Genomic DNA, 72,089 nt, shown 5'->3' with positions numbered 1-72,089 from the left:
AATCAAGTCTGCAAACCTGAAAACGATAGGGCAATATGAGTACTATCAAGATTCAGTGACAATCATGAGTAAAGGAAATGAGATGGTGCTTGTGCGGATACTGACCATTTTCATATCTCTTGATTTGTCCAACAACAGGTTCCATGGCAAGATCCCCGGTGAGATTGGGAACCTGAAATCACTGGTTGTCCTCAACTTGTCAAGAAATGGTTTTGATGGAAGAATCCCTTCATCGCTTGGGGACTTGGTCCAGCTTGAATCCTTAGACCTCTCAACCAATAAACTCTCCGGAATAATTCCTCAGCAGCTTACCAGCCTAACTTTCCTTTCCTTTCTTAATGTATCGAACAACAATTTGACAGGGCTTATACCAAAAGGATACCAGTTCAATACCTACACAAATGACTCCTATCTTGGGAACCCTGGATTGTGTGGAGAGCCACTGTCAAGAAGTTGCTCGGGGCCTACTGGGTCTACACTGCAACCTCCATCACAGGGTGACTACTCAAGCAAAGAGAGCTTATTCGATTGGAGATTTGCCGGATCAGGTTATGCAAGTGGAATAGTTGCTGGACTTGCACTGGGTTATGCATTTTTACCAGATTTCCAATATCATGAAGGCCGTCTGCAACTAAAAAAGAAGATCAGAAGACAAGGCAACTAAAAAAGAAGATCAGAAGACAAGGAAGATCATCAACTTAAGATGAACCTTGTCTTGATCCAAAGGCAAGCAAGAAAAGTATCACCCTGGTGGCTGCATATTTAGGAATATACCTTTATATAGAATTGATCTTTAAAGATGCATAATAATTTTATCGGTTACTAGTACCAGTTGATGCATCAAGCATCCATTAAAAATATAGTTCTCTTTCTTTTACAACGATTACAAGCAATAGATATTATGCAGTGATCTACTTAATGCCATGATTTTAGCAGAAATATTTAAGTCCAAAAACCTCATTACAATGGTCTTTTCAGTACTGCACTTAATCATTTCCTCAGCTTCTACTTGGGGCTTAATCACCTTATAACATTATATATAAATACTCAATGCAAATTAATTATTATTATTATTATAACATGAATACACAAGAATTATATGCCATTTTCCCCATTTTCCAGAAACATAATTCTCAAGTTAATCGAATAAAACAAGACTACAGTTCCAAAAACAAATGCCCAAATTCTATCTCTACAGAAATTGTCACTGGATTGCGATTGCAACGTAAATTCGTATTTGAATCATGTCAAATCAAATCAAATCAAACTTTAATTCAAGTAATTAAACCAAGGTCTCAACCTGTAGCTTTCACATTCTCAAGCAACTAAACAAATCAAACAAAACGATTCGATTTAAGCAATTAGCGTTGAAATTTATTCAATCCAATCTCTAAATTCCAGCCTAAGAAGTGTAACAATCGAAGATGTAATCGAATTCATACCTTCATTTCGAACAGATTCGAATTTATTAGGCTTACAAGCTTAAAATTTCCACTCCCAAAGTGAACCGAACGAGGGAGGATAAATATAAGGGACGTGTGAATGACAACAAAGTAGACGTTCGCGTCGCCGGAAGCTTGGACGACAGCGTCGGCGAGCTTCTCATCGGACAGAGGTTTTTCCGGCACGACTCGATTTTGCGCGCGAGATTTGAGACAGAATAAATCAATGTATTTCAGAGAAATAATTGTGGATGTATATACCAAGCTTTTAATTATAAAACATAAATTTATAAAATCAAACAAATAAAAAATAATTTCAAAATAAAATATATTTGCAAGGTAAGTTTTAATTTAAACAAATTAAATAATTTTAATTAAAGTAAATAACTTTACCAAGCACAACGAGCTACTCCCTTCATCGCCAATTAAAAGTCACACTTTTCCATTTCGGTTCGTCCCCAATTAAGAGTCACACTTCATTTTTACCATAAATGGTAAGTAGGTCTCACATTTCACTAACTCATTTCACTCACATTTTATTATAAAATCAATATAAAAAAGTGGGTCCCACATTCCACTAACTTTTTCGACCAACTTTTCTTTATATTTCTTAAAACTCGTGCCCGGTCAAAGTGTGACTCTTAATCGGGGACGGAGTGGGGTATTATTTCAATTAATGTTAACAATTTTACAGAGCACAAATTAGAGTGCTTAACACCATCTCCAACCATACATAAAAAATGAGTTTGGTGTAGAAATCTTCTCCAACCATACACCAAACTCAAACTCATTTTTGGTATTTTTTGTGAAACAACGCCATATTTGGTGTTACTGCAAAAGTTTTGTGAGACAAAATCCCAAAAATGGTGTAAATTAAATCTTAAATTTGGTGTAAATGGTTGGAGTAAAACTATTTTTTTGTGTGACATATACCCAAAATATAGGAGATGGCCTAATAACTACTCCCTCCGTCCGCGAATAGGAGTCCCATTCCATTCCGGCACGGGTTTTAATAAATGTTAAGAAAAGTGGGTGGAAGAAAGTTAGTGGAATAGGGGCCCCACTTATATATATTAGTTTTAAATGATATGTGAGTAGAATGAGTTGGTGGGATGTGGGGCCTTTTTACCATTTATGGCATATATGAACCGGGACTCCTATTCGCGGACGGACCAAAATGGAAAAACGGGACTCCTATTCGCGGACGGAGGGAGTAATTATTTTTGAAAAATATTAAATTTCCCCAGAACTGTTAGAGTTTGTATATTAGAAATCACGTTTCGAGTGATTGAATACTATAAAACTCTTATTTTATTTTCCAAGGAATAAAACAGATTATTTTTGTCATAATGTTGTTATGTTTACATTTAATGGATGTTAACTGCATGTTTAAATGTATAGGTTAACTTAACAAGGTCTAAGTCTTTGTTTTAGTAAACCGGTTGTGGGCGGCGTCCACTTTTAGGTAACACGGTCAGTCCTAAACAAAGAAAAAGAAGAATTTCACAACCTAGATGGAATTAGACTATCTATCGAGAAAGGTTGCAATGTCAGTCCGCATATTTCTAAGTCTTACTGAAATAAGATGACATTGGTGTGGTATAGCACTGAACGGATCTATCAGCAAGACTTGTCCTTAGGCTATCTACTGAAAGGCGATGTTTTGATAAATATTTGTTTCTTAATCAATGTAGGTTAGCATTGAGCATACGGTATTGATTATGCATTACTTTGACTTATCAAATGGTGCGAGTTTTTCGTAACCCAATAAACCTGATATATTGGGTAGTGGTGATTAATATCTAGCAGTGCCTAGGATTGCTATTATATTGAATCATGCGTGAGGAGAGTCTCATTTGATAATGTCCTCAAGAGGAGCGCGAAACAAGATTTTATTATTCGGAACCTAGCTAGTTGGAGTTTGATTACTCTATGAATAATAAATAAGCATTTGATGCTAAGTCCATTCTTTGAATTACTAAGAAGTTAATTAATTAAGTCCATAGCAGACATTAATTAATTAATTGACATTTTTATCTTAAGCGCGGGAAATGAAAGTTAAAACGGAAACCCGGATTACTTATAATTTCGGATTTGGATGGGGAGAGTTCAATATTACTTCTGTAGTGACTGCTCGTAATATTCCAATTAAGCTTATATTAAATTGTGGGTTTAATTTAATTAGTAAAAAGTAAATTGGATGAGCCCATATCCAAAACCTTCCATAGATCTCTGTCTGGGCCCAAAAGGAACTTAATATAAATAGGAGAAAGACAGAAAATATAGTTTATAATACTCAAAATTTTCGTCCCCCTCCCCCAAGATAGAGAAGGGTTCGAATTTTTCCTCCTATTTCAAAAGGGATTTCTTCTGTCTACTTTATTTAAGTCCTAGTGTTCTGGTGAGATCAGCCCACACTGATATCGGAGTACAGTTCGGGAACTAGAGAGAAGATTTGTGGTCTAGAATTCAAAGCGTCACGTGGAGAAGTTGCTAGCCATCTTCAATTCGTTGGAGAATTAATTAGATATTATTTCTGCTCCGTAGAAAAACATGTTTTAGGTTTCAATATTCTTAAAGCATGATTAGTTCAAGTTATGAGCATGATACATGTGAGAATTACGCGAATAGATTTTGTCTAAATAATCTGCTAAATAGATCTGATTATTATGTTATTTATTTGTGCGATTAATAATTTTTAAATTATGTTATTCCTTCGCACCGTTTCCGCTGCGAGCTCTTACAAGAACCACGTTGCTAAGTTTCCATTTATCTTTTGAGCAAAGAATTTATTGAGCTCGGTCGTTCGTTAAAAGTGTTTACTATGAAATAATGTTCATTAGGGTATGTTTGATAGTACATTAGGGTATGTTTGATAGTACTGAATGGAAAATGGGTGTCAAGAAAATGAGACCGACTTTGACCAAGAAATTTATCGTAATTGTACAGTTTTAAGTGTGTTTGATACATGTGAAATACTGAAGCATATTATTTATTTGTTATTCAATATTTTAGCAATCGAGAGAGATTTAATAGCTTTGTGACATTTTTACCCCTGCATCACATAACTTTGGTCCCGGTTTTTCCGATCAAGTTTTGTTGCAAGTGAGACAGATTTAATAGCTTTGTACAGTCTGAAATTACCATAGTCGTTTTCTCCAAACGGATCGAAACTTCTCAGAAATGTTATAGATTTTCTGCACTACTCCAAGAAATTTATAAGAAATTCCAATTCTTTCTAAAACTCTTGGGACTTAACAATCAAAACAAAAATCATTCCAAGAAATTTTGTGAGAGATGAAATGTCCACATATTTAAAATTCGTGGGATTGAACAATGAAATCACAAATTCTTTGCTAAAACAATCAAAATGGCCAACGCATGACTATAATTTTAATGAATGAGCTCAACCATTGTCACTTAGGAACAAGTTAAATCAAACAAAATCAACCAATTAGAGCTTGAAGCAAAAAAAAAAAAAAAAAAAAATTGTTCACACCTTCAGGTGCACATACATCAAAGAGTAAATTTTTGGGAAAAAGGGGTAGCTGGTGAAATCAACCAGATACGAGAGGATGAAATTGGTGGCATAACTCGTCACCTAGCTTTCAGATCCAATAACTTTTTACAGTTTTCGGCTGCAACGCCGACGACTCAGATTCGGCAATCCCAAGGTCGGCAAGAATATTTCTCCACCACCAGCAGTATATTTCGCAAGCATATTCATCTCTGAAATACCAATTAAATCACCATATACAAATTAAATTGCTGAAAGAAGTGTGAGAGAAAGTCATCGCTGTGGAAATTGAAATGCAGGTGAGATTGATGGAGTGGAGGGTAATGATGGAAACAAAATCATTTTCTTGACATAAAGAGCGAGGCAGATTATATTCGAAGGGTGAGTGCCCGAAAAGTGGCTATATCATGGGTATCAAACGAACCCTTAAAGTATAACGAGCGTGTAGGTACTCGATAATTTAAACATTAAAACTTAATTATACCAGATTATTACCTAGCACTGCACTAGTAAAGTGTCTTCAAAATCACAAGTCGACGGTAAGTGGAACTCTACTAGCACTAGCAAATTAACGACGAGACTAATCACTACTAGAAAAAAAAGCCTAATACTACATCTTACTAATGGCACTTTGTAATCATTGTCATAACAGATGGCTTATCAATACACCAATGTTTCACTGCGTTTATTTCAATTAGTATTACTGCATTTTAAGTGAATGCCATATTGAGACCCTTATAGCCATACTTTTAACTTAAAATTTTATAATAAAAATAATCATAACAAAAAATAAAATAAATTAAAATTAGAAGCGCTAAACTAATTCAGTTTTCCTCTCTCACCAATTCACCTTCTGCCGCCCTTGATTTCAAATAATCTCCGAATATAATTTTTCGTTCCATTGATCCCTAATTTCATCAGGATATTGATTTCAAATAATCCTCGAATCCTAATTTTCATTCCATTGATCCTCAATTTCATCAGGATATTGATTTACATGACCGGTTGTAGATACTTGCGAATCATATGATTTTGAGTGTTCGCAGTGTTGCATCCTATTTTCGGTATCAGAGTAATAACCACACGACGAACTCCAATCGATCACCACCTCCATGATTTGATGCAACTTAACCCAAAAATCAAATGTGCAACTCAAATAGGAAAGGAACAGATACGAATTGTATTGGTAATTGTGGAACAAAATGTTTGCACACAACTACAAGAGGAATTGTGATACTAGAACGAAAGATACAATGATAGAAGAACTGATAGAATGCTTTGGATCCACGATCCTCAGCCCCAGCTCAACGGAGAACCACGGATCACCGGATCCTCACGATGACCATAACTCGCAAGCTCACACAATTCTCATGATGTTGTTGAAGAAGAGAGTCTTTGCATTTATACCTCATTTGTTTTCCTTCTCTCCCCTTTGCATTTAGACCCCTCAACTTTCCTTCTCTCTCATTTCTGTTTAGGCTGATGTGGCCCTCCAGCTGGCCACATCAATTAAGTCAATTGAGCTGAGCATCTTTTCCACTCTTTAATTTGTGACCGTAACAATCCATCCCCCTTAAGATTCCTTGTCCGCAAGGAATCACGGAGACAAGCCTCTTGACCTTCTTTACCATTGCCCTGGGGAACCAAGGAACAACCACTCCCATGAAAGGTAATGACCTTGCACAACCGTCAACCTCTTCAAGCACAAGACTCGTTCCCTCTCACTAGCTGCCTCGCTCGCTGATCTGATCCGTCCATTGCACCTAGCCGAAACCTCCAGCAAACCAGCCATTGATCTCTCTTGTATCCACCTTAACACCCCTATCAATATATCAATGCTATAATTAGCAAGCATTTGTGTGTCAGCCTCAATAAGTCTCAGTGCAGATTCACCCATCTCCAGCTTGTTAGCCAAGCACTGCCAACATACTTCGTAAGCTTCATCTCCCTCATAAACCATGCAATTGTGATCGTATCCTTTGACACGCAAAGAGAACCCCTTCCCCGAGAGCATTTCAGAGACCTCCTTATTAGCAATGAGAATGAGAGACTTTTGTTGGCTGATGAACATAGCTGAGAGACTTCATAAGCTTCTGTTGGGGTTTGTATACTAAAAGATGCTTCGAGCGTACATGCCCTTGTACAGTCAGCTTGTGCATGTATACGAGAAACGCCACATCCACTTGTTTACCTATTTATGAGAATAAATAATATAATATAAATGGTTTATTATTAAAATATGATAAACAAGTCTAAGGCTTTTTATTAAGAAGGTCAAGTAGGGAAATTCGATGAATCTCCCCATGAGTTTTCCAGTAGGGGACTTGGCCAGATCTAGTAAGAAGAAAAACGTATTCATAACCTAGATAGGCTTTGGCTACCTATTGGTACAGTTACGGTGTTTGTGACAATTCTCTCTTACCTAAGATGAGATTAGTAACACCGGTGTGGTAAAGCACTGAAAGGATCTAATCCGAAATGTATTATTTATTGCTATCTACTGAAAGAATATATTTCAAGAAAGTTTAGTATTTTCTAGTCTATGATATTAATATCAATATTGTTTATTCAATCAAACGCCACTTTGACTTATCAATATGTGAGAGTTTGTACGTAACTCAAGTTCATGATATCTTGGGTGGTAGTAATTGAATAACATGAAGGTATTGGAATATTATTTCATAGAATTCGCGTACCCAGTGTGGTATGATTAAATCCCTAAAAGGGTGATCTCCAATGAGGTGTTTGAAAGTGGAATTTATTATTCAGAAATCTGCGCAGTTGGAATTTATTCCATGAATAATAAATAAAGTTTCAAACTAGAAAAACTCTTTGGAGAATTAATTTAATTCTAGTCACATAGCAGACAAAAGAATTAAATTGATGGATCAAGATAATCTTAAACGCGGAAAATATTATAAAATAAAATGGACCCAAGTTATTTGTAATTTGGTGATTTAAGTGGGAGTGCAATATTATTCTTTAGTGGAATAAAATAATATTCCATTGATAATATATTAAATCATGGGCCATTTGATTTAATTAGTAATTTATCTAATGGGTGAGCCCAACACTTAAGTCATTCCATGGATCCCCAACCTAGCCCAACAAGTCCATTATAAATAGTGATGAGATGTGGAAACCCTAGCACACCATTCATTCACAACACTCCTCCCTAAACCCTAGAAGCCGTCGCCGGCTCTCTCTCTCTCTCCTTGCCTCGGTTTTTGTGCCTTGGCACGTGGGAGAATTAGGGTTTTGTTTTGTTCTTGTTCTATCCTAATTCATAGGATTAGATCATGACAATATTGAGTTTGTGATTGGGTATTCCTAGATCTCTTCAAGACTATTATTGATTATCTAAGATCCGCCCACACGGATGGAGAATCAAGGACTAGGGAATAGGTTGGAAGATTCACGATCGATAAACCAAGGATCTCCGGGTGGTGCAGCTAGCAACTTCGATCCTATGATGGATCAAAATGAGGTAACAATCGAATCTACATCGAATATGCATGTTTATGTGTTTATTTGATGTTATATCTATAGATCTATGTTTATTGCATGAAATTGGAGTTGAATGCATAATCACCTAAATAGATCCGTTAAGGACCTGTTTGTTTTCCGTGTCTTCCGCTGCGGTAGTCCCAACAGCTTCATCTTCACCTTCGGTTTAGTATCCCAATCCAATAGCCGCTTCAATGAAATATAATAACTCCTATGCACCATCAAACTTGTAGCAAATTGTGCACAGTAAGTAGAGTTGTCCTTCCCCTTTCCAAAATTTGCTAGGTTGTCTACTACATGCTCCATTTCTTTCCCAAACTCATGTGTTTCCATCAACGCAGAAGCAACTGTCAAAACGCCTAATCCTACCTCATCCGTTTTCATCTTCACCTTGGGTGTAGTAAACCACTTAGACGTGAGCCAACCAAGTTTGCCAGCCACTATCACCAATGCAACAACCTTACCCTCCCTTTGCACACGCGTCTCATCGATCTCTTGACAAGCACAAAGAACCTCTCCCACCGAGACCTCTATGGAAACCCCATTTTCTTCACTACTCAACTTCGCAAACTCACTGGAATTATATCCCCAACCCTTCCTTATCTTCTCATTTTCAATCAAACTACCAACGTTATCCAAGTTAGCAGCTAGATCTTTCTCACATTGATCATTTTTTGAATTCTCTCTGCTACTTAATTCACTCAATTTCCTATCAAGAGTTTCAGCCGATTCAAACTCACTCACTGCCATGATCAAGTTTTCTGCAGAAATTAAACTGCTACATTTATCATCAATATCTTTCATCTCTTGAACCTCAATCACCTCTTCACCAAGAAGGTTAAATCCTTCAACATTCAGTTCCATATTCAAATTTTCATATCTCCAAGAATTGTCCTGCTGCTCTTCACGCTCATATAATGATGGTAATACGCCGGTCAACGTTAATTCTTGAAGTTTAGCAAGGGCATAAGCATCGGCTAAGGTTTTGGGTGTAAACCTTCGAACCGGTGTTTGTAATTCCTCCACTAACCCCGATTAAAACAACCTCAAGGCCTCAACTTCTTCTATATCAACCCTAGAGTATAACTCACCAAAAGCATCGATATATTTTCGAACAGAGGATACTTGCCTGAGATTCTGCAGATCAGCAATTGGATGTAGATTACTCTCCATTGGATCACGATCCGTGCTGCAACTCTGCGCACTGCTTCAGCCCTCACGTGTGATCTACGGCTGCCGTCATTCTGGTCCATTGTCGCCGTTGATCGACTTTGGCTCGAGGAGCTTAGATCTAGAATTGCTTCCTTCAATACATCCAATTTAGCATCCATGCAACGCCAATGAGCCTCTAATCGAGCCTCCAATTGTTGCCGTCGGATCTCGACTTGCAGATCCTCTTCTTCAACACATGATGATTCCTCATCCGCGGCTGCAACTTCTTCACCGGACTTCGAGGAGACGATCTTTCGAAGTAGTTGGATATTCTTCTCCCATCGGGCATCAGATCGTTGTGATTCCAGCTTCCATCGAAAATCGGAATGATGTAATTCCAACTCCCTTCGATTCTCTGTGATTTCGGCATCGGACTGCCTTGATTCAAGCCGTCTTTCCCCTCCGAGGATCGACGGCTCTGATACCAATTGTTAGATCCTATTTTCGGTATCAGAGTAATAACCACAAGACGAACTCCAATCGATCACCACCTCCATGATTTGATGCAACATAACCCAAAAATCAAATGTGCAACTCAAATAGGAAAGGAACAGATACGATTTGTATTGGTAATTGTGGAACAAAATGTTTACACACAACTACAAGAGGAATTGTGATACTAGAACGAAAGATACAATGATAGAAGAACTGATAGAATGCTTCGGATCCACGATCCTCAGCCCCAGCTCAACGGAGAATCACGGATCACCGGATCCTCACGATGACCACAGCTCGCAAGCTCACACAATTCTCATGATGCTGTTGAAGAAGAGAGTCTCTACATTTATACCTCATTTGTTTTCCTTCCCTCCCCTTTGCATTTAGACCCCTCAACTTTCCTTCTCTCTCATTTCTGTTTAGGCTGATGTGGCCCTCCAGCTAGCCACATCAATTAAGTCAATTAAGTTGATCGTAACACGCAACTTCCAGGGGATTCAAGGTTCGATTTTTGTGACACGATTTAGAAAATATCATACAATTTTATTTTATGATATTTTGATAGAGACATCAGTTGTCAGCAATAATCTACACTTTTATATGAATTGTTTTGTTATTTCAGTTTACCATTTATTGAATGTAATTTTGTATGAATGCATCCACGAGGGGAGGGCTTGTTGTATTGTCATATCATTCACTGTCTAAGTTAGGTTTTCTTGTAATTTTCTCTCATTTTTTGGATTATTTATGGTGAATTTGGTGTTCCTATGGCTAATTTCACCAATTGTATGAATTATCTATGGTGATTTCGGTTTCTGTATGTTTTGAGAGCCCAGATGTTTATTTCCATGATATCTAAATGTATTGACATATTTCATTCAATTCAATACCAGTAGGTTTCATAGACTCATCCCAAGTCAATCCAAGTTGAGGTATTCCATTATTGATAACTGACTGTTTGTCTAAATGGCTAATGTTGTTCTGGTTTTGATTTAATTATGTTGGATGCAAGTGAAACTGGTGGTGCAAGGAGGGGTTTGAGACTTGGTATGATTAAAAAAATACGTGGCGGCGCAACGAGTGCAAGGGTAGAAGGAGTTCATATGATCCAGGTAATGGCATTTTCTGTAAAATCTGCAGGTTTTCTGTCCTAATTTGTTTATGCTTTCGTATTTTGAGTTCTTGATGTGGGATTAGTTGAATCTGAAGAACTAATAAGCTATAAAACATTATATAATTCACATTTATTGTGAGGCATTGATCATAACAAATGGATTAGTCTATGCCAAAATTTTGTAAATCTTATAATGCACTTGGTACACTTCTATATTTTTTATTTTATAGATTAAACATTCAATATCTTCTCCACAGGTAGTAAGTAAGTAATAAATTAGAGCCATCTCAACTTGAATTTTGGTGCAGTGTGGTTGATGGTTTATGCTTTTCGTTATGATTCTTATTGTGTTAGGGATTGGTTCTGAGCTTTATTTTTCTTTTCATGTTCTACATGTGGCTATTTATAGTTATATATATCGTTCAGCTAATACTTATTAAATACTCCCTCCGTCCCATATAATTCGACCCAGTATTCCATTTCAGGCCATCCCACATAATTTGTCTCACTTCACTTTTACCATTTTTGGTAGTAGACCTCATATTCCACTAACTCATTCCTACTCACATTTTATTATAAAACTAATACTTTAAAAGTAGGACCCACATCCCACCAACCTTTTCAACTCACTTTTCATTAGATTTCTTAAAATCCGTGCCGGGTCAAAGTGTCCCAAATTATCTGGGACAGAGGGAGTACTAACTAGCCTTTTGTTTCTTCATAGTTTTCTCCATATGAGCTTTAGGCAAATGAATCATATTTGGGGTGCAGTGGGTTAGCTTCCATGTTAACAAGGTCTCCCCTCCTTGCGGATTTGTGTGTTTCTGCTAATGATTCTTCACTTAAGGAGTTTGGCATGGATCGTTCCACAAAGAGACTCACTGATTGATTTTGGGCTAAGCAAAGTGATAAGCAGGGATGAGGAGACAAGTTAGTGGTGGAAAATAAATTTGCAGGGCAATCCAAAACCACAACAAGTTAAGAGGCGGTGGATCAGGATGGGGGGGAGGAAGGAGGGGTGGTGGAGTAGGAGTTGGCGGCGGACATATCCACAACCATATAGTCGAATAGATCGAACTCACAAACTAGGCATCAGGCACACAATATCACAATAAAACAGACATAGGCATGACATAACAGTTAAACCACCCTTATAACACCAATCAATATTTTTGCAAGAAGTAAAAGAGTTCAAGAATAAAGCCCACCTCGACTGCTTAGGTTTCAAGTAAGTTTCTCCTTTCCTTTGCCTGTCTTTGCAACCGAGGTTTCACCTTTTTAAAGCACATAGGCACACATAACACGATTCAGATTCTTAATTCGACTCCCAATGCGTGCATGTCTCGACGCTTTCCCCTTTCCCATTAATTCATCTTATTATTACTATTCAAACTTAAGTCATGATCATCATATAGATTTCATTCACATCTCAACTCTAGATCTATCACTAACATAAGTTATACAAGGGTATTTAGCCATTAAGTACACCACACAACACACACACTCACGCCTCACACACACACACGCACACACGACGCGCACACACATGCATACATACGTTCCCTACCCTTTTATCCCACTTTCACCCATACAAGATGCATGAGGGTTCAAGAATACCGATTAATCGGTTAGAAAGAAGGGGAATGGAGTAGAATCAAGAAGATGGATGTAGAAATACCTTAAGAGAAAAACGAACGGTAGGAATTAAGTAAAGACTTGGTTTCTTCGAAAATTCTTGAATCAAACTTCAATTTCTTCTTAACGGATGAAAGATTAATGGAGTAAAGTAGAAGAAAATTTGAGAGAGTGAGGGAAGGGGAGGGGGACGGAAATAAGGGGGTGGGGCGAAAATTATGATGGCTAGGTTTAGGGGTTTGGGCTCTTATTTATAGAGTCCAATAAGATCCTTAGAATATTTGGTAAGATTCTATTCTCCACAAATAAATAAATAAATATTGTGAAGTAGGGAAGAAGAATTAACAAAAATAGATCCTTGGGCAAATCCCATAGGTTTCGAAAATTTGGCTTTCAAATATAGCCAAGACTTTGTTTTGGTATATTTTACGGAGTAGAATAAAATATCACGGAGCGAAATAAAAATAAGAATTCTCCCAACTTGGAGTAAAAAGTGGCGTCTCCTGTGCCCTTTAAATAAAGCATGTATTTTTAAATATTGACTAAAATAAGATACGGCAAGATCTCTTGAGGTATGGAAAGATTTGGTAGAATATTTAAATTCTAGGTATGGAAGGAAATCAAATAAGGGATTAACTAAAATAAAATAATTCCTTCCTTCCCACAATAGATGATTTTCGAAAATCACTAAGGCACAAGGGGGGGCTCGATTTTTCCTCTTTTAAAATAAGGAAATAATTGGGTCTTGGATTTGATTTGGATAAATATCCCAAGAATTAAATTAAATCCGGAAAAATAGAAATTCTCTTCAAAGGGGGCTTGGGTTCGAAAATCTCAAGAATTGGGTGACAAGTATTTATGGAAATTTTCTCTAATATTCTCACTCACCCATAAACAAATAATTTACCACATAAATTAATAAGTCACATGCCACATCACACAAGTCAATAAGTTTGACTTTTCAAACTTCCAACGCAAAACTCTAGACTCAACTCGGCCATAGCAATTCATACAATAAATGCATTCACGACTCCACGTCATCAATAATAAATTCTAGGGCTCTAAAATTAGGGTTCGGAAATTCGGGGTGTTACATCCTATCACACTTAAAAGAAATTTCGTCCCGAAATTTGGTACCTTTAAGGGAAAAATTCCGGGTATAGTTCCATCATCTTATCCTCAAGCTCCCACGTGGCTTCCTCGGTTCCGTGGTTTCTCCATTGAATTTTCACGAAGGCAGTAGTTTTATTTCTCAAGGTTTGGATCTTTCTATTCAAGATCATTTGGGGTTGCTCCTCGTAGCTCAGCTCAGGTCCCAAGGCTGGGCGGCAATGAACATGCTTCGGATCGAACACGTATTTTCGCAACTGCGACACATGAAAAAACGTTGTGCACATTCCCAAGGCTGGGCGGCAATGCTAATCTATAAGCTACGGGTCCTACTCCTTCGAGGATTTCGTATGGTCTGATAAAACGTGGTTTCAGTTTCCCTTTAACCCCAAAACGCGTTATCCCTTTCGACGGGGATACTTTGAGGAAAACTTTATCGCCGGTTTGGAATTGCAAGTCTGTTCATCGGACGTCGGCGTACGACTTCTGTCGGTCCTGGGCTTCCTTCATCCTTGCACGGATCTGTCGAACGATTTCGACCATTTCTTCGACTGCATCGAGTCCAAGCGCTCTTCGTTCGCCAACTTCATCCCAGTAGAGTGGAGATCTACACTTTTTCCCATAAAGTGCTTCATATGGCGCCATGCCGATCGTTGCTTGGAAGCTGTTGTTGTAAGCGAATTCGATCAAAGGGAGTGCGGTCTCCCAACTTCCGCCTCGGTCGAGCACCACGGCTCTTAGCATATCCTCGAGAGTTTGTATCGTTCTTTTAGATTGTCCGTCGAACTGTGGGTGAAAAGCAGTGCTAAAGTTCAAGCGGGTTCCAAGCTCGCGCTGTAGGCTAATCAAAAATTTTGAGGTAAACTTCGGGTCACGATCAGACGTAATCGTTACTGGGACTCCATGTAATCGTACGATCTCTCGAATGTAGATCCGAGCTAGCCTATCCGATCCATGGTTTATGGGGATTGGTATGAAGTGTGCACTCTTGGTAAGTCGATCTATGATCACCCAGATCGCGGTGTTCCCTTTGAGGGTTTTCAGCAATGCAGTCACGAAATCCATAGCAATGTGCTCCCATTTCCACTCGGGTATCTCAAGCGGTTGTAGTTTCCCGTACGGTCGTTGGTGCAAGGCCTTCACCTGTTGACAGGCTAAGCAGCGCTCCACAAACGCTGTGACGTCCATTTTCATGCCGTTCCACCAAAAGGACCTCTTAAGATCCTGGTACATCTTTGTGCTCCCGGGGTGAGCAGTGTATGGGGTTTCGTGGGCTTCGCTCATGATCTCGTTCTTGAGTCCTTCGTCGTTCGGCACGCACAATCTCCCTTCGAAGGTGAGAGCGTTGTCGGAAGCCTCACTAAAGCTTCCGGATTCATCGGTTCTTACTTCGACTCGAATCTCCTCCAAATGCACATTTAGCCGTTGAGCTGCAACGATCCTCGTCCTTAGATCAGGTTCTACTACTAACGCGACGATTCGACCTTCTACGGTTTCGGGTGTCCTAACTACTTCTATTCGCAACCTACTCAACTCTCGTACTAAGCCTTCCTCTTTGGTCAGAAAAACAGCGAGTTATGAATGGTCCCTACGGCTTAAAGCATCTGCCACTACGTTTGCCTTGTCGGGGTGGTAGTTGATGCTACAATCGTAGTCCTTCACTAGCTCGAGCCATCTCCGTTGTCGCATGTTCAGATCCTTCTGCTCGAAAAAGTACTTCAAACTCTTATGGTCCGTAAAGATTTCGCACCTAACTCCGTAGAGATGGTGCCTCCAAATCTTTAGGGCGTGTACTACTGTGGCTAACTCTAGATAGTGGGTGGGGTAGTTCAACTTGTGCGGTTTCAATTGTCACGACGCGTAGGCAATCACCTTGTTATTCTGCATCAACACGCATCCTAATCCGACCTTCGAAGCGTCGGTGTAAACTACGTAGTTCACTCCAAGCTCTGGCACAACTAACACTGGTGCGGTGGTCAATTTCTCCTTCAAAAGTTGAAAGCTCGCTTCACACTCCGGCGTCCAATTCCCCTTGATTCCTTTCTTGAGTTGCTGGGTCATTGGCATCGCTATCTTGGAGAATCCTTCTGTGAACCTTCGGTAGTATCCTGCCAAACCCAGGAAACTCCGAATCTCGTTCGGGGTCAAAGGCGACTTCCACTGTTGCACTGCCTCAACCTTAGCGGGGTCCACTCGAATTCCTTCTGCCGACATGATGTGTCCTAAGAAGTTGACTTCCCTCAGCCAGAATTCGCACTTGCTGAATTTGGCGTACAACTTCTCAGTTCTCAACGTCTCCAACGCGATTCGCAGGTGCTCCGCGTGCTCCTTCTCGTCCTTCGAATAGACTAAGATATCATCTATGAATACTAGGATGAACGTATCTAGGTATGGGGCAAACTCGATTCATCAGGTCCATAAACACGGCTGGGGCATTCGTCAAACCGAACGGCATCACAACGAACTCATAGTGACCATACCTGGTACGGAATGAGGTCTTAGGTATATACTCCTTTCGCACTTTCAGCTGGTGGTATCCGGACTTCAAATCCATCTTAGAGAACACGCCGGCTCCTCGGAGCTGGTCGAACAGGTCGTCTATCCTTGGTAATGGGTACTTGTTCTTGAGGGTCAATTTGTTCAACTCTATATAATCGATACACATTCTCATTGACCCGTCTTTCTTCTTAACGAAGAGCACCGGTGCGCCCCATGGCGAAACACTGGGCCTAACAAAACCTAAATCCATGAGCTATTGCAGTTGTATCTTTAGTTCTTCCAATTCTTTAGGAGCCATTCGGTACGGTGCCTTAGATATAGGTGCGGCTCCAGGTTCGAGGTCGATTGTGAATTCTAACTGCCTATCCGGCGGCGGTCAAGGTAACACCTCGGGAAAAACGTCTGGAAAGTCCCGTACGACGGCGACATCTTCGAGCCTCCCTTGCTCCTTCTCTCCTCCGTGGAGATAGACAAGGTAGGTCGGGCGTCCTTTCCTTAACATGGCGGTGGCTTGTAACGCGGAGATTATGGCGGTTTGCCGGTTCATCGAGATCCCGTGGTACACGATGGGTTCCGTTCCCGGAGCTTGTAGCGTTATTTGTCGTTCCTTACATCGAATCGTCGCAAAGTTTGCGGTTAACCAATCCATTCCTAAGATTAAGTTGACATCTCTCATCGCCATAACTCGCAGGTCGTGAGCAATTAACTTAAGTTCTCCTAGTACGATTTCTATGTTCAAGCAAAATCGGGAAATCTCTACCATCCCTCCTACTGGTGAGGACACCATTATCCTAAGTTTAGATTTCCTAGTAGGCAAGCTTAAGGTATGCACACACAAATCAGATATGAAAGAATGAGATGCACCTGTGTCAAACAGAACAACAATAGGGGTATCTAGGATTTCGCCTATACCTGCTAAATTTCCACTCTCGGGTTTTCCTTGCTCAATCCTGGGCTGCTTCTGATCTATAGCGTACACTCTAGCCGGGGCGAGAAGTCTTGGGCGGACGGGCTGCTGCAGCCGCGGTGGCCGGTCCCGGTTCGCTGCCGATCCCATTGGTGGCGCTCCCGGCTGCTGACGGAAACCTTGATTATTCTGCCTCGACGCGGTTCTCGCATTCCTACTCGGACATTCCCTAGAGAAATGACCGTTCCCTCCACAGTTGAAGCACCTAGTCGGGTTCGGTCCTCTACACTCCCCGAAATGGTACTGGCGCAAACGTTACACTGAGGTGGCTTAGCACGAGGGTCGCTCCTCGGATTGAACGAAGTCTGCCCTCCTCCGTACGGCGGCCTGTTCTGAGCGGGGCGGTATCGCTTGTTGTCATAGGGAATCCTACTCTCCTCCCACATCCTCTTATCATGGTTAGGGTGTGGCGGGGGTATTGTCATTGTAGTGTTCCCCTCGCTCCTCTCCTTTGGCATTGCTGCCTCTACATCCAGTGCGAGAGCTAGCGCCTCGGCGTACGTAAGGGTTCCACGGACTGCCAATGCCATCCTAATCTCGTGCCTAAGGCCTTTTCGAAACTTGTCGGCCAGCTTCTCGTCGGTATCAGTCTGTTCCGGCGCATAACGGGTCATGTCGCAAAGCGCGCGGTCGTATTCAGTCACGGATAGACGTCCTTGGGTGAGGTTGTGAAACTCGGCGGCTTTCGCCTTGCGGTAGCTCTTGGGTACGTATTTGTCGTAAACCTCGGTCTTGAATTCTTCCCAAGTCATCTCGTCTATGCGATCCTCGGGCATGGTCTTTAACTTAGTGTCCCACCAAAAATCGGCGGATCCGGTCAGTTGATGCGTAACGCAGATCATTTTCTCAACAGCGTTGCGCGGATCCAGGTTTCAGCTTTTGCAGGTTCACCCATCCCGTCGAAGGTAGGAGGCTTTTGGTCAAGGAATAGTTTCACGACTTCCCTATCTACTCGGGGAGGTGGTGGTAGTGGTGACGGAGGCCTTGGTTGCGTCACACTTTCTTTCACCAAAACCTGGGAGGTAGGTCCCTCGTTCCTCACGTTGCGTCTAGGCGGCATTCTGATTTATTTTCACTCGAGTTGTTAGCGCACTTATTCAAACTTAAAATAGCGACGTGGCACATTTGAAGGAAAAAATTTAACTCCTTTCAAGTAGGGTCCAAGGAAAGACCACACAATAACAGTTGAAAAGAAAAATAGTTGTGTAAGAGGAAGCATAATAACGTTGCACCATAAGGTGGGAAAACACTTGGAAGAAAACAAATAGTGCGAACAAGTTGATTCACGCAATAAGGATGGAAAAGAGTGAAGACGGCTCACTACAAGATGATAAAATAAAAAGTGCGAATTCCCCATTCAATCTCAAAGTGAATCTCAAAAGGTCTTGGTACAATGAATGAAAAAGGACAAAACAATTGCGAAAGAGAATGACAACGGAAATAAAGGTTCTAGGACTCAAAAACATGGGGAAAGGAAAACAAAATCGCTATTCGAGCACTAGACATCTCTGCCCTCGTCCTCTTCGGGTTCTCCCGACTCTCCGACACTCTCGACGCTCGAACTCTCTCCTCTCTCGCATGGTCTCATCTCCTCGTCTTCCTTCTCGTCGCTTAGGGGCGAAGGAATCGAGGTAAGCATCTCTTCGGTCTTTCTTATGATCCTTCGAGGGGCTGAAACGCGCATCCTAAGGGTCATTCTACGGGGATTGCGAGCAACGTGCGGCTCCTCATCATCGCGATACTTCATTCGACGCGCTGCTCCTGGTGAGTACCTTTGCGTTGGCGGGTGGAGTGGAGGTCCATCAACGGCGGCAGACATGGCCGGAAGTAAGACTCCTATAAGACCGACGAAGTCTCCTCGAGGCGTGTATTTGGGTGGGCTAAACCAGGTGTAGGATACGAAGGCTTGAGCGGTCCACTCGTGGTGGGTAGTTCCATACGCGTAAGCGTCCAGCCAGTGGTCTTAGAAATCGGTGACGAAGTTCAGGAGGAATTGCTCTCCATCCCACTCCAGTTCTCTATAGCGTTCCACTGGAAAGTTCCTATTCTTGGCGTAGCAGCGACCCATAAGGGTGTGATAGGGTTGAACCATCTATATAAAGGGAAAAAGGAACAAGTCAGCACCGTCTCAAAGGGTGAAAAGGATAACAAAAGTGTATGGTTCCAAATGGTGCTGCGAAAAAGGATAGCTATGCGCAAACGCAAAAGATGGCGGTACGAAGATAATATCGTCGGACGTTCGCGTTCCTAAGGCATCCATTCGCGCGTCTTCTCTTACGAGTCGTCGAGTTCCATGTACACTAACGGCCTTATACTAGTCACTCCATGTTTCTATTGTTGGTACAAGCGTTGTGATCGTATAGCTAAAAGCATGCTAGGTTCAAAAGGCCAAGTCTAAGCATCGCAACATTTCTACATAATCTCACGTAATCATATTCGCATTTCACAATTTCACAAGTTCTCATACAACATTCAACAAAATCACCATTCAAAAAGCATCGCTTCGCATTCATAATATTTCCAACACATAAGGCATGCTTTCACAAGTTCTCATATACATTTGACTAATCATCATTCGGGAAGCATCGCTTCTCATTCACAATATTTCCAAAAGCATCAAGTTCAAGCACAAGTCACAAAAATTATCTAGTACCTCTTTCTTCGTGGTTGAACGAGACGAGTTGCGGTGTTGAGCCTTCCACATTTAGTTCATTTACAAAAAGATCACAAGGACAACTTAAAGTTTGAAAAGACTCTTGGGTCCAGAGCGGAAAGAACTGAGGCTTTGATACCAACTGTAACAGCCCGCACTCCTAGGGTACGATAAATGCGGCAACTGCTACCAAACGGACATGAGAACTGAACAAAGGCTAGGGTTTCATTTAAAGAATTTTGACCAAAGGATTTGAAAGGACTATCAGAGTATTTAAAGCAATAACTTAACCTAGAAGCTGAATAAGGGAAAGAATAGTATCATAAATGTTGTTCAAAAATCTCAAGAGTATGACATAGTTTCCAAGATAAAATCACAAGAAAAGTCTAAGGCCTCAAAACCGAAAAGAAGGTGCAAAATATTCGAAGATGCTAAAAGAGAATTCAGCGGAAAACGACCAAGAGAAAGAGTAGCTATGTATGAAGACACAACTAGCTCGAAGTTCAAAAACATCCATCTTAATTAATTATCATGCTCAACACCCGCCGCCGCTCGTCATCATTCAACCTGCACATAAGGAAAACACATGCAGGGCTGAGTATTTTGAAATACTCAGTGAGCTCATTGCCAAAACGTTTTATAAGTTATGTCACCCTTACCAAGTGAACTCGAGTTTTAAGCAGTTATAAAAGAAGTATCATGAGTATCACAAAATATATTTTTATAGACTGGCCAGTCAAACAATCTCCCATTTTCTCATCAAATCAACAATCATAATCATTCCACGGTGCAACGAAAGTGTGGCCACACTTTTCGCCCACGAGACCGGCCGACTAGCAAGGACGGCTCCCGATCCCCTCGTGTGCACAGCCTGGTAGGGTTTGCGGCCCATACTCAGACCCGAATTCGTATAACATATCCACAACCATATAGCCCAATGGAGCGAACTCACAAACTAGGCATCAGGCACACAATATCACAATAAAACAGACATAGGCATGGCATAACAGTTAAACCACCCTTATAACACCAATCAATATCTTTGCAAGAAGTAAAAGAGTTCAAGAATAAAGCCCACCTCGACTGCTTAGGTTTCAAGTAAGTTTCTCCTTTCTTTTGCCTGTCTTTGCAACCGAGGTTTCACCTTTTTAAAGCACATAGGCACACATAACACGATTCAGATTCTTAATTCGACTCCTAATACATGCATGTCTCGACGCTTTCCCCTGTTCCATTAATTCATCTTATTATTACTATTCAAACTTAAGTCATGATCATCATATAGATTCCATTCACATCTCAACTCTAGATCTATCACTAACATAAGTTATACAAGGGTATTTAGCCATTAAGTACACCACACAAAACACACACTCACGCCACACACACACACGCACACACGACGCACAACACATGCATACATATGTTCCCTACCCTTTTATCCCACTTTCACCCATACAATATGCATGAGGATTCAAGAATACCGATTAATCGGTTAGAAAGAAGGGGAATGGAGTAGAATCAAGAAGATGGATGTAGAAATACCTTAAGAGAAAAACGAACGGTAGGAATTAAGTAAAGACTTGGTTTCTTCGAAAATTCTTGAATCAAACTTCAATTTCTTCTTAACGGATGAAAGATTAATGGAGTAAAGTAGAAGAAAATTTGAGAGAGTGAGGGAAGGGGAGGGGGACGGAAATAAGGGGGTGGGGCGAAAATTATGATGGCTAGGTTTAGGGGTTTGGGCTCTTATTTATAGAGTCCAATAAGATCCTTAGAATATTTGGTAAGATTCTATTCTCCACAAATAAATAAATAAATATTGTGAAGTAGGGAAGAAGAATTAACAAAAATAGATCCTAGGGCAAATCCCATAGGTTTTGAAAAGTTGGCTTTCAAAAATAGCCAAGACTTTGTTATGGTATATTTTACGGAGTAGAATAAAATATCACGGAGCAAAATAAAAATAAGAATTCTCCCAACTTGGAGTAAAAAGTGGCGTCTCCTATGCCCTTTAAATAAGGCATGTATTTTTAAATATTGACTAAAATAAGATAAGGCAAGATCTCTTGAGGTATGGAAAGATTTGGTAGAATATTTAAATTCTAGGTATGGAAGGAAATCAAATAAGGGATTAACTAAAATAAAATAATTCCTCCCTTCCCACAATAGGTGATTTTCGAAAATCACTAAGGCACAAGGTGGGGCTCGATTTTTCCTCTTTAAAATAAGGAAATAATTGGGTCTTGGATTTGATTTGGATAAATATCCCAAGAATTAAATTAAATCTAGAAAAGTAGAAATTCTCTTCAAAGGGGGCTAGGGTTCGAAAATCTCAAGAATTGGGTGACAAGTATTTATGGAAATTTTCTCTAATATTCTCACTCACCCATAAACAAATAATTTACCACATAAATTAATAAGTCACATGCCACATCACACAAGTCAATAAGTTTGACTTTTCAAACTTCCAACGCAAAACCCTAGACTCAACTCGGCCATAGCAATTCATGCAATAAATGCATTCACGACTCCACGCCATCAATAATAAATTCTATGGCTCTAAAATTAGGATTCGGAAATTCGGGATGTTACAGATTATGTGGGTGCGTATGGCAGGTACGCGCTAATAGGAGAATTTTTCTTGTTAATACATGGTATTTGGGTACATTTTCTAAAGTAATCATGACCCTTTTACTGCAGAGAAAGAGAAAACTAGAAAGTAAATTTATTGTTAAGATCATTTTATTCTTAGTGACTCAAAACTGTTGATAGTATTAAGTTTGTGTGTGAAATCTATTAGGTCAGAGAGCATTTATCGCTGGTGTAGCTGATGATAATGGATATGGCTAGGCTATTGCAAAATATTTAGCTGTTGTAGGAGCTGAAGTTCTCCTTGGCACATGGGTACCTGTAAGTGGAATATATGAAATTGCAGTCTCATTTCTCTTTGATATGGTGTATATGATGATATTTGAAATTGAAGTAGTATATGACTATAATTTATTTTATTAATATTGTTGCAGATTCGAGTATAAAGGATAATGAGCGATGACCCTTATGCATTAGTGTGTTGGATAGTGACGTGTACTGCAATAATCGCACCTCAGCTAAGCAAGCAGCGTGTCGCCATCTTTACCCCAAATTATTCACTCTCTTTCATATGTTCAAATCCCTTGAGATTGTTTTACAATGTTAGTCAAATGACTTCAATGAATAGATAGTTTGGATTTGTATATATTCAAATTTATCATTTTATTTGAATGAGTTATTTATAAAGTTTTGTTGGGTGATTAATTATAATTTGATATGAATATATTACAATAGAAGTAAAAATGTTATTGTATACAAAAAATATAAAATTAAATATTTTAAAGGATGAATGTGTATATTATTGAACTTTGTGGGTATAATTTTAAATTCCATACAATTGTAGGGGATAATATAATTATAAAAATTTATAGGTGGTATTTTGTAATTTATTAGTTGTAGAAGTTGGTGTAGTCTTGGACAACATTTTATGGCACTTTCTAGTGCCACTTCACGAGATTTTGCTGACATTTTTCGGCGAAGTCATATATACTCTATCCCTGCACTTGATCTATTACCACAACTTCCCATAATGCACTTGAATCAAGTGCCACGAAAGATGAAGTGCCACAACAATATTATTTTGCTGGTATTTTCAAGTGTCATGAAATACTAATTTTCTAGTAGTGAATAGCGTGCACTCCTTGTGCTCATTAATTAATCGGTAATTCGATTTTAGCAAATCAGTCATCAATGAATTAATATCGGTTACAAAATTACAAATTTATGTGTAGGAGTATACAAAATATATATGGCAAACTTAATTCGTGTGGAATGATATATGTTGAGACCTTAAAGCCAGTGTAGGCCTTGCATGAGTAGGTGAGATTATTTAGTGTATAAGTTGTTTAACCAAAATAATTTATTTAAACAGTAATTGGTGCTGCAATAATTTTATTTTATTATATTATATATGATAGAGATATTTCGTTTATCATCACACCCAAAATGACAAATGATTGAAATCGTGATGCACATTATAGTGGTTGAGATACGATTATATATGTGCAAACTTGTGGATAATGGGATGTCTGAAAGCTTAGTTTTGTTCACGGAGCATATGTTAGTGCCAATGCCATCCTCCAATATAAGTAGTACAAACAATGGCTGCATTTGATTATCATCCACCCTCTCTAATTTTCTCTTTCTAAACATATATTCTCTTTCCATGGATTCAAACATGAATTTATCATCTTTCCCAAAAGAAAATGGTTGGGAGATGATTATCTCGTCCAACTTGGAGGCTTTTGGTTATTACCTCAATTCGTTAACTCAATCAAAAGAGTGATCAACCATTACAATCCACTTCCTAGCGACGTGATCTTGGTTACTTTTCCTAAAACAGGCACCACGTGGCTCAAATCTCTCCTCTACTCCATCCTCAATCGACCAACCAAAAATAAGTTGGTTGTCGAACACCCTCACGAACTCGTTCCCTTCTTGGAGATACAAGTGTTTGCAGAGGCTGATGAGCCGCCAGTTCTAGCGGCCCCATCAGATGGGCCTCGATTATTCGCCACACACATACCTTATCAGCTCATGTCCAAAACCCTAGATTCTAGTCCATGTAAAGTTGTTTACTTGACGCGGAACCCCAAGGACACCCTCGTCTCTTTGTGGCATTTTGTGAATAAGTAGAACAAGGAGAATCCACATCAGTCATGGTCCCTCGATGAGGCAACGGACAAGTTTTGTCATGGGGTTAGTCTATATGGGCCTTACTATGACCATGTGATTGGGTATAAAGAGTTGAGTCTGAAAAAGCCAGAGAACGTGATATATGTTCGTGACATTCGAAGAGATGTTAGAAGATCCTCATAATTATGTCAAAAAATTGGGTGATTTCTTAGGATGTCCATTTGAGGAGGAAGATGAAGTGGATGAGATTGTGAAGAATTGCAGCATCGAGGTGCTAAGTAGTCATGATGTCAACAAGTCTGAAGAATCTCCAACATGGTTTTCATTACCGTATAATTCATTCTTTAGAAAAGGAAAAATTGGAGATTATAAAAATTATCTTAGTAATGAGTCTATTCAACGCATTGACACACTTACGAGAGAGAGATTTCATTCATTGGGCTTCATGTATGGGATTTAACACCCTCATGCTATTGTTATTTGCCTATGGAATACCAAACTTTCTAAATAATACTGTAATTTGTTATCACTGTAATTGGCATATTGAATTCTGTACTATACTTCTGTCTTCTAGGTTATGTAAGTCTTTAAGTTCATTTACAAATATTGAATTCTATATTATACTTCTGTCTTCTTGGTTATAAGTCTTTAAGTTCACTTGCAAATAACTTATCATTGTTATTCATTATGTGAAAAAGGTTAGCTTAATTAATTTGCAAGCCATTGACTCATAATTTATTGATCTATGTATGACTATTACTATTCCACAAGAAAATTGATCTTTCAACAACGTTTTAAAAGGTAATCCATTACCATATATTATAGGACTATAGGAGTAGTAATGTGTTTAATGTTAGTTTTGAGATTTCAATGTAATTTTGGCATAATTCATTGGATACCACTATATAATTTGGCTAGAAAACTTTTCCAATTATGCTGTAAATCTAGACTCATTTTTGTATTTATTTCATGGAACAACATCATAAATATGGGTCTACTGCAAAAATTTTGTGAGGAATATATTAAAAAATGATGTAAATTTGGTATAAATACAATTGTTGGCATAAATTTACTTTGGTGTGACATATATTCAAAGTAAATAAGTTAAAATTTGGTGTAAATTGTTAGCAACGACATAGCAAAATAAATATATTTCCAATAATTATACTGCACATTCAAACTTATTTTTGTATTTATTTTACGGAACATCACATATGGGTCTACTGCAAAAAAAATTTTGAGCCATATATTAAAAAATGGTGTAAATCTTGAATTTGATATGTTGCCTTAAATTTACTATGGTGCAACATATATTCACAATAAATTAGTTTGAATTTGGTGTAAATTGTAAGCAACAACAAAGCAAAATAAACACATTTCCATGTTTCTACAGTTAATGATAATGCCAATTGCGATAGGGCTTATAAATAATTACGGCTCCAAAACCTATTTTAGCCACCTCTCATATACTTCGAAATTATCGCATTGACTATGATAGAAATATTGCGTACAAATTACAATAATTACAAAATAAACACAATTGTTGTCTCAAAGACATCATGATCAAAATATTTGATTTCGTTGATTATAATTGCATTATCTGTATAACACTAATGCCATTGAATATAGCTAGTAGTACTATGATGGTAGTAGCTTTACTTCTAGTAATAGATAATGGTCATAAAGTGGTTGTTCATAAATTAATTTGACTTAATTTTACCAGGGAGCGTATTTGATGACACTATCTCCATGTTCATCCACCAAATATAAGTAATGCATACAATGGTTGCAAAATTACAGCATCATCAAACACCCTCTCTAATTCTCTCTTTCTAATCGCCTATTTTCCTTTCATGGATTCAAACATGGATTTATCATCTCTCCCAAGAGAAAAATGGGTGGGAGATGATTATCTCGTCCAACTAGGAGGCTTTTGGTTTTTACCTCAATTCGTGAAAAAAAACGAAAGAGTGATTAATAATTATAATCCACTTCCTAATGATGTGATTTTGGTTACTTTTCCTAAATCAGGCACCACATGGCTCAAATCTCTCCTCTACTCCATCCTAAACCGATCATCCAGACATAAGTTGGCTGTCGAACATCCCCACGACCTCGTTCCCTTCTTGGAGGCACAAGTGTTTGCAGAGTCTGATGAACCGCCAGCTCTAGCAGCCCCATCGGATGGCCCTCGATTATTTGCCACACACTTACCTTATCAACTCCTGACCAAAACCCTTGATTCTAGTCAATGTAAGGTTATTTACTTGACACGGAACCCCAAGGATCTCCTTGTCTCTTTTTGGCATTTTGTGAATAAGTGGAACATGGAGAAACCAGATCAGTCATGGTCTCTCGATGAGGCAACCAACAAGTTTTGTGATGGGGTTATCCCCGCTGGACCTTACTATGATCATGTGCTTGGTTATAGAGAGTTGAGTTTGAAAAGGCCAAAGAACGTGATGTTTGTGACTTTCGAGGGGATATTAGAAGATCCTCATGGATATGTCAAAAAAATGGGTGATTTCTTAGGATGTCCATTTGAGGAGGAGGAAGAAGTTGATGGTATTGTGAAGAATTGCAGCTTTGAGATGCTAAGTAATTATGATATCAATAAGTCTAAGGAATCTACAACATGGTTTCCAACGCCGTACAATTCATTCTTCAGAAAAGGGAAAGTTGGAGATTATAAAAACTATCTTAGTAATGAGTCTGTTCAACGTATCGACGCTCTTACAAAAGAGAGATTCCATTCATTAGGGTTCATGTATGGGATTTAGCAACCTCTTGTATTTATTGTATTCCTATGAAAGTTCATATTTCTGAATACGTAATTTGTTGTCATGGTTATTGTATTCTATATATAACACTTATCTTCTTGATTACGTAATTTGTCTATTCATTCCTTGAGATCATTTTGCAAACAACTTATCATCGTTATACATTTCGAAATAATTATTAATTAATTTGATTAAGTTGCAAGTATTTGATGTTGTATCATCTATTTAAGAATTATTTTACGCATTATTCACATAAACAAGGAAACTCATTATTAATGGGTTTAATTGATCCACACCCTTTAACTTTTGTGCGTATTCATGTAGATTTTTGTGTACTGTAAAAATTGTGTAACCCTAGATTGGGTTTAAATATTTCGGCTCAATAGCTTCTAGCTTAAATCCCTCCATAGTTGGATTTAATAAACCCTAAACCCTAAACCCTTAAATCACTCTGAGTTTGGACTTAATAGTTTATAGCTTAACTCAGTCTATAGTTGCCCAATACTATAAATAGCCCAATCAATAAATAAGCATGGATAAGCCATCACTCTCTATCTCGAATTAACATGTTCCTAATATACAATTAACATTTAACACATGATCAAAATGATAACTATTACTTTATTTATTTTTACTATTTTTCTATGCTAATTTAATCTTAATACTTTTAATTTCGGCTTGTTAGAAAGTGACTTCTTTTTATTTAGAAGTGATTATTGTAAAAGTAATTTTTGATTTTTAGTAAAGGTTAGTAGTATTACTTTAATAAATAAAAATGACTGCGTTTTTAGAAAAAAAAAATTAATAGTCGGAGTACGATCCGCCCGCACAGGACTAGATTTTGTAATGTATAAATTGATTGAATATATCTATATTCAATATTTATTTCCTCTTAATTCATAGAAATAATAATAGCAACAATAGACGTCCGTTCCACAAAAATATGTAACATTCTATTTTTGAAAATTTATACTCAATTTAATAATGGGGAAAAGATAAATTAACAATAATTGTATATAGAAAATACCCTTTAATTTAGTTTCCATTTTTAGAATATAATTTTATGACTAATTTGTCCTTAGTAGGAGTATTTAATGTAGGTCGTTTTTAATTCTATTAGTTTAGGAAAATCTTATTGATTTAGATTGTGAATTATTTATGACAGTATTAGACTATAAGTTAACACACTACATATTTAATGATAAAATCATTACGATAATATTTAATAAAGTGCAATATATTTTAAAAAGAAATTTATATTTGATCATTTTATAATTAAGTATCTAATTTTTTTTTTTTTTGTCATTTGTATTATGTTATCATAATTTGTTTGATTTTTTTGTTTTTACTCTAAATTGCCATGCCATATCATCAATGTATACGACGCAATAATTTAATATAAGAAAAAATAAATTAAAATAACAAAGTATTTTTATAATTGTAATGTAAACTACAGAAAAAGATATTATAGCCACAATGATTTAGCATTTTTTATTTATCTTTCTATTTTTATATTATTTTCCTTTATACATGTAGTGGCGTTTATATAATTTTTTAGAATTATTTAATCATAAAATAGTTGTTTTTATAACTTAAAACTTTAAATATTATTAAATAATACTTCTATAACAATTGAATGCGAATGACTATGATTATTTCCTCGGACGATTCACACTAACAAATTAAGCGTATATCCACATAGTAGTTTAGTGTGTATAACTCATAATTCTACAGAATACTTGGTAAAATAATTGAATGTGAATGACTAATATTATTTTATTTGATGATAACACTAAAAACTTAAGTATATATACATGTAATTATTTTTATAACTTCAAATTTAAGATATATTTAATTATAAAATAATTGAATGTGAATTACTAATATTATTTCGTTGGACGATAACACTAAGAAATAAGTCTTGTACACGTTTTTAGAACTTAAATTTTTAAAAATAATTTAATAATAATATAATTGGATGTAAATGACTATAATTATTACGGTGGATGATAACACTAAGAATAGTATATAGTACGTTTTTATAACTTAGAATTTTAATATTACTTAATATTAAAATAATTAAATATGGATGATTATGATTATTTCGTTGGATGATAATGCTGAGTATATATACACACAGTCATTTTATAACTTGAATTTCAAATTATTTCATTGTACAATAACGCTAGAAATGAGTATATAGATATGCAAGTCTTTTTTATAACTTAGGGTTTTAAGAATTATTTAATAATAAATTAATTGGAAGTGAATGAGTATTATTATTTCGTTGGATGATAATATTAATAAATGAAGTATATATATGTAGTCATTTTTTGTAACTCATAATTTTTTATAGATTATTTGATATTAATCTAATTAGATGTGAATGATTATGATTATTTCATTGGATGATAGCACCAAGAAATTAAGCATTATAACTTTAGAATTTTAAGGACTATTTAAATAATTGAATGGGTATGACTATAATTATCTTGTTTGATGATAATACTAAGAAATTAAGTATAGATAAGCAATCATTTTTATAACTTAGAACTTTATGAATTACGAATAATTGGATGGGAATGGATTATTTCATTAGATGATAACACTAAAAAATATAAGAAATTAAGTATATATACATGAATTTATTTTTATAACTTAGAATCTTGAAGATTATTTAATGACGAAATAATTGGATGCAAATAATTGTTATTTTATCATTGGATAATAATACTAAAAAATTAAGTATATATACCTATATTCATTTTTATAATTCAAAATTTTAAAAATTATTTCATAAAAAATAATTTGGTGTCAATGACTATCGGATGAGTGAATTTAAAAATTAGAATTTTATTAATTTTAAGGCAACTCTAAGTATTAATAAACTTTTATATTAGTGTTTTGAATATTATATAAAATTCTCTATTTTAGAAGGTAAGTCAATTCAAATTAATACTAGTACTAGTATTTTACAAATTTGAAGAAAGCCAATCAATAGTATCTTACTAAAATATTGTAATGTTATTATAAAATTTATTTTAATTTATTCCTATTCGTGATACTCATCCAAAAATTAAGAAATCATGAACCATATGAATCTAATTTGTAGGGGAAGGGGAGAGTTTAAATTTTGATAAAATGGAGAAAAAATATCCTCAATTCTTGTTAACGGAAAAATAAATTATGCAACGGCTAATCTACAAAATTAATGTAGTACATCATTCCCTAATTAAATGTATAGTTAATGTGGATTATGAAAAACTTAATCTTTCCTAAATAATGAATAAAAGGGTAAATATGTAATACATTGCATTAATTAATAATTATAAATTTATTTCAAATGTAAAATACCTAAAATGTCCAATTTTGTATGTACAATTTTTGTTAATTTATCATTACTCTTAATAATGTAGGTCCTACTATCCACTAACACTATTTTAACTACTATTCTCCTTCTCTTTCTTACTTTACCATACAATTCTTCTCCTTCTCTCAACTTTACCAATTTTATCTTAATTCACGTGTCATACCTATTACACGTATTTTTATGAGATCGAGGGATTATATAAGTATGGCTCCAAATTCTAACTTGTTAGGCCACTTTTTATATACTACTAATCTACCCACTCCAAGTTGTTTGAATAGTTTACGTGTCTAGAGGATATAGGGAAATGTTTAATAGTTAATTAAATAATAGTATAATACTATAATAGAGAATAAATAAGACAGAATTAATTAAATAATAGTATTATATAATAGTGAATAAATAAGGCAGAAGAGAGAAGAAAAAGTAAAGTATGAACGGAATAGTTTTTATTCGCGCAAGAGGCAACGTACAAGTTTTGTCGTGGGGTTAGCCCATACTGGCCTTACTATGATCATGTGCTTGGGTATAAAGAGTTGAGTCTTAAAAAGCCCGAGAACGTATTTTTGTGACTTACGAAGAGTTACTAGAATATCCACATGGCTATGTCAAAATATTTGGTGATTTCTTAGGATGTCCATTCGAAACAGAAGATGAAATGGATGAGATTGTGAAGAATTGTAGCACCGAGGTGCTAAGTAGTCACGATGTCAACAAGTCTGAGAAATCTCCAACATGGTTTCCATCATCACCGTACAATTCATTCTTTAGAAAAGGAAAAATCGGAGATTTCATTCAGTAGGGTTCATGTGTGGGATTTAGCACCATTCTGCTCTAGTTATTTTTCGATATACTATATTGGAAGTTCATATTTCTGAATAATTAATACAGTATTTTCATTGTGATTGTATTCCCTTACTTCAGTATTCATGATTTTGTAATAAAGTATACCATTTTTTGAGTTCAGTTTGCAACACGATTAACTTAATTAAGATGTCAACAGTTGAATAAGTCGATAAGTGTACGGCCCCAACTGTGTATGATCATGTGGTTCTCCCAACCTTACATTATTGATCATATATAGTCAATATATACTCCCTCCGCCCCATAATAGATGTCACACAATTGTCCAACAAAAGATATCACATTTCATTTTTTGAAAAAAGTTCTCTTTCACATTAATACAAATATATTATTTTCTCTTTCCGCTTAACACACAAAACAATACCTCTTAAAATCTCGTGTCAATCCCCAGGTGTGGCATCTACTATGGGACGGAGTGAGTACTACATTATACTCTCTCCGTCCCAAGATAAGTGACTTATATTCCTTTTTGGGACGTCCCAAGATAAGTGACTCATTTCCTTTTTTTGTACTCTCTCTCTCTTACTTTTTCTCTCTACTTTATTAACTCTCTTACTTTATTCACTTTTCACTTTACTAACAAAACCCTATTTCCTTAAATCCTGTGCCGAAAAGTTTGTGGTCACTTATCTTGGGACGGAGGGAGTATGAAAGGTGCAGGTTTCGGTCGAGTGTGTAACTGCAAGAGTGTATCCAACTGATCAGGATAAGATTCCCGACCTAGCTGAGTCGTTGGCACGACAACCGAAACCTAGTTTCAAACAAGTTTCCTCAACCCACTTCTACTGATTAGTGTAATGGAGGTAAGGGTCGAATCCCACAAGGATGGACACGTTCGGATAACTGGGTGTTTTTGGTTAGCTACCACGCTTGGGTTGAGATTTTACCTAGGCAAGAAATAAAGATGGTACTCTACTGACTAGTAGGCGTGAAAATAACAGGCATGTGGTTGTGTTCGTGAAAATAGGGGACAAAGTATCTTAGAGGTATGTGAAAAGTAAACAGTTACTAAAAGAGGAAATTTAGACAACAAGGCATATCTGGTGGCTGGTTGGCTTTCTGACAGTTCTGGAAGGTACAACAGAAAAGTAGGGGACAAAAGCAAAAGTAACTTAAAAGTAAAAGTGGTCAAAGGCTAAAGTTGATTTTGATGTTTTCTTCTTCACCAAACATTAACAGAAATCATATGAACACAAACTCCATGACTAAACTCAGATTCATAACTTCAAACTCAAGATCCATCGATTAAAATGTTTAACTTAAGATGAATAGCTGAAATCGGAAACTACCTCTACTCACTAACATGCAAGGTGGCGATCACAACGCAGAGCAGAAAATTCATGCACGAAAACTCGAACTGAAACATAACTATAAAATTCGACAAACAACCACAGATCTAACTTACTCACAAGAAAATACATGCACGCACTTAAAAATTAAAAGCGATAACTAAATCTAACTTTCCTAGGCAGAATGAAGCGAACTCAAACCAAAGAGACATTCGGAATAGAAATTTCATAACTTAAACGTTTGGATCTCACTAAGTACTTCAAAAGGCAACAAGGATAAATGTTTGCAACAGATCCAACGAAGAAAACAGGTAAAGATTAAACTAAAAAGCAAATAACAATTGTTTTGCCACTCCGGGCGGTGATACTGCTATACTACTGCGACAAACTGGTTGGAACGGTGGATCGATGATTTCTCCGGCAGACTCTTGGACGTCAAGTGACCATAGCTGTGGCGAGGAACGAGAGATTGGATAATGCTGAAGGACTGATCTGTTGGGGGACTACCGCAGCGGAAGACACGGAAAACAAACAGGTCCTTAACGGATCTATTTAGGTGATTATGCATTCGACTCCAATTTCATGCAATTTACATAGATCTATAGATATAACATCAAATAAACACATAATCATGCATTTCGATGTAGATTCGATTGTTACCTCATAATCCATCATTGGATTGACGTTGCTAGCTGCACCACCCGGATATCCTTGGTTTATCGACCACGAATCTTCCTTACTATTCCCTTGTCATTGATTCTCCATCCGTGTGGGCGGATCTTGGATAATCAACAAAATAACTTTGAATGGATCTAGGGAAAACCCAATACAAACACGAAATTGTCTAGATCTAATCCTATGAATTAGGATAGATCAAGAACAATAATCAAAACCCTAATTCTCCCACTACTATGGCTCAAAAATCGAGACCAAGAGGAAGAGGAAGGAGGCGCCGATTTTGGCGGCTAGGGTTAGGGTTTAGTGTGTTTGGATTGTGTGCTAGGGTTTCCCTTTCATTCATTATTTATAGTGGACCTTATTGGGCTAGTAAGGGGATCCATGGAATGACTTAAGTGTTGGGCTCACCCATTAGATAAATTACTAATTAAATCAAATGGCTCATGATTTAATATATTATCAATGGAATATTATTTTATTCCACTAAAGAATAATATTGCACTCCCACTTAAATCACCAAATTACAAATAACTTGGGTCCATTTTATTTTATAATATTTCACGCGTTTAAGATTATCTTGATCCGTCAATTTAATTCTTTTGTCTGCTATGTGACTAGAATTAAATTAATTCTCCAAAGAGTTTTTCTAGTTTGAAACTTTATTTATTATTCGTGGAATAAGTTCCAACTGCGCAGTTTTCTGAATAATAAATTCCTTTTTCAAACACCTCTTGGGGATCACTCCTTAGGGATTTAATCATACCACATTGGGCATGCGAATTCTATGAAATAATATTCCAATACCTTCATGTTATTCAATTACTACCACCCAAGATATCATGAACTTGAGTTACGTACAAACTCCCACATATTGATAAGTCAAAGTGGCGTTTGATTGAATAAACAATATTGATATTAATATCATAGACTAGAAAATACTAAAACTTTCTGAAATATATTCTTTCAGTAGATAGCAATAAAGAATACATTTCGGATTAGATCCTTTCAGTGCTTTACCACACCGGTGTTACTAATCTCTTATTAGGTAAGAGAGAATTATCACAAACACCGCAATCGTACCAATAGGTAGCCAAAGCCTATCTAGGTTGTGAATACGTTTTTCTTCTTACTAGATCTAGCCAAGTCCCCTACTGGAAAACTCATGAGGAGATTCATCGAATTTCCCTACTTGACCTTCTTAGTAAAAAGCCTTAGACTTGTTTAGCTACTCATGTTCTTCACAAAAACCATGTTTGAAACAAATAATTCAATGAACGACATAAAAGATGGATACTAAGAACTCTTGTGGAACGAAATGAAGTCTTCAATATTCCGATCTAGAGTCTTCAATCTTCAATTCTCTCTCTCTCAAAGTGTTCTTAGGGGGTTGTGTGTGTGATGGAGGCGGTAGGTGTAGAATCATGCTTAACCCTAGCCTTTTTCTTTTTTTTCTTCTCCCAAAAATCGTGTTTATTGCAAAATAATTTGCCAAAACAGTGAAACCCGGCCGGGTGAATTAATACACTGTAAATTCACCCATCCGCGTGAAGATTTTCGACCCCTTTCTGACTCTTTCAGCGTTGAGTTACCGTATCCGTCCGGGTGAATTTACAGTGTAATAATTCACCTGGTCGCGTGAAAGTTTCTGGACAACGCAATGTTCTTGTAACGGCCATAACTTAAACTCCGATTGAGGTGTGTGAGATACCCACGCGAAGCTCTTTCAAAGATGAAGAGATTGATATGCATTAGGGGCTGATTGGACTTCAAAATCTCCATTAAAAATTCTCTCAAACCAAGGCTGTTGCACATCCACATATTTTGTACCTTTCTCTACACATTCTTAACAAAATGGTCAACATACCAACATAAGAGCATCCGCAATGGTCGGCTAGAGACCGGCTAGCTGATTCGTCGCGCTAGCCGATCGGCTAGCCGAACCATTGCAATCGGCCAGCGCGAAATCGGCGAGCGCATCGGCGTGGGCTGGCCGATCGCTCGTCGCTAGCCGATCAGCTAGCCGCCATTGCAGAGGCCCGATTCGGCTAGCGATCGGCCAGCGGTGTTTTCCGATTTTTTTTTTTTTTAAACCTATATAAACGCGATTTTCGTTTCATTTTCATTTGCACCACTTGTTTTAACGAGTTTTCTCTCTCTCTAACTTTCTGTACAAGAGCATTATCGAGCGATAGATCACAACAACGAGTCCAGCCCAGCGACGAGTGGATCTCAGACTCCCACGGTACCTGTGGGATCTGGATGGGGGCAGATGGGCCCGGGGTTTAACATCCCTTGGAATCAGATGATGGGGATGATGGCTGGTGCGCCGGGGGGTATGCCTGGTGAGATGCCGGGGGGTATGCCGTGGGGGATGACGGGCGGGCAGGGGAGCGGCGGGCAGGGAAGCGGCGGGCAGTCAGCGCCCGGGTGGGGGGGTATGCCCCAGATGCAGCAGCAGATGATGCTGTAGCAGATGATGGGGATGATGTGGCAGGGCGGGGGGCAGGGGGGGTGCAGCAGGGTATGTATCCCGGGATGCAGGGGGGATTGCAGGGGCAGGGGTCATCGGGAGGGGACCCGGTATATCGGCCCTCTCTTGATTTTTTGACGGCTTCGTCTCACACTTCGACCCCAGCGGAGACGCAGTTCACTGGCGATGACCTTCTGTCGTTGCATGACATGGGGATCGATCTCGATGATCCGGATACTCCCGTTCCGGCGAGGCGGGCCGCGCCGAAGAAGAAGACGAGGGGGAAGGGGAAGGCGGTCGGCGAGTCATCGCAGCCCGCTGTTGACCACACCCCGACCCGGAGGAAGTGGACGGAGGATGAGTACGTCGGGGTGGCCAGGGGGTGGTTGGAGGTGTGCGACAACCCGCTGGTTGCGAACAACCAGCGGGTCGTCAACATGTGGGCGAAGATCAGAGCTGCATATAGGAGGCACTGCCCGCAGGGGAAGGACTTCAGCAACGAGGAGGTCCGGAAGGGGTGGGAGCGCACCAGGGCCGCGGTGGGCCGTTTTGCGAACTTGTATGCCAACGCCCTCCGTCAGCTCAAGAGTGGGCAGAACGAGGAGGACGCCCGGATGATAGCCGCGAGTCAGTTCCCCGTTGAGGGGAAGTATAAGGAGTTCACCTTCTGGGAGTGCTTCTTGTTGCTGAAGGACTCCGAGAAGTTCCGGGCGGGGTGCGACGTTGGGTGGCCGAAGAAGCAGCGACTGAACTATAGCGGCGACTACAGCGGCAGCAGCGGCGGATCCCACGACCTCCCCCCGGATGTCGAGGAGTTTCCGTCTCCTCCTTCATTTACAGGTCGCGCCCGCCCGATTGGACAGAAGCGGGCGCAGCGAGCTGCGAGGGGCGGATCCCCCCTATCGCCCCGCGAGGTCCAGTCCTCCGCCCTCCCACCCGCCCCACTCGAGTACACTCTCCATTCGCGTAACCATGCGCGGGATCAGATGTACAAGGTCTTACAAGAGTGGAGGGCCGCCACAGACACCACGGAGAAGATGTTTCTTCAGGAGATGCTCGAGAGCATGCGTGCCGATTTAGCCGCCGCGAGGGCACGGCTTACGGGTTCCGACGTGGGCTCAGATACCGCGGGTGGCGGCAGCGGCAGCGGCGACGGCGACGGCGACGGCGACGGAGACGGCGACGAGGAGTAGAGAGCGGTGGGGCCCGTGTGTTGAAGCCCTTTTTTTTTAGAAAAGAATCATGTATTTTTTTAAAAAAATATTTGTACTTTTTTTTAATGGAATGGATTATTTTTCCCGTATATGTGTCGTAAATTTAATTCCGTATTTTAGTAATTTTAATTCCGTAAATGTAGTATATTTTGAATTATTTTTATTGCGGCTGGCCTAAATTTGATGTGGCAGGTGGTTTTTTGAGTGTTGCTGACGTGGCAGGAGAGAGAATGGCTGGCCTATTACCCATTGCGGATGCTCTAATAGATAAGTAGATATAAACACGTCCAATAATAGATAAAATATGATCAATTCATACAAAACCACCCTATAAAATTATGTAAAATAGTATGTCAAAGGGTATTTTTATTGATCTATTGTAATTGATATAATCAATATCATTTCTACATCACTCTTCTTAATTAACATTATGTTGTCTAAATCTTGAAATAGTACATTTGACTTTTGTACGTCGAATTTATAAGCGTATATATAATATTGTTTGGATTTTGAAATATCGCATTTTAATTCTGAATATCTTCATATGTAGTTTGAAAGATCACAACTGACATCTCAACATCGATATCGATCATTTTATCTTGAGTTTGAGAAACATTATAATTATGACATCATATGTAAGATCATACATGTGAGAATCATCTTATATAAACATTAAATGATCGAAACTGCTTTAAGAGCATCATGTCGAAAACATCATAAGTAAGTTTCATGCATCATCTCATTTAAAGCTTCAATACATGAGTTAAGCTCTAACTTCTAAGTAAGCCATCACATCAAAATATGATCCAAAATTTTGGGCATGCTTAACTTTAGTCTATCATCAATTAATTGTCCACTTTTACTTATTTTTTTTACTATAAATGGTAAGTAAGCCCTATATTCCATTAACTCATTTCATCAATATTTTATTATAAAACTGGAATCAAAGTGGACAATTATTAATTTGGGGACGGTGGGGGCAACATATTTAGTCAACTTATCTCTGGCATTGCAACCCTCATTTTCATTTAAGGCGAAACCCATAGTCTAAACTTGTAGTAATGTACAAATTCTTCGCAAACAGTGCACCAAATTATGAGTATTCATTAGCAACTGCAAGAAGAGGAACAACTTTATGGAGTGTAGCAGCAGGAGATTCAGCCATGTCCACACTCTTCCCTCCATCAGCCACCTCCCAATCAAACTTCCACACAAGATTTGCTAACACAAACTCAACAGTAGCAGCAGAAAACCCGATTCCCGGGCATCCCCTCCTCCCTGCTCCAAACGGGATAAACTCAAAATCGAGGCCCTTATAGTCTACCGAAGAGTTCAAGAATCTTGTTGGCTCAAATTTGTCTGGTTCATCCCAAGACGCGGGGTCCCTCCCTATAGCCCAAGCATTAGTCATTAGCACTGTTCCTGCCGGAACGTCGTATCCTTTTATCTTCACATCGCTGTTTGCTACTCTAGGTATTAGTAGTGGGACAGGAGGGTGGCACCGCAATGCTTCTTTTATCACAGCTTTCAGATAATGCATTTTTACTAAGTCATTATCTGATATGTCTTGCTTGTCTTTGACAACTTCTCTTACTTCGAGTTGTAGCTTTTGCATCACTATACGGTGTTGTAGAAGCTCAGCCATTGTCCATATTAGTAGCGTGGTTAAGGTATCCGTCCCAGCTCCAAGTAGATCCTGCATAACAAGTAAAATTAGAATCATAGGTGCAAGCTTAATGTTGTCCAAATCAAGTTAAATAATATTGTCATAGTAGATTCATAATGAATAACATGAGTAAAGTAGTTACCACAAGTAATGCTTTGATGCTCACTCTGTCAATGAAGACATCACCATCTTTTTCATTTTGAAGATCAAGCAATATACCAACAAAGCTTTCTCCATTCCCACCCTTTCTCTTTAAAGTCTCCATGTGCTCTACAATCACACCCTCCAAAAACTCATCCATCTCTTTCGAAACCCTATCAACCTTCTTGTCAAAACCATTCACTCCACTAATCCAACCGAGCCACGGAACAAAATCTCCAACACAAACAGTTCCCAACACCTCCATAGCTTCTCTCAGCAACACCACAAACTTCTTCCCATTCTCCGAGTCACTGTATTTCCTTCCTAAACATGACCTACAAATCACATCATTGGTGAACTCAGCAAACAACTTACTCAAATCAACGACCCCCGAAGAAGACTCTCTAATCCTCTTCATAAAAAAAGCAGTTTCTTCTTCCCTTATAAATCGGAAAGACTGAACCATTTTGCTGCTCAGCAGGTGTTGGACAGAAATTCCCCTCATCCGCCTCCAGTATTCGCCATAAGGGGCAAACCCTACGTTCCTTCCATCGCGAATGAATTTGTTCACAGCCCTAAAATGCTGAGGCCTGCTTGAGAAAGTGAGATCATGAGTTTTGAGGACAGCATGGGCTGCCTCTGCGGTGGAGACTATCAAGACGGGGATAGAGCCGAAGTGAAGAAGCATGAGGGGGCCGTGTTTAGTAGCTAGTGAGTGGAGATTCCGGTGGGGAAGTAAGCCCACCTGATGTAGGTTTCCGAGTATTGGGAGCTTTCGCGGCAATGGTGGGAGGTTTAGGGTGACAGAAGATTGATAGAGGCGTATTGTAAGGAGCCATAGAAGAGGTAATGATATGAGGATGGTGAGTATGAAGGGATGCAGCTTAGTTTCATCCATTTCTTAGGTTTAGTTTTCAGTTGAATAGTCCTATTTATGGATTGTGGATTAGTAATGGTAATTAAATTATCTGCCTAACTAAATTATGGTTTGCTGACTAATGCCCATTCTACATATGTAGCTCGCTAGCTATCTCTCCCAATACCGTGAGATGTTGAGAAGATTATTTCATTATTTGTGTTAATTGTGATAACGTGTAATGAGTGTTTTCACGTAGTTCAAAATTTTAATCTATAAATTGGTAACATAAGACGTAGAAAGAAAAAAGTATTAGAGTATGCAGATAGAAGTGGATTAGTTTTATTAGATGAATCAAAATAATAAATGTCTCTATTTTTAAGGGATGGATAAAGTATAAATTAATATAAATTTTAGCAAAACACATCTAAAACTCTTTGTACTATCATTGGGTCTTTTTATAAATTTTTGTTTCATTAGGCCATTTTATAATTTTTTGTTTTATTAGATTTTTACATTAATACATTCGGTTGAAGAGGTTTTCTGGTTAGATCTTAATTTAACGGACATCAGAAATTAATTGATTTTTCTTATGTTAATTAAATTTATTTTTTTTCTTTTTTTATTATTTATTATTAAATTAATTATGTTGCTATATCAACTCAAAATCATTGAAAAAAGAAAAATTTATAAGTCGAAATGAGAAATATCAATAAATTTTTTATTTTTTAGATGATTCTTGAGTTGATATTGCAGCTAAATTAATTTTAAAATAAATAGAAGCAAGAATGAAATTAAATAAATTTAATTAATATGTGAAAGTTAATTAAATTCTAAAATCCGTTAAATTAAGTGTTTAATTAAATTTAAAATAAAAATATAAAAAAACTCTTAAATCAAAATGTATTAGTATAAGGACTTTATAAAATAAAAAAAATTGTAGAAGGACCTAATGAAATAAAATAATACAAGACATTTTAGTTAAAGATGAGGATTCGCACGATTTCCATGAAGGAACTGAGCATTTACTATAGGAGTGAAACGTAGTACTAAGGGCAATCCAAAATAGTAAAATGGGATATTATTTCACAAATGGAGGAAGTATTATTATTAAAAAAAATATTGTTTTATATTTTGTAACAAATTAAAACTGGTATTCACTTGAAATTTTCATCTTTGGTCTAATCTAAATGTCCCTGTTTGCTTTTTACTATTCTTTAACTCGCAGGTCTTTGTTTGTATTTTTTTTTTCTTTGACCTGAAGGTGTGTCTACATTTTCTTTTGACTCAAAAGTTTATTTCAAACATAAAATACTCATCTCTCGAGATTTATCCCTTTTAAAAAATAATATCCATATGAATATAATCTTAAGCAAATTGTTCTAAATTAATGTCTATGGAGTATAATACAGAGATAATTAAAAGAAGCTAAGCATTAAAAATTGAAGATCAAATACTACACAATTATTATATACTATCTTCGTCCCATAGAAATATGTCATAGTAGTATTTCCTTTTCGTCCGTCATATACAAATAGTCTATATCTATTTATGGCAACATTTTTCTCCTTTTATTTTACTTTATCATTTATGGACCCCACCATCTGCAATACAATTTCAACTACATTTCTTTCTTCTCTCTTACTTTACCAATTACACATTAAAACTTATGCCATAACAAAATGACATCTTTCTATGAGACGGAGGGTATATATATAAAAAAAATATTTTAAGAATTTAAGCATATACATGAGAACTACTCGTTTAAGCGCATAAATAAAAAAAAATTAGAAAAAACATGTATTTGATCACAAAGTATAAATAATTAAAATAAAATATAAAAAAAATTTATTATGTAGTACAATACACATTAAAAAAAATAGAGTAAGTAATCTTTCTAATAGAGAGCTTAGAAAGATTACCTGTTGAACAGAAATTTAAAACTTCATCAGTCCCAATTAAGTTGTGTCACTTCTTTTGGATGCATGAAAAGTATAAGATATGTTCTTTTTGTCAAGAGTAAAGGTCAAATGTGGTCCCTAACATATGGTCGTTTTATCAATTTGGTCCTTAACATTATCATCTTGATTATTTGGTCCCTCACAAATAAACTCGGACCCGAATCGTTCCTTACTTAACAGAACCGTCAAAAAATAGACGTGATTGCAATTTGACTATATTAAATTACTAATGGTAATTAATTATACCTAATTATAATTCTTAATTCCTATTAAATTACAAATTATTCATTTCATTTTGCAACTGATACTATCTTTTTTTATGATTTTGCTACTAGGAAAAGAATTATAATTAGGTATAATTAATTACCATTCGTAATTTAATATAGTCAAATTGCGGTCATCGTCTATTTTTTTACGGTTTTGTTAAGTGAGGACCGATTAGGGTCTGAGTTTATTTGTGAGAGACCAAATAATCAAAAAGATAATGTTAAGGACAAAATTGATAAAACGACCATATGTTAGGGACCACATTTGACCTTACTCTTTTGTCAAACTTTCTAAAACTTTTAATCATCTGTGGACTCGTGACTCTTGAAATTGCAACATAATTGTCCACGACTAAAAGTATGTTTTTTTATAATTAAGCGGACATTAGCATACGGATATATATTTTTTTCACAATTAATAAGTTTACTTTAATCATAATTAAATTTAATACATGATAATATTCATAAACATGATAAACCTTAAAAAAAAAATAGAACTCAAAGTTACAAAATAACATTAGATAACATTATCTCACCTAGTAAGTAGAATAAATTAATATCAACTCAATTATAACCACACGGAGTATACTACTTTTAGTAATTTAAACATATTTATTTTAATTAATATATTTAACAAACAAATGTACTTTTAAAAATGTGGACAATACACAACAACAATGTAAATTAAATCCTAGTAGGAGTAAAATTAAAAGCCCATATTACAAAATTTAATATACTAAAAGCCCAAAATTAAATATACAACAAATTAGCCTCCTACCCTAAAACACTGAACCTACGCATCCACATCTCCTCTCCACCCCGCCGCCGCTGTGAACACCAGCTTCCTGCCGCCTCACTCGTCAGCTCCCTCATTTCTCGACGCCGGCGCTTCTCTCTCGCCGCCTCGCCTTCCTCAATCGTCGCGCTACCCCGCCTGCACAGCCGCGTCACCGGATCTGCTCTCTTTCTCTTTCCTCTCCTCTCCCTTGACAGTAAGCTCCACGCCTCCCAACCGACGTCGCTGGTCATCAGCCCCTCTCTCTCGTAACACTCAGGTATCGGGCTTGCCTGCGTGCGAGTCCAGCCGCCACCGCCGTCGGCTCTCCTTCTCTTTATTTCGCTTCCGCTGCCTCGGTCCTCTTGCACCGCCGCCAGCGCCGTAACCCATCGTCATCCATCATCAAAAACTCAGATAATTAGTATTTTAAAATGCAGGTTCAATGAATGGTGTGGGTATATATAACTGTTTAATCTTATTTGAGAAGAAACTGCCCCTCAATAGGGGCCCCTCAATAGGGGCTGCCTTTTCTCTATCCAGTTGCTGCTATTTTTTAAAATGACAAAAAGAATAAACAAAATAGCTTCACATTTTTCTTTCAAAAATGACAAAAATATCTTTTCAATAAACTGGCACTTTAGATTAGTAAGATATCTTCAAAATTTATCATGTATTTTACGTCTCTTGCGTAGTTCGTAGACATAGTTAAAATAAAAGAGTGTTTATAATTCGACCTACCAAATTATTGACCGTTACTGTTTATCTATCAAATACACAATGAAAGTAATAATTGCATATCTCCTAAATTAAATAATAGTGCCACCAAATCATAAGTGCGTTCATGAGAAATTACATTTTACTATCGAAAATACTAGTAGTGTAAATGAAAGTGAAAAGACAAAAATGGCCATGGATATTCCATACGAATATCCAAAGCATCTGTGCAATAATGACGTTGACCGAGTAAGTGGCCCATATCAATGAACTCAAAATAATTTTATTTCTCGGGACTGTTTGAGTTATTTTATTTTAGAAAGTTAATAAATTTAAATAAATTATACTAGTAATAGTATTTTAAAAGTTTATAAGACGCCATGTTATATGAATTTATTATTAAATTATTTGAACAATAGTACAATACAACTTATAAGTTAGGAAGAGAATTGTGATGTAGCTAGAGATATAGTAGCAGTAATTTGGAATGACTAGTATATATTTAAAATAATAAAATATACTATTAGAATTGCATTTACAAAATGAACATTACGAAAAATAAGTCGAAGATGATGAACTACTTCTTTTGGGAACTTATGAATGTTCTAGTTTCCTCTTTGCATTTTATAAGCTGCATAGCTACTTATCAGCTTATAAGCCTAACCAACTACTAGTAACTTTACCATTCTGCAATAAATATTGCCCACAATATCATTTTACCTATGTAAAAATGGTAGTATATGGTGTTAATTCATGAATCATGCTATGTCATCTCCCATTTAGTAGTGCAATCGGTCAACGTTTTTACTTTATCAATTTCTTAAAAATAGACATGATATAATCTATACATTTTTCCTCACTTAGTACTTTATTCTTTCTCTATTCAATTTATAAAATAATGCTACATAAAATCATATGCCAAAAATCAAATATTTCATATTTAATGAGACAACAAACACTAAAAGTTTGCACTTCCTATTCTCCTCCACCACTCTCACCATCTTCCTCTACCTCCGCCTCCACTTTCGCCTCTCCAATTCCTCTAGTATTCTCACCATCCTCCTCTACTCCTACCTCATTCTCGTCATGTCACGGATACTGCCACCATATAGAAGAGTTGCACCCCACCTCCACTGTTTTATTCTCCCTACTCTTCCTATAGACCATGTCATTCCCTTTCTCTCTAGTCGGGTCAAACTCGCACTTGGAGTGGGTTTGACGCACATTATACGCGTGGGCAGGAGCGCTCTTTGTCTATTAGTACTACTTAGTAATATATTTAATTTTTATTTTTTATTTTTCAAGATATCCTTCCTGCCGACAGTTAAAGTACTAACTCTCGTACCAAACCCGCATCAGGATCGGGTTTGACAGTATGGGTGTGCACGGGCGTTCCTTTAGTAGTAAATTTATTTATTATTTTGGTAAATTTATTTTGATGCAAGGTATTTTCCACATTGAAATGTATAGCCTCACTGGGCCACTTAATTTATTCAATACAGCCCATAAGATATGGCCCAGATTTTATTTTTTCTTTAAAGATAAGAGAGGAATCATCCGCAATAAAGCAGAAGCCGTGTGAGCGCCACGTGTACGGCCCGATTTCAATGAAATTGGCTCGGCCCGCATTGTTAGGTCAATATTAGGTGGCATCTTCACGCATCTTTTTATTATCTGTCCATTTTTCTCTCTCTTCAAACCCTAGACTTTTTTCTCTCAAAATTTATTCTCTTTCCAGAATTTCGACTTTTTTTTCGTGATGGAAACGGAACGCGTGACTGAACTGACCATGGATCGCCGACCGAGAAAGAGGCCTCGTTTGGGCTGGGATGTTCTTCCTCAAGGTCCTCAGGTAATTATCTCGATCAGATCTGTGAATTCCTTTTCCTTTAGTCCCGTTGTTTTGTTGATTTTTTGTAGATCTGATGGAAAATTGTGATTTTTATGGGATCAGGTATGAATTGATTGTTTTATCTATAATTCGTGGTTCCTGGATGCATATTCTTGTGTGTCTGTTAATTTGTTCATGAATTTTGTGGTTTTTGTGATTTTTATTGGATCAGGTATGAATTGATGTTTTGATATATAATTCGTGGTTCCTGGGTGCATATTCTTGTATGTCTGTTAATTTGTTCTTGATTTTTGTGGTTTTTGTCAAATTTTTTTCATTTCTATGCTTTCGAGTGGTTTAATTGTTTAATTGGATATTTTAATCCAGATGAATTAGTTTTCTTTGTGTGTTTTATGAGTTATAGATATAAATTGAACTGCTGTCGATTTTAATGGCTATGTATGAAAGTCTGCCGATTTCCATTCTTTCATGAAGTTTTTCATAGTCTCTTTGAATTTTTAATTTTAAGATGAATAACTCTTGTAAAATATATTTCCTTCTTTTAGTTCTTGGTTTGTTGTGTGAGAGATTGTGTTGGTATGTTACTTGTGGTACGGAGGACGTAAAAAAAATAAGTTATTATTGATGATGAGGAAAATGTGAATGGATGGCTGTGTGTAGGCTCAGCTAGGCTTATTTCCTGGACAAGAGATTGGAAACGTGACGAGCTATGCACCTTCAAGAGCCATCTGGGACCAATCTAGTTCTCTGTTTGTTAAGGGCTTGGCTCAAAATGGTTCTCCCCCGTTGCGAGAAGATGACAAAGATGGGCATTATATGTTTGCTATTGGAGATAATCTAACTTCTCGCTGTAACTACCCTCACTACCATAAGAACATACTACTCTTGTCATTGCTTTTGTTGTTTTCTTGTGCTTGTGTGGATTAATTGATGTCTGCCTTAACTTTAAAGTTTGGATTGAGATTTTATTTTGAATAGATGAAATTCCAATTTAGATTAGTATTCGAATATAAGCATAGTTTAGTTTAAAAAAGAAATAATGTCTTTGTATTGATGAAGTAAAAGATATTGCGATTTTTTTTCAATTTTTATACAGCTGATGCATCATGCACGTGTTTACATAATGTTATATCTTTGTGCTGATGGTGTTTCATATCAATTTTTGCAGATAAGATTCACAGCAAGATGGGTGAAGGTAAGTTACTCCAATTCATTTATTGATTTTCTACTCTCATGTTTTGCGTTAATTGCCTTTTCTGATTAAGAATGTTCAATTCAGGTACCTTTGGCCAGGTTTTGGAATGCTGGGATAGGGAAAAAAAGGAAATGGTAGCCGTTAAAATTGTTCGTGGAATTAAGAAGTACCGTGAAGCAGCAATGATTGAGATTGATGTGCTCCAACAACTTGGTAGACAGGACAAAGGGGGCAACCGGTGAGTTCTTATTTTGCACTTTATAATGACTTTGGCACTCTTTTGGCCTTTTGTGAATGATTGCAGAGGTTGAACAAGTTTATTCCTTGCAGTTGTGTTCAAATACGGAACTGGTTTGACTATCGTAACCATATCTGTATTGTAAGTATATAATTGATTTGGTGGATTCATTTCCCCAACCTAACAAATATTATGGGAGTTAAAGTTGTCCATGGGCTTAAATGGTTTCAACAGGTCTTTGAGAAGCTTGGACCAAGCTTATACGATTTCCTACGCAAAAACAATTATCGCTCATTTCCCATTGATCTTGTCCGTGAGATTGGAAGACAACTGTTGGATTGTGTAGCATGTGTGTAAATAGTTTCTCCCATTAGTAACACTTTAGTCTTACATATTTACTGCATGGATGAATCACCCTTCTGCATTAGTTATGATTTCTTTCACTTTACCATGATAGGTATAAGCATTCTTATTTGGTGTTGTCCTTTTTTGTTGAATCTTTTTTTTATCACCTCAGTTATGCATGATTTGCACCTCATCCACACGGACCTGAAGCCTGAAAATATTCTACTAGTCTCACCAGATTACATAAAGGTTCCTGATTACAAGGTAGCGAGTGTGATCTTTTATTGAGTATGCTTTTGAAGTGGATATTTATTTGCACTATTTGCTTAGATTTTATTTCTTCAATGGTATTTTTCATTGTGTTTTTACTTCTGTAATCAGGGTCTTTCAAGGTCATCACCCAAGGATAGTTCATATTACAAGAGAATTCCAAAGTCTAGTGCTATCAAGGTAATAGATTTTGGTAGCACTACATATGACAGGCAGGACCAGTCATACATTGTTTCTACTCGACATTACCGAGCTCCTGAGGTTATCCTAGGTATTGGATTTAGTAAATAATCCCTGTATTTGGATTTCCTCATTTACTAGTATTTTGCCTTGTGCATGAGTTTCTGAACTCTTGTCATTTGATTATTGTGTGTAGGTTTGGGATGGTCTTACCCTTGTGATGTATGGAGTGTAGGCTGTATCCTGGTGGAGCTCTGCTCGGTATGCTGTCATTATTGCATCCTACCAGCTTATGTCGCTATTAGTTTTATGCAACTTCTTAACCCTTTTACTGCTTGTAGGGTGAAGCATTGTTCCAAACCCATGAAAACTTGGAGCACCTTGCAATGATGGAAAGAGTTCTTGGACCACTACCCCAGCATATGCTAAAGAAAGCAGAGTAAGCTCATGAATATTCCTTGTGGTGGTGTAATTAATATGAAAGCAATTGTTGCTAATATCTTGTTGGGTACATTGTTTTTCAGCCGACATGCTGAGAAGTATGTTAGGAGGGGTAGGTTAGATTGGCCAGAGGGAGCAGCATCCAGAGATAGTATCAAATCCGTATTGAAGTTGCCTAGGCTTCAGAATTTGATCATGCAACATGTAGATCACTCAGCTGGAGATCTAATTAATCTATTACAAGGACTATTGAAGTACGAACCCTCCGAAAGATTGTCAGCCGAGGAGGCCCTACGGCACCCTTTCTTTACAAGGGACCATATGAGGAGATACTAAAATGCTTGGATGATATGGAAGAGGTGGGAGCTGATTAACGTGCGCCAGGTCAAGCTGTGAACGTGAAGCACTGTGCATGGATGGGATGCAGACGAGATGTGGTGCTCTAATGATGAAAGAAGCAGCAGCACCCTTGTATATAGATCCATATTGGGGGGAGTGGTTGAGGCCTTGGATCTCCCCTTCATCTCCCTTGTCTTTTGGCTGGTTGTGATTTTTTATTTTTTAATCTGACTCGCATGCAATGTTGAATTCTTATAACTATAGAGATAGATTTAACTAACCGTCTGTGGCTTTGGTCTATCTGTATGATCTGTATCCCAATAAAAGAAGTTTACAAATAACGGTTTCAGTTAAGAAGTCTTGTCCTCTATCTTTTTGAAAATTGCAAGTAAATACAAAAAGTTAGACAGTGAAAGAGTACTATACTAATAAAATTAAATCTGGCCTAACTGGAACCTTCTTTTGTTCCATAGTAATGGATGTGTTTATTTTTGGCAAAAATGTGTCGACTTATACTACAAGACTCTATTACTATGGAACGATAAAATGACTCTAATATTATGGAACGGAGGGAGTATAAAATTACAAAAATTAAATTAAAAAAATCCGAAAAAATGAAAATCCAATGCCAGATTTTAAAAATCTAATGTATCAAATACCATTATATTGTTTAAGACTGAGATTTTACATTTGTTATGTTTATATAATTATGATATAATTTTCTTATATATATGTAATAGGAGTAAGTATAAATATATTTTGGATTCATATTACTTTTGATTTTAAAATATCTGATCCGAACATCCAAAATTTTTAGAGTGGTAATTAGTTAGATTCCAATCCAAACTAAACAAATCAAATACTATTATATTTTGGTTTGGTTTGAATCGAATGTTTATATTTAAAATTGTTTCCTCACCTATAAATTTAACTATACTGAATCATTGTATCAAATGATTTTAAAAATAAATAATCAAGTTAATGTTTTTTTATAGTTTCAAATTTATCTAGTAAACTCCTCAACATAAAGCAGTCTACCTTTATTCGGCTCATTAGTGTACTATAATTTAATTAAACTAGATTGGATATAGATCATGTCATATTATATATCCAATCGACAATAACACTTTAAAAAATAATAAATGCTGAAATTGATATAGTAATACGCAAACAGAATAACTTTATATTTACGCAAGTTATTTAAATTTGTTGCTTAATAAATGAAACCATATTCACATCTAATGGGAGTTGGGCTCAACTCAAATTCATAAATAATATCCAAGTCGTTTACTACTATAAATCTGTATATATCATTCCATTGAAATCAAATTTAGGTAACCGACCACAGCACGCGGCATATATTGAGGGATCAACGTCGTTCGACGCCTTCACATTATCACATATACATACATATATATTCCGACGCTGCCACCTTGTCTTCCCCCCCTCTCTTCAATCTCAGCAGTTCCAGCTTTGATTTCTGGAGAAGGGTGCGTTTTCCCCTTCCATTTGATTTTCATGCATCATTTCGTCTTTTTTTTTCATCTCGCCATATTTTTGCCTGTTTTGTGTTTGTGACAATGCTGCTTTTGAATTTTTTTTTTTCATGATGATTTCAAGCTATTGGTGAAGGAATTTGATGAATTGTACATTGAATTTTTATGTTGTTGAGGGGAAGAATTAATAATGTGATTGATTTGTTGTGTTTTTGTTTGTTTCTTTATTTATATTATTCCCCCTTTTGTGCCCTCATTTTCTAATATCTGTTGAATTGAAAACTGCTGCATTCAACATTATGAACTCTAGAATCATAGATTGAGGGAAATAATGGTAATCAAATCAATATTAGCCAATCTTCTCTTCAAGCCTTACAATTTTGTTACATTGTTTCCGTTTTTCTTTTCTATTTTAGAATGTGGATCCAATTTCTGATGCAAAATAATCTGTAACTATAGCAATCCCCTTTTGGTTGGAAATTCTCATTGAATTGATATCATAATTGACTACTTCGAATGCAGTCTATTTTCTTATGTATCTAATGAGATCAAGAATAGTTTGTGCCACGGGGGAAGGGATTCTGTAGAAATACACTCTCTGTGAATATGTTCAAAAATTTGAGCATGTAATCATGGTTCCGTATTAGTTTTGAAGTTGAGTTTGTTGCTAATTTTCAAGATAACATCACCAATCACTATATGTTTCATTTTTCTAGGCACTCTTTTTTGCTGCTCAATGGGTTATGCAGAAGAGCTTATCACGCTAGAAGGAGAAGAGCCTCTGGCTTCCTTTGGGGTAATAACTGATGTTCAGTATGCTGACATTCCAGATGGCGTCTCGTTTCTTGGTGTCCCCCGCTACTACAGGCACAGCATCAACGTGCTGCAGAGAGCAGTCAAGAAATGGAACAAAGAGAAGGTGGACTTTGTGATCAATTTTGGGGACATGGTTGATGGATACTGCCCCAAAGATCAATCTCTAGCTGCTGTCAAGGATATTGTCAAGGAATTCAGCCTCTTCAATGGCCCAGTATATCACTTGATAGGCAACCACTGTCTGTACAATCTCCCACGCGACAAATTGCTACCTATGCTTAACATCCCTCCAAGTGATCTCCATGCCTATTACGACTTCTCCCCTGTTCCAGAGTACAGATTTGTGGTTCTTGATGGCTATGACATCAGTGCCATTGGTTGGCCTGAGGATCATCCAAATGCAGTGAAGGCAGTCGATTTTCTTTGGGAGAGAAATCCCAATTCAGACAAGAATAGCCCTAATGGACTTCTTGGAAGGGACAGGAGGTTCCTCATGTTCAACGGGGCGGTAGGGAAAGAGCAGCTTGAGTGGCTGGATGGAGTCCTTCAAGATGCAACGAGCTTGAACCAGAAGGTGGTGATCTGCTCCCATCTGCCTTTGGATCCCAACGCTTCGTCTAATGAGGCGTTGCTGTGGAACTACAACGAGGTGATGGACTTGATACACCGGTATGATTGCGTGAAGGTTTGCCTTTCAGGGCATGATCACAAGGGGGGTTACTCGGTAGACTCCCATGGGGTCCACCACCGGATCCTCGAGGCCGCGTTGGAGTGCCCCCCGGGGACCAATGCTTTCGGGCACATTGATCTGTACCCCAATGGTTTGCTGCTGTCCGGTACTGATAGAATGGAGACTCAAGAGATGGTTTACAGTCGCTTCTAGTCGATCACACCCTGATGTTTTTTTATGTCTTATGTTGTGTTGTTTGAGGACTGATGATTTGTGATTGATCCATGTGAATATACATGATTCTTGATTTCTTCTTGAATAGTGCTGTTGATAATCTAGTCTTTACATAAGACCATTTCTAAATGCTCTCTTTGTGCACAGTTTGAAGCTTAACCTTTTCTCTGTTTTTGTAATGTATTCTAATGGAAAGGGCCTCCAAGGCTATTGATTTGTTTTATTTGAGTGTTGATGAACTTGAATTTCATTGCTATTTTTGCCAATATTTGAGTAATATTCAGGATACGCTTGTTTCTGGTGATTTGGGTATAGCTTTGTAAATGAAGAAAAGATTTCCAAGTAAAGTAAAAAATCAATCACAACATATTTTATCTTATTGCGTGTAGTAGTACTGCATCTCCATCATCCTTAGTGCTATGCACTTGACTTTGCATATTCTATTAGATTTGTGTTATCATTATTATACCAGCAACTGAATATTCTAATTCTCGATTCACATGATTCGTGATCATAAACTGTTATGACAAATAGGGTAATTGTGTAATCGACAAACGAAAAACGTAAAGAGACGGAATTTACATGGTTCACCAACGTTGTGTTGGTTACATCCACGGGCAAGAACGGAGAACAAATTGTATTATGACTGTGGTTACAGATGATTATTTTTGTGCCTTACTTCTATACAAATAGGTACAAGAGGCGAGACCCTCATTTTGCTAGCGGCAAACAGTAATGATTCAAGGCATCCTAACACAAACGATACTATCTTGTGTAAAAAAACTAAATAAATTCACAAAGAAGAAATACTTTCTCACAAATAACGCATGAGATTCACGTGAAAAGTTGAAGCCTCTTTGGCAATTTTACCTTTTTACAACTTTTTCTTTTAGTGGTTAAAATTAATGGTTGTAATCACTTTAGAAATATATTTTCAAATAAAATTTAGAAAATATTCTCACGCCTATCACTGATCCTTTTTTGTCAAATGTACCTGTCGTAATAAATATTGGATCAAAATTTATAGTAGTCGAATTGGCATTCTCATCGTCATTGACTTTCCGAAATTGCCACGTTCCTTCCTATATTCAAGGGTGTACGAAGATTATGTACATTAGTAAATATCCATATGGCCTACTTAAAAAAAGTATGTGCAATGAAACACTTTCAACAATTTCGTTGACAATTTTAGATGATCGAGATTTAATACATGCTAAAATATCATGTCGTGTATACTACAATCTACTCCACTCCTTTTTATTGATATAAGATTTTATTCAAGAAAATAATAAAACCCAAAAACTCAGAAATCATCGCCCAAATTTTTGGACCAAGCCTCTTTATAATCTTCGCAACAAAGATGAAGCCAAAATAAAAACAACACTGATTAATTAAAATGAAAATCAATCCCATCAAGTATCCAAGATAGTCCAAGACAAAATGCCATAGCATGGGATTGGAAAAAGCCTAAACAAACAAGAAAATAAATTAAGATTCAACCATTTCAACATCACAAACCTCTTAAGATTCAACTTTTATGCATCACACAATGATTCTATCTCCCAAGAATCACTCTTACCATACACAAATCACTAATCCACACACCTCTTTCTTCCCCCACATTATACAAATTGAAAATAAAAGATAAATAAAATAAAATCAGTTGGAAGCCTTAGCCTTCCTCTTCTCCATGAAGAAGAATCCAAAGAGCGACACAACCGAGAAGGCGGAGAAGCAAGCCGAGGCGATGTCAAGCGACACATGGCGGCCCGTAACAGCCTCGACGGAGAAGAGGTTGGCGGACTTGTCAGCGTTGGTGGTCTGTCCATAGCCGACCTGTTCCCCGGCTGCGTTGTACACGTAAGCCCTGATGAAGTAGGTGGCGGTGGGCACGTCCCTCTTGACGGTGTAGGTGACGGAGTTGTCGGAGGCGGAGTAGGCCCTCTCGACGATGGTGTGCTGGCACGTCTTGTCCTTCTTCAAGAGGTCCACCGTCTTCCTCCACCCGCGGTCTTTCTGGCTCACCGGGGCGTAGCACAGAAGCACCTTCACCGTCTTGTAGCTCGACTCTGTCCCCGCGGGATATGTGGCGTTCACTTTCCACGACACGGTTATCTTGTCTTCTCCTGCCTTGTATACTGCATAATGAAATTGTTAATTATCGACTGCATATTAGTTTGATATTGTCCCCTTTAAGCCAAGTCTGCACGGATTTTTTTACAAAAGGCCTCAGACTAATTAGGAGATTTACCTTGGCCGGCTTGAACTGAAGCGGTGAGTTCAAGGGTTCTCTGGAGAGAAGAGAAGGTGATGGCGTAGCAAGTGGCGGCCAAGCACGAAAGCAAGATGGTTGCAACGATGACTCTGTTGATCGCCATTTGAAGAAAGTGATGTTGCAGAGAAGGTTGGGGGATGATTGTGAGGAGTTGAAGATGGGATGAAGGGTAACAATGAGTTTGGTACTATATATAGAGGGGAAAAGGGTAGCTATATATAAATATCTTTCACATTCAAATCAAACTTAACCCTCAAAAAAGTCAAACACTATAATCCAGCTGAAATTTATGAGTTAGTGGTAGTGATTAACAAGAACTGATGAAGAAAAAATGGATGATGATGATGTTTTTCATTTATTTTATTTTGAGAGTGGCCCAAAGGTATATTCAAGAGATATATGCGTGTGACTGTATGTCTATGTCTATGTGTTCTGTGTGTGTAGTTGACTTGGCTTATTAATACTACATTCTTGTTTTGGTTGGTTATGAACTGGAGGTGTGTGGGATACTTGATGTAAAGAATCAAGATACTCATTTTGTACTTTTTTGTAGTTGATACTATCAAAAATATCTTCCCCCCACATATGGAATTTGGGTCCATCATAATTAAATTACAAGAGGTTAGATGAACAAATTAGTTATTTGAAGAACTCAGATATGCTTGCAAATGTTGAAGTTGGTTTATAATGTGTTGTTATTTGATGAGTACTATATGAGCATTTGCAAATAAAGACAATTATTGTGCAAGATCTATTCACTGTCTAACTCTCTCGTATGTATCTCTAATTAACCAAACAAATACTATTAATAATAAAAGAAAGAAGACATCTGGGTGCATAATTAATACATCCACCTTAATTAGTTATAAATGAAATGAATAAATTTTAATTAATAATTACCTAAAACTGAAAATATAACCGCAGACATCAAACGTTACTTTTCATGAAAAAGAAAGTCGTCTAATTAGACCAAATAAAGCAAAATAATGTAGGAAGTAATTCAACCATAGGTTTAATTGATTAATGCCATGTGATATTATAGCTATATACTGTAAGAAAAGTTTGAAAAGTAAGATGAATTAATTAATAGCTAAATAATATAGCTAGATTAATTGATTTAATTCTTGGTATCACTAATTTGAATTTAATTCTTGATATCACTAATTTGAAAATTAAGAAAATGTACAAAGGCCTAAGCTGGAGTGTTAAAGCAAAAGGCAAATGAGAAGCTGCAGCTCGGTAGCAGTTCAATACCCTTGTCCGTTCATATTTGTCAAAGCTCTAACCTTCTCTCTCATCAATGACGAGATTGAATGGGTCTAATATAGCTAGATTAATTCTTATAGTATAGTGTTAAATGTTAATAATAATCTAATCACAAGTTGCTGGATTTCAAAGGCAGAAAGTGGAAAGTAATAAATGTCAAATTAATAAACAAACATCACCATTCACCGGTGTCCATCGGTAAACGAGGTCCGTCGATAATGTTGACGGCATTTCCGTGCCAAACATTGTCGATGAGTATTTTTTCCGACAACATATATCCTCCACGAATTCATCTCTATTTTTATTTTTGTATTGTCATGTACAACAACACAACCATATAAACACTTGGTAATCATACTATCTCCTTTTCAAACATACCTTGAGAAATATTTTTCCATTGTCAAGAGCTGATTGATTTAGCACGCCAAAAGTCCAAACCATGCTAATAATGATGTGAATTAATATTCAATATGTAAAGGTTAAATACGACATTTTACCCTAGGTGACAAATTTGTAAAAGGCAGAAAGAAAGTAGAAAATATCAAGACATTTATGGAGAAAAATCTTCTGACCAAACCAACCACAAAAAATCTCGCAAATGAAAAAAAATTGGTACTATGCAAAACTTTAAATTATGTTTCCAACTTAGTCAACAAATTACTACTACTCCTACAAAAGAAAAAGCAGCCCTAACTATGATAGTGAGTTAAATCATGTACGTGAAAAGGTTGTAAATCTGAAATTAGTTCTTTAAGAAAATAATGTTCTATTAATATTAATTTTTTACATACCTAATTGACCTTATTTTTCCCCCTTTAATGAGGCATTTTAGTAACGGTCGCTAGTTGGTCATCAATAATACTATAATACTACCTCCATTAAAAAAAAAAAAAAAAAACTAATTTTATAATGTTGGACGATTGATCAATTTTTAAATATAAAAAATTTAACTTAATTAAATATTAATGTGAACTTCACAATCTATAACGCTCCTTCCACCATCTTTTACCTTTCTCTTTTACACCAATTATCCATTAAAAGTTAAAATCAATGCTATTTAGAACTTAATCTATTTTTAGTGGTTGGATGTAGTATTTAATATTCCGTATTTCATAACTTTTTATTTCGAGAAAAATGGTCATTATTGTGAAAATTAGGATTATTGCTGGCCCATACTGATAGCCCATTGGGCCTTATCTAGCGTAGTCCGACAACATTTAGCCCACTAACCCCTTTTGCCCTTGCCCAAGACCATCACCGCCGCACAAACTCCCTCTATAAAATGGTGCTTTTAACCTAAATCATCACGCCATCTACATTTCCTATTCTTCCAGATCTCTTAGCTCTGCAAATTGAAATAACTGTGGTGCATATTATCTCACTCAGTGGATGGGATGCGTCGGCAAGATTAATTCTTGCTGATTTTTGTAAATTGAAATCTCGCGATTTCAGTTTGAGTTAGTCTTACCGATGCCTCCCATACCCATGGTTGAGTTGATGTCTAATTTCTTCGATGATTCTGTTTTTTGGTACCGAATCTTGTATTTTAGCTCCAATTTTATTTCGTTGTTTCATAATTGGATAATTGGTTTTAGATCTCAAATTTGACCCACACTATCGTAATTGATTTGTGTCGCTGGATCTTAAATTTAATCTCTAATCTTTTTCTGGTATTCTGAAATTGGATTTTCTATTTCAATTCTAAGCTGTACATTGAGAGTTGGAGAGGAAATTCAGTGTATGTATCTCATAAACTTTTTGTTTATTTCTTAAGCATTAACAAATCTATTTCAAACAAACTGTTTCTTAATTACTTCACAAAATTTTGCAACCGGGGAATTCGCGGGGATCTTGGATGTTTATGTTTTTTCTTAATTAAAAAAAGTGTTATAAATAAATTTTGTTATCGGAAATAATTTTTTTAATAAAATAGAAGCTAAATATTTCTACTAATTTTATCATTTTATGTTACTTTTATCAAATGAATATTATTAAGAGTGATGGTAACTAATCTTTATTTGATATTGTTTTTTCATATAAATCATATTTTTTATCTTTTGAACGAATTTATTTTTATTTGTGTTATAAAGGACTTTTTGGGCATTCATAAAACTAATACCTAAATGTAACTAGATATATTTGATTCTATTTAATTAATTTTTTTTTAAACATTCTTCTTAATAATAAATAATTATATGTTTGATAACTAGGGTTATTTTTTTCGTAAAATATAAAAATGATATAAAATAAAGATTTAGTATTTTTATAAAGTATAAAAATAATTTAAAATAAAAATCAAATACCAGTTAAGTGCGAAGTAAAATATGAGCTAAAAAATAATCATGATAATGTGGGAAAACAGATATTGGAAAATGAGATAAGGTTAGGTTTACTGAACTACGACTATACCTTTATTCTTGTCATTGTATACCTTTATTGATCTTCAGCAAGTAACTCTCAATAAGTTCAATAAGTGTTGAAATAATTGTATTTATTCAAAAGATATTTTTGTGAATACAATTTAATCTAATTTGGTGAATTTCACATTTTATTTCAAAAACAAAACTTTGTTAATCTACTTATCTAAATTTAACATACCACTTTTATAGAATTTGTTAATGTAAATGAGCATAGTCTCGACTTAAGTTAAATATCTTATTCTCTCTGTTCCATGTTAATATAGTAATTTTTCTATTTTAAAAAATTTTAAGTTAATTGAGTCATTTTTATTTTTGTTAAAAGTAATTCTCCATTTTACTTTATTCTCTCTTCATCTCTCTTACTTTGTTTTCATCATTCATTTAACCCGTTATTTAAACTCCGTACCGAAAGAAATATCTATATTAATATGGAACAGAGGGAGTAATATATAGTAATTGGATAAATATAAAGCCATAACACAAGAAGCCCATTTCTAATCTTGGACCCATAATATCAAATTTAGCCCATTAGCATCTCAAACCCTACTGCATCTGAAACTCTCAGCCGCCGGCACCCTATATATATACTTGCACCATTAATTAGCAAAATCGTGCTTATGTTTTCCCAATTGTTGTGATGGGTGGTTTGGTAAGACAGCCTCTAGTCCAAATAATTTTATTTGTCAAGATCTGAGCCGTCTTACTCATTCCACCCATTTCAACGATTTGGAATGTTTGCCATTTAATTAGCTGATTTGATGTTGGAGTTCTGAGTTCGGTTAGATCTATGCATTGAGTTGTTTTGTTGTAAATTTTTATTAACCTTTTCTGTTTTGCAGATCGAGTATTCAATGATTTGTTGTTGCTGCTGTTTAAAAATTTGAATTTGAAGTGAGTTGTTGTGATTTTTCAACCTATGGGATGGATATTTTTATGTCTATTTCTTTTGTTTTGTGTTGGTTTGGATCGCTGTGGGGGAAGATGGGGATAATACACTATCTTATTTTGACCATATCAGTAATAGATCAAGCAACATAAATTCGAAATAATTAATACTTTGCACTAATTTTTTTTCTTTATAAATGTCTTTTCCATTATTTACAAGTTAATGTTCATATTTTCAAATGAACTTATCAAAATTCTTAATAACCCAAATCTTTTATTTTACTAAAATCCAAAGATTATACTCCTATTAATTCCCAGTCTTTTTTTATGTACTTGAAAGATTATATTCATATTTTAATAAAATTGCATTTACCTTTGAAATATCGCACTAATTCGAGAAACTTTATTATTAATTGTCAGAACTTTTATAATTGATAACCCAAAAGATAATAGCATCTCCAATGATATTTCGGCCAGAAATCGGCCAACAGTTTCTCCTCCTGCTATGTCAGCAGCACTAAAAATCCACCTGCCACATCAGATTTAGCAATAAAAATAATTCAAAGGAATTAAAATCACAATACGGAATCAAATTTACGACATATATACGGAAAAAATTCGTTAATTTTATTTAAATAAAAAAAAGACATTAACTAAAAATTAAAAAAATTACATAATAAAAAAAATTCTGAGCTTCCACACACGAGCCACCGCCCTACTCTACTCCTCACTAATTTATTAAAAAATACATTGAAAAATGTTAGTATGGTTTGCCGTTAGCCGAACGTAATTTAGAGAGAGAAAATCGCGTTTATATAGGTTTTTTTAAAAAAAAAAAAAAAATTGAAAATCGGCGCTGGCTGATCGGCACGCTACAATGCCGGCCAGTGCATCGGCCAGCGGATGCCGAAAGTTTGGCCGATTTTGCGCTGGCCGACTCCAATGGTTCGACTAGCCGATCGGCCAGCGCGACGAATCAGCTAGCCGGTCGCTAGCCGACCATTGGAGATGCTCTAAAGTAATCACTAACAAGGTCAAAAATTTACAAATTAAAATCCTAAAAGCTATAATTACAAAAAGTCCTAAAAATTAAAACACCATTACCAGATCGAGTGACATGTTTCAATCATGACTATTCATGTGTTGCATTAACGACTGCACCTGCACTTGATATTGCATCGAGCTGAAAGCCTAAGGCCAGGATTAACTGTCTGACTGCACCTGCACTTGATATTGCATCGAGCTGAAAGCCTAAGGCCAGGATTAACGTAGGCAGTAGTGCACGTCGTTGCAGTCAGAGTTAACTGTCACCATATTTGCATGAGATTATGAGGAAAATCAACCTCAATACTATCATCATCTTCTTCTCTGTTTGATTAATACATGTTTGATTAATACATTTCTAGATTGGAACAACATGTCATGTCCATGTTGGTTAAGATCGAAAGCCTGGGGCCCTTAAGTTGAAAGAACGTATGTGTTGGAGTGTCGTGCAGTCTTGTTCATAGTCTCTAACTCTTGCTAAGCTCAACAAGAGTTAGCAACTTGAGTTTTTGTAGGTTTCTATTTCCTTTATATGTTTTACATTCTTGAGATGACGGATGGAGTTCCAGCCGATGACGCTGAATCATTGATTAATTCCCATGGTGTTTGCAAAACGTGCTAAGTAATCAAAATAATTGTTATGCCATGATATACGATACAAATATGTCTTATAATCTTTTTTGTCCGATAGAAATAGTTTATATTCATTCCTGGCAACCTTTTCCTCTTTCTATGTACTTTATCATTTATGGGTCATACCCAATTTCAACTACTTGTGTCAACTTTAATGACCTATTTCTATGAATATTATTTTGTGAGCATGATGCAGGGTAGCAGTAGGTTTGGAAGATGAAGAAGAAATGTTAAGTAGTTATCTAATGAAAGGAGCAGTACTAGACACTACCTGCCTAATTGTAGTTATATCTGGATAGTGAGTGGTGTGCTTTGATTCATCCTGGAAAGTGAATGGCGTGTTTTGATTCGACATATCAAACTTTTTATTTATATTAAGGACATTAATGCATTACCATTGCATTTTTATTGTTATAGTCTCATGAATATACAGGAACCCAACTCCAATCAAAATTCCAATTACAAGATTAATTTAATCATGTAAACATAATGCAAATTCCAGATGAATTAGTAGTACCAAATATAGGAAACTACTCTAAATCTAACTCATGAACTAAAAACAAAATCCTGAATGTTAAATTGGGCCACTAGAAGCGTTTATAGAAATAAACAAAATTGGTTATGGGCTTTAATCTTTCGCCCATTTCACATGGACAATACAATTGGGCCTTCATTGATGCCTCTTGCTACATTATTTAGCTGCCTCTTCTTGCTTAAACTGTGATAAGTTGACTGGGGAGACAAGTTAGTTGTTGGCTTAGTAATTAATATCGTATTGTATCCTGACCATATATCAATAAATACTTGTACTTAGTAGGTGGGCGCAATTTTCGCATAATTTACCAAGTCACATGGTTGGAATATATCTTTCTATATTATATAAGGTGGGAGGCCTTTATTATATGCTTTCAGATTTAAAATATCCTATCTCTCTTGTTGTTTTGTACTAGTGGTAGAAGTGGACAGCAAATGTGGAACCAATCAACCAGTGACTTTTGAGTCATAGAAAAATACATTAAATTGCCTTGAGATTAACAAAATTATCAGGTGGCTGGCACATTGTTTTCACATACGCATTCCGCATGCATCTACTTGTTCCTAGTACTATTATTTAATGGAAAATACAAAACTGATATAGTTGCACAAATAATAAATCCACTCTAAATTGACTTCTCAAAATTTAACAATTATACGTTATTTGATAAGTTTGTGCTGAGCATAGTACAAGAGGGCCCCAGCCCCGGTGAAAATTATATTATTAAGAGTATTCACAATGAAGGAGGCCGACCAAAATGCATAATTAATACTTACAAATTTAAGAGATTGATGAAAGTTTGGGAGAAAAATCCAAAAAATGGTGAAAGTTTGTGTATTTATAAACAAATAATTCTAAAAAAATAATTTCTATTGAAAAAGGTTATGTAATATGAAATCTATTTTTATATACTACGTCTACTGGTTTTATAATATTATATGAGTGATATGATTTAATGGAATATAATGTCTATTTATTAAAAAAAATAAGTATTTAATAAAGGACATAAAAAGAGAAAATATATGATATTTAATGGCAGATATATTAAATAGTATCTATGACATACAACACAGTAGTTCGGTATACTTGTTGATGAAATCAATCTTATTAAATTTTTAGATATTTACTGATTATATATAATATCATGCAATATATTTTCACATGTTAAACTTTTAGGAAAAGGGCATATTACAGCAGTGAACCATTTATGTTTTCACTTCATAAATTTATATGGTGTTGCTGAAACACAACTTAATAGATAAGATGTCTGGCTTCAGTCAATAATATAAAAGGATGGTGGACCATATTCCAAAATGAACATATTAATTTTTATATAAGAATCAAATAGAAGGAAACTACTATTGATTGTGGAAGGATGAGATATATTGTATGCTAATTAATATCTACCCTTTGATTGTCGGCAAATATGCGATTAAGTTTGCTAGTAGTAGTAGTTTTTTTATTGGGTTTTTAGATGGCAGCAAACAATGAGTTTACAAAATATTCAAATAGTTTGAGTTTCGACATCTAATAACCTCGCCTTTTGATAATAGAAGGGGCAAAACTAAGTGCAACCTGAAAACCGGGTACACGATTGAAATTCTTTGAATATTGGATCTAATTTACTACTACCAAACTCCAAACATTGAAATTTAATCTGCAATTATACTCCAAAAAAACCTATGGTATAAAGTAGCACTATCATCTGAAAAAAAGAACCGAGAAATTCAATAATTTCAATGTATATAGAATAACATGAAAGAAATGTTAGACATGTTCTTGGTAGTCCCAACAGTTTATTCAATACTCAAAGAAACAATTATTCTTATACAAAAGGGCAAGTGATCATCATCCAGTTAAACTTACATCACCAATACCAAAGACAAACAAAACACAGAGAAATGCAGCAACACTCAATTTCCCAAACAGCACATCACCAAGTCTCCTCTTAAGCATCTGCCATAACAAAAATAAAACAGAGAAGAATAAGTTAATTGCAATCCTGTAAATAAAACATAGCTAATTAATTAGGTGGCGATGTTACCTCTTAACTATTCATTCCCATGAAGAAAAGACGCGACCTTCAAAGTTCCTCTTGCATTCCTCCTGCTTCTCTATAATCCCATCTGCGGATACCACAGCCTGAGGGCTGCAGTCCACAACCTCCATCGTATCAAGGGGTCCAATGTATCCAATATCCTCAGGAAGATCCTCCAACTCGTAGCAATGCCTCATAATCAGCTTCTGCAGGCTCGGCAAGTTCCGAGTTGTTGCATTCCATTTTTGGAAATTCAGGTATTCAATCAGCAGGTACTTGAGGTTCTTCATGTCGTAGTTGGACCCGAGGCTCCAATCCGGCCCATTGAAGGCCAGCTCCTTGAGCTTCAGCACTTCAAGATTCTCCAATTCCTTTCCCAAGAACTCCATGTGTGCCCATGGAAGTCCAGTGCCGCTCAGAGTGATTCTCCTCAGTGTCTTCGGGAAGAAGCTCTCTGCCTCAACTTCGATCCCTTTCCCGGGGATCGGATTCAGCACAATGAACCTGAACTGCTCGAGCTTCGTTAGCTTAGAAACAGTGAAGTTGAGCTTCTCCGGAGACTCAATCCACATTGCCAATTTCCTCAAGTTAGGCATGTTGTCAATGACTTCTTCAGTAAAGTAGGCAGCATCCACACTCGCAAGCGTTTGGAGGTTTTTAAGCAGGATTTTGTTGCTTGGACGAACAGCAGGAAGATTAGGGAAGTCCGTCTCCGTGAACCACAGATGCCTCAGCTTCGGCATGCTCCACACCTCATCCGGCAGGAAAGATGCACCCACGAAGATGATCTTAGGCTCCCTCCGAACCATCAGAGTCTCTAGCTTCTTAAGCTCTGTCACCTTCGTTGGAAGCTTCCCATTGTAAGTGAATGAAAGGTAAGTCAAATGAACAAGCTCAAGAAACTCATCAGGGAACTGGATAAAATAGCAAGTAAACGCATCCAACACTTTGAGAAGATCAAAGGTTAGAAAGAACGGCATGGGATGGTGGTGGTGGGAGCCGAGGTAGAGGAGGCTGCGCGCATAAGTGATCGTTCTAGTTTTGTCGTAAACCTCTTCAAGGCACATCAGAATGTTTCTATGAACAGACACACGCCTCTTCAGCTTTGCTTCCTCTGGTATATCTTGATTGTACTTCTTCCTAGCATGGAAGAACTGCTCAGATCCACATTCTTGCTCAGCCAGCTCCCGTAAGCTATCGTGCATACCGCAAGCCTTCATCCCACCATTAGTACTCTTCTTCCTAATAGACAAAAGATTCCTCCCAATAAGATCCTCCACCGACCTCTGCGCCACTCTCTCCAAGCCCGAGACGTCTTGATCTGACGATGGCGCGGGTAGGAAGCCCTCAGCAACCCATAACTTGATGAGCTTTTGAATACGAATCTCGCAATCTTCAGGGAATCCGCCCATGTAGAGAAAACAGCCCTTGAGTTTACCAGGCAGGTAAAGGTAGCTGAGAGCCAAGATCTCCAAGTAGGAATCCTCCCCCTTTGTAGCAGCATCACTAGTATCTTCTTCAATACGTTTCCAGTAGTCAATCTTATCCGTCTCCTGAATGAGAAGACCGCCAACCACAACCAATGACAGAGGAAGACCTTTACATTGGTCGGAGATGGACTTTCCAGTGTCCTTCAAGTGAAAAGGACAGAGCAATGTAACATCATCATTATCATTTTCCAGTTTATCACCGAATGTACGATAACAGAGCAACTGCCAGCTGTGCTCTGGCCCGAGTGGCTGCATCTCATGAAGCAGATTAGCTTTTTCGGAAATTTTATCAGCGACCTTTCTCACCCTAGTGGTGAGAAGAATCCTGCTGCCGTTCTCCTTATCCGGCAAGGCGTTGGCGATCCGATCCCAGGCAGCTAAGTCCCAGACGTCATCCACCACGATCAGGAACTTGAGATTGTAGAGCTCCTGATGCAGGCGCTGGAGCAAGGTCTGCTCGTCCCCCACCATGGCGTAGTGGCCTGCTTGGTAGTTCTTGCTCTCCATGGTGTTGAGGATCTTGGTGAACACCTCTTGGTAGTTGACATCCTGTGACACTGTAACCCAAGCTCGGATGTTGAACTGCTTCCTGACTTCTTTGTTGTCGTAGATGCTTCTGGCGAGGGTCGTTTTGCCGATTCCGGGAAGGCCGGTGATGGGAATCACCAGGCGCGATTTGTCATCGGAGTCGAGCCAATCGGTGATGAGCTTGAAGTCTTTCTCCTGGCCGACGATCTTTTCCTTGCCGCTGAAGTTGAAGGAGGGCTGCTCGGGGTTTTCGGAGAAGAGATTCTGGGCTTTGGGGTCGTTGCGGATCTCCTCCTCCAGCACCACCGCGTCTGCTTCTACCAGTTTTATGTCGTCTTCGAGCTTCTTCATGGTGGTTTCGTCGGATTTGTGGGGGGAGTCGTGTTTGATCCAGTATTCGACCTCGTCTTGGGCGGCGTAGATGGCTTCTCGGATCCGGTTTTGGAGGTCCTTCATTTTGTCTCTTTTTAGTTTGGGGACGAAGGGGATTTTGTCGAGGGAGGATTGAAGGGAGGAGACTTTTTCATGGAGGGATTCGATCTGGGGTTTGGGGACGTGAGGAGGGAGCTGGGAGGAATCCCGCAGCTCCTCCAGAGTCTGCCGGAAAGAAGCGATGGCGGAATAGGCCGCCATCTGGTCGGAAAAGGAAAAGGAAAAGGAAAAAGTTGTGGTTTGAGTGGCTAAATCATACTGTGTCTGAGAAGGTGTTTTGAGGAATGGTTTTTTAGGAAATGAGAGGGTTGACCGGTTGAGTTTTTGTTAAAGAGATTTGCTAAAGGAGACGCGGTGTGCGTCTCTCACATTGGCTGAGATTATTTAAATTTTAAATCGTGCAACTTGAACGCAGTTTTATGTCTTGATAAAACACAGCACATGATGGTGTGATACGACGCAGTTTTACACAAATTACATTAGTTTTATTCAACTAATAAACGCACTAGAACTTATTACTCCCTCCGTCCCGGCTAAGATGACACATTGCTTAGCGGCACGGGATTTTAGGAGCTATTGGTTAAAATATTTAAATAGAGAGAGAAAATGTGGCTGTAAGTATTAAAGTAAAGAGATAAAGAAAGATAGATATTTTAATAGGAGTGAGAAAAAGCGGATGAGAGTATTAATTGGAGAGAGAAAGTTACCAAAAAAGAAAATATGTCATCTTAATTGGGACAGACTAAAAAGGAAAACGTGTCATCTTAAATGGGACGGAGGTAGAACTTCCTTTTCATTTCCCTCTTATTTTCATCTCCTTTCTTTCACCACACTATTATCTATCTTTCCCTGCTTTTGTGTGTGAAATTTTGACTATTGGGTTGATTTCTTGAGCAATGTTGAGCACAAATATTAATTTTTGGACAATAATTATATAAAGGTTTGCAAATATCTCTTTCAACAAATATTGTTTGTGAACTAATTTTTCAGTCTGAGTCGCTAGTAGTATTAAGCAGTAGAAAACGTTGAAGAAAAAGATAAAAGGAAAAGGAAGCAAAAGAAAAATATGTCGCAATATTTCATGTAATTCTTATCAAAATTGTACATGCAAAAGCAACAATGTTAAGGACTTTACCCTTACCGGTGGCCGGCGGTGATGCTCGGCGGTCAACGACGTTCCGGCGCCCTATCTTAGGGTCGGCGGAGAGCTAAGGCTGTGCGCAGGAATTGTTCGTGTATTGCCAATATTTGGGCGAAAGATAGACTTTTATTGATTGATTGAATGGTCCAAATAATAACAATCTAGCCCTATTTATAATACTAGAATACTATACCCTAACTTATTCAGTAAGATAACAATATATGGAAAGATTTGGTGAATCAAAAGATAACTAAATAATATGGATATCCCATGATATAGAGGATCGTATCAACTCCCCCACGGTTAAAATCCGCCTTGTCCTCAAGGTGGAAACCATGAAGCAACGACGAGAGTTGAAATCAAGTTTTGCTGAGGCGCCTCCTCTTGGATCAAACACATACCAAGCAGTTGAGCGTTTCCCTTCATTACCTACATAAAAAATTAACGAAGGCAGACTGATTTGGTCGTCTAAATTTAACACTAACGAAGGCAGACTGATGTGGTCGTCCAAATTCAACGCTAAAATGGAAAGCTCTGCCACACGTCCAATGCTCAAACACAACTTGTTATTTCGCGGAGGAATCAACTGTGCATCGGCATCAAGCGATGGTAATCAAAGATTCATGTTTGAAATCTCAGTGACATTCAAATCCACATAGACATAAAAAAAAACCTAATTGACCAAGAAGTCACTCATGCCTATGTACGGAACAAGACGGATTGGGATTGAACCGACAGAAGTACGAAATTCCGATTGTTCAGCCCCCGCGTACGAATAACCGCTTAGCAAACTCCAAAGCACCAACTGCCAACTATCGACTCCGATCTCTTTCTAGTGGAAAACTTTAGCCAGAGGGTTAGGCCCTTCCAAGGCCTCTTATTATGCTCGCATGGATGGTCCTTTTTCCAAAATCCATGAATTTATTAAGTTATAGGGGGAACGCATGACTATAACAGGAAAAGGATCTTATATATTGGCCATGCCCCATTTCAATTTCTAATTGACACTAAGAAACAATAATATTGTTATTGGTGCTTGTAAAGTGTGTGCCCCTCCTTTCTTACCCAATTCGTCCGTGTTTAATTTAAGATCATTTAGAAACAACCTTTGCGTCTCTTCCATTTCTAATTGATTGTCCTGCTTCTTTATTTCAATTTCATCTGTGTGCTCATCAACAAGGTAATGAATCTTCATGCTCTCAGCACCGCAACAGCGTGAGAGCAAGGCATTCTCCAAGTCTGCCACTTTCCACATGAGCATCTCTTTTCACGATAATCTACTACATGTATATTATGGCCTCTACCCGGACCTCTGTGAAAGGTTAGCACCCCATAAGTTCCAACAGCTATGCTTGTAGTCTTCACATGGTGACGTCTCCCTCGACGGTCATTCTTCTGAAATAACTGTCAAGCCACAGTGTCAAAGGTGTCTGACATTGTTTGGCTAGAGTCGTTCTGTTAACAAACCAGTTAATAGTCCTCCAGAATGTAATATCAATAATAGCTCTAATTGGCAGTTCCCTCACAGATAACAACATATTGTTATAACACTCGGCCATGTTAGTACATGTCTCACCCCATCGACGAAATCCATCGTGCGCTATAGTCCATTGCGATCTATCTATGGTGGTTTCGAGGTACCTTAGAGCTTCTGGACTCACCTTTTCTAATTCACGTCTTGCAGTCCAATATCTCCGCTCCTCAATTGCTTTACCCATTTTCCATACCCATTTCCTCACTCCAGGTCCTTTGTTTCTTTGTAACACATTCAATCTGACGTGCACTAAACCGTATCGGTGATAACCAACTGGTACCTCTTGTTGGGGCTAACCGCAGCGGAAGACACGGAAATCAAACAGGTCCCATGACCGGATCTATTTAGGTGATTATGCATTCGATTCCAATTTCATGCAATTAACATAGATCTATAGATTACACATCAAATAAACATATATTCATGCATATTCGATGTAGATTCGATTGTTACCTCATAATCCGACATCGGATTGACGTTGCTAGCTGAACCTCCGGGCAATCCTTGGTTTATCGACCACGAACCTTCCGTACTATTCCCTTGTCCTTGATTACTCATCCGTGTGGGCGGATCTCGAATAACCAACAAATATCTTTGAAGAGATCTAGGAAAACCCAAACACAAACCGAAATTGTCTAGATCTAACCCTATGAATTAGGATAGATCAAGAACAACAATCAAAACCCTAATTCTCCTACGGCTATGGCTCGAAAATCGAGACCAAGAAGGAGAGGGGGGCGGCGCCGACTTAGGCACTAGGGTTAGGGTTTTTGTGTTGTCTTGGATTGTGTGCTAGGGTTTGCCCACCTCTTCAATATTTATAGTGGACTTAATGGGCTAGTAAGGGGATCCATGGAATGATTTAAGTGTTGGGCTCACCCATTGGATAATTAGCTAATTAAATCAAATGACCCATGATTTAATAAATTATCAATGGAATATTATTTTATTCCACTAAAGAATAATATTGCACTCCCACTTAAATCACCAAATTACAAATAACTTGGGTCCATTTTATTTTATAATATTTCCCGCGTTTAAGATTATCTTGATCCGTCAATTTAATTCTTTTGTCTGCTATGTGACTAGAATTAAATTAATTCTCCAAAGAGTTTTTCTAGTTTGAAACTTTATTTATTATTCGTGGAATAAATTCCAACTGCGCAGTTTTCTGAATAATAAATTCCTTTTTCAAACACCTCTTGGGGATCACCCCTTAGGGCTTTAATCATACCACACTGGGCACGCGAATTCTATGAAATAATATTCCAATACCTTCTTGTTATTCAATTACTACCACCCAAGATATTATGAACTTGAGTTACGTACAAACTCTCACATATTGATAAGTCAAAGTGGCGTTTGATTGAATAAACAATATTGATATTAAATTCCATAGACTAGAAAATACTAAAATTTTCCGAAATGTATTCTTACAGTAGATAGCAATAAAGAATACATTTCACATTAGATCCTTTCAGTGCTTTACCACACCGGTGTTACTAATCTCGTCTTAGGGAAGAGAGAATTATCACAAACACCGCAACCGTACCAATAGGTAGCCAAAGCCTATCTAGGTTGTGAATACGTTTTTCTTCTTACTAGATCTGGCCAAGTCCTCTACTGGAAAACTCATGAGGAGATTCATCGAATTTCCCTACTTGACCTTCTTAGTAAAAAGCCTTAGACTTGTTTATCATATTTCAATAATAAACCATTATATTATATTATTTATTCTCATAATTAGGTAAACAAGTGGATGTGGCGTTTCTCGTATACATGCACAAGCTGTCTGTACAAAGGCATGTACGCTCGAAGCATCTTTTAGTATACAAACCCCAACAATCTCCCACTTATACTCAAAGAATGCTTTCGAGTATACCTACCGCTTTATTGGCCTTGTGCTACACATTCACACACAATTTCTTTCTCCCACTTATACTCAAAGCAGGCTTTGGCCACTATGTACTCAAAACTATAATTCTTTATAAAAGAATCTACCACCATAGTTTGCTAGAGTACATAAAACGAAAATATACTTGTAATTTATAACCTTAATTCTTGCTAAGGATCACGAATATTTGATCAAAATATTTCTAGGCCATTTGATCCAGTGGAATAATTTTATGTGCCTTTCTCAAGTGCACTTATACATATTCCTCTATCAAAATCCATTATTTTGATCCTTCTGAATTTCTACTAATTAAAGTAGAATACTTATAGCAATATATAAAGTTTTAATCATGTCGAATATGATTCTCAAAACTTTAATTATACAATACCAATTTAACTTGGTATTATCCTTGCTATATTACTTGTGATGTAAATTTATGTATGAACATAATTACCTCATCACAATGACTAATTGGAAATTAGTCCTTATGACAAAATAAAACCGAATGATTGCATTCTTTGTTTTATAGTCATAAATTCCAAGAGTTCATTTATTTAACCATTTGTTGTGATCTTTAGAAATACTTTCTTTGGAAATCCAAAAGTAATTCTAAATTTTAATAGCTAACTTGGAAATATCTTTTAATGTTATTAGAGTCTTAGAAAGTGTGCAATTCATCACTTCTTTCATTCTAGGGTGTGAACCCTTTTAACTCTATCAAACATTACCTTTATTCCAATTATGAATAATCTATGAGACAAAATTTAGCTCCCACTTTTAAAAGTAGAAAAATAGTAGTCTCAATATTCTTTAAGGCTATTAAAAACAATTCAAACAGTGTCTGGAGTTAAATTCATCCTAGTTTAATAAAATGAGCCATGACGCTCTTATTAAACACTTAGAATTTAATTATTCATTAAGAAAAAGCTCCCACTATTTTAATTATCACTTTCACAACAAAATAAATAAAACAATAACTAATCAAATAGTCAACTCTAGGCTTGGAACATTAAAATAAATTTAATGTGCTCACTATATTTACTATACAAGAATTTCTAGTATTTGTAATAAATACTTATCTTGTTTCTAGTTGAATTTAATTTACTTGTCTTGTGATCAATTATTGTGACTATTTTTCTTACACCTTTATTTGAACAAACGCGATCATAAGATCATTTTATTTTGTATTGAATCCATGTCGAACATTAATGTTCTATTGACTCATCAACAAAATAATGGTTCAAAAGACTTGGATTAAAGAAACTTAATAATCAATATTTCTAGAAGAAAACTTCATAATAATTGAATCAACAAGTTTAACCACAAGTAAAAATTTTGATATTAACCATGTTACATTTGATGTCATAAATAATTGGATAATCAAAACTTCATTTATCTAATAATGCAAGCATTATAAAATGATATCGATAATCCAAAAACATGATTGATAGTCTAGGAATAAAATTCCACATCAATAATCCATATGATATCAAAACCAAACAATATCAAAAATCCTCAAAAATTCAACAATGTAAATAAAGCAAAATAAGACTTTCATTGTTCAAAACATAAATGTCATGGCTAGATTAAGATCATGTCTTCCTCCTAATCACATTGTGTTGGCTCGAACCCTCTGCCATGTCAGACTTGCGTCTTAGGTCAGTGGAGTTCTTGACCATCCCACCCTCCATCTTTCTTATCTGGACTTGTGCCTCAATGAGCTTGCTAGAGAGTACTAGAAGAGATGTTGGCCAAAACTTGTCCATTATCTCTTTCTTTACATTCTCATAGCTCTTTGGAAGTCCGTCGAGAATCATGAGTTGTTGGGTTTCTGGGCCTATTTTCCCACCCAACGCCTCGAGTCTATCAAAACCGTCAACCATTTCCACGACATAGTCGTTAATGTTTTGGTTCTCCTTCAAGACCGTTCTCCTCAAAATGTTTACCACCGATCTCATGAGACACTTGGTGGACATTTCATCAAACCATTTAGGTTCTTCAATTAATGACCTGTCGGGCTTGTCAATCCAGC

At 37.0% G+C, this 72,089-nt stretch overlaps 7 protein-coding genes and 3 pseudogenes across 7 annotated transcripts in view; 5 read left to right on the top strand and 5 right to left on the bottom strand.

Annotated features, from left to right (window-relative positions):
- The window catches only part of LOC125219071 (receptor-like protein 49), a 3,522-nt gene extending 2,583 nt beyond the window's left edge, over positions 1–939 (top strand). The window contains exon 1 of the mRNA XM_048120933.2: positions 1–939. This exon is cut by the window's left edge and continues 2,583 nt beyond it. Coding sequence (XP_047976890.2) covers positions 1–664 — 664 coding nt within the window. The 3' untranslated portion in view covers positions 665–939.
- Positions 940–24,352: 23,413 nt separating this feature from the next.
- Positions 24,353–25,395, top strand: LOC125220555 (cytosolic sulfotransferase 17 pseudogene; annotated as a pseudogene).
- Positions 25,396–26,617: 1,222 nt separating this feature from the next.
- LOC125220554 (cytosolic sulfotransferase 15 pseudogene) lies at positions 26,618–27,707 on the top strand (annotated as a pseudogene).
- A 10,677-nt stretch (positions 27,708–38,384) lies between these two features.
- On the bottom strand, positions 38,385–40,189 carry LOC125185149 (cytochrome P450 71A8-like). The gene is made up of 2 exons (XM_089070084.1): positions 39,293–40,189; positions 38,385–39,180 (listed from the first exon to the last, which is right to left on the bottom strand). Exons 1-2 carry the CDS (start codon positions 40,187–40,189, stop codon positions 38,578–38,580), a joined length of 1,500 nt encoding a protein of 499 aa, XP_088926210.1. The 3' UTR covers positions 38,385–38,577.
- Positions 40,190–45,535: 5,346 nt separating this feature from the next.
- LOC125222264 (LAMMER-type protein kinase AFC2) lies at positions 45,536–49,083 on the top strand. Its single transcript, XM_048124781.2, has 11 exons — positions 45,536–45,718; positions 46,379–46,568; positions 46,887–46,913; positions 46,998–47,151; positions 47,244–47,292; positions 47,386–47,500; positions 47,669–47,760; positions 47,878–48,037; positions 48,143–48,207; positions 48,288–48,385; positions 48,471–49,083. Exons 1-11 carry the CDS (start codon positions 45,626–45,628, stop codon positions 48,721–48,723), a joined length of 1,296 nt encoding a protein of 431 aa, XP_047980738.2. The 5' UTR covers positions 45,536–45,625; the 3' UTR covers positions 48,724–49,083.
- A 975-nt stretch (positions 49,084–50,058) lies between these two features.
- Positions 50,059–52,027, top strand: LOC125223717 (manganese-dependent ADP-ribose/CDP-alcohol diphosphatase-like). Its single transcript, XM_048126985.2, has 2 exons — positions 50,059–50,216; positions 50,939–52,027. Exon 2 carries the CDS (start codon positions 50,959–50,961, stop codon positions 51,919–51,921), a length of 963 nt encoding a protein of 320 aa, XP_047982942.2. The 5' UTR covers positions 50,059–50,216; positions 50,939–50,958; the 3' UTR covers positions 51,922–52,027.
- A 1,383-nt stretch (positions 52,028–53,410) lies between these two features.
- LOC125219352 (high-affinity nitrate transporter 3.2-like) lies at positions 53,411–54,400 on the bottom strand. The gene is made up of 2 exons (XM_048121314.2): positions 54,194–54,400; positions 53,411–54,080 (listed from the first exon to the last, which is right to left on the bottom strand). Exons 1-2 carry the CDS (start codon positions 54,318–54,320, stop codon positions 53,602–53,604), a joined length of 606 nt encoding a protein of 201 aa, XP_047977271.2. The 5' UTR covers positions 54,321–54,400; the 3' UTR covers positions 53,411–53,601.
- Positions 54,401–62,776: 8,376 nt separating this feature from the next.
- Positions 62,777–65,852, bottom strand: LOC148933946 (putative late blight resistance protein homolog R1A-3). The gene is made up of 2 exons (XM_089069872.1): positions 63,045–65,852; positions 62,777–62,956 (listed from the first exon to the last, which is right to left on the bottom strand). Exon 1 carries the CDS (start codon positions 65,687–65,689, stop codon positions 63,056–63,058), a length of 2,634 nt encoding a protein of 877 aa, XP_088925998.1. The 5' UTR covers positions 65,690–65,852; the 3' UTR covers positions 62,777–62,956; positions 63,045–63,055.
- A 1,968-nt stretch (positions 65,853–67,820) lies between these two features.
- On the bottom strand, positions 67,821–68,347 carry LOC148933945 (uncharacterized; annotated as a pseudogene).
- Positions 68,348–71,649: 3,302 nt separating this feature from the next.
- The window catches only part of LOC148933944 (uncharacterized), a 687-nt gene continuing 247 nt past the window's right edge, over positions 71,650–72,089 (bottom strand). The window contains exon 1 of the mRNA XM_089062096.1: positions 71,650–72,089. This exon is cut by the window's right edge and continues 247 nt beyond it. Coding sequence (XP_088918222.1) covers positions 71,650–72,089 — 440 coding nt within the window.

Source organism: Salvia hispanica, chromosome 1 (genome assembly GCF_029641045.1).
Source record: "Salvia hispanica isolate PSC_SH4W2 chromosome 1, Shi_PSC_v1, whole genome shotgun sequence".
Lineage (NCBI taxonomy): Eukaryota > Viridiplantae > Streptophyta > Magnoliopsida > Lamiales > Lamiaceae > Salvia > Salvia hispanica.
This window is presented reverse-complemented; position numbering and strand designations above follow the sequence as displayed.

What these genes read in the sequence shown, in the direction of transcription:
- LOC125185149 (XM_089070084.1), bottom strand. Translation starts at nt 40,189, where the DNA reads ATGGATGAAACTAAGCTGCATCCCTTCATACTCACCATCCTCATATCA. An exon ending in GCATCAAAGCATTACTTGTG is followed by an intron (nt 39,181 to 39,292) that starts GTAACTACTTTA and finishes CTTGTTATGCAG; the next exon opens with GATCTACTTGGAGCTGGGAC.
- LOC125222264 (XM_048124781.2), top strand. Translation starts at nt 45,626, where the DNA reads ATGGAAACGGAACGCGTGACTGAACTGACCATGGATCGCCGACCGAGA. An exon ending in TCACAGCAAGATGGGTGAAG is followed by an intron (nt 46,914 to 46,997) that starts GTAAGTTACTCC and finishes TGTTCAATTCAG; the next exon opens with GTACCTTTGGCCAGGTTTTG. An exon ending in TCCTGGTGGAGCTCTGCTCG is followed by an intron (nt 48,208 to 48,287) that starts GTATGCTGTCAT and finishes TACTGCTTGTAG; the next exon opens with GGTGAAGCATTGTTCCAAAC.
- LOC125223717 (XM_048126985.2), top strand. Translation starts at nt 50,959, where the DNA reads ATGGGTTATGCAGAAGAGCTTATCACGCTAGAAGGAGAAGAGCCTCTG.
- LOC125219352 (XM_048121314.2), bottom strand. Translation starts at nt 54,320, where the DNA reads ATGGCGATCAACAGAGTCATCGTTGCAACCATCTTGCTTTCGTGCTTG. An exon ending in TTCAGTTCAAGCCGGCCAAG is followed by an intron (nt 54,081 to 54,193) that starts GTAAATCTCCTA and finishes TTCATTATGCAG; the next exon opens with TATACAAGGCAGGAGAAGAC.
- LOC148933946 (XM_089069872.1), bottom strand. Translation starts at nt 65,689, where the DNA reads ATGGCGGCCTATTCCGCCATCGCTTCTTTCCGGCAGACTCTGGAGGAG.